This window comes from Glycine max, chromosome 7, assembly GCF_000004515.6.
Source record: "Glycine max cultivar Williams 82 chromosome 7, Glycine_max_v4.0, whole genome shotgun sequence".
NCBI lineage: Eukaryota > Viridiplantae > Streptophyta > Magnoliopsida > Fabales > Fabaceae > Glycine > Glycine max.
Window position 1 is genome coordinate 20,278,239 of NC_038243.2, and position 72,089 is coordinate 20,350,327.

Consider the following 72,089-nt stretch of genomic DNA (forward strand, 5'->3'; position numbering starts at 1 on the left):
GGGTTCACCACTTATAACTTTATTTTCCTCAATATCATCGCAATTAAACTCACCCATCGCAATTAAAATCAATTTTACTACAACGGAAAAGATGGAAATTCTAAGTTATGGGTTCACCTTTATTTTCCTCAATATCATCGCAATTAAACTCGCCCATCGCAATTAAAATCAATTTTACTATAACGGAAAAGATAAAAATTCTAAGTTATGGGTTTATTTTCCTCAATATCATCGCAATTAAACTCACCCATCCTGCTTTCGTCAGCTGTAACTTATTTTCATCTGTAGAATCAAACACGGCCTATGAGTAATCATATAGATTTAGCCAATACCAGAATTCTTAATAGTCCAACACATAATCCAGATTTGGTTTACTACGTAGTGGTGCAAGTAAGCATCATGAATGTTAAAATATAAAACTTTCAAAATGTGAGGGTTGTCGTATTCAATCCTAATGGTACTACACTACTACGTGCACATGCGCTACCCATACAACTCATTGTACTCTGTTTTTGGCTGTCATGTAAGTGGAACCATGTGATCAACAGAGGGAAAGAAAACGTATATATCTACCTTGTGAGGTTATTTTTTTTATCAGTCCTTGTCAGGTTATTTAATCACATATTGATAAATAATAATAATAATAATTTTAATCTTTGAAATTTGGAATAATTCTATTTTTGGTTTCCAAAATTATAAATAAAAAATTATTTTAGTCTCCTAAATTTTTAAAAAATATACATGTTTTTAGTCCTGGAGTCGAACAGTATTTGATGTGATGCTACCAACTTTTGACAGCGTCACCCAAACCATTTTCATTAATGCCGTTGAGCTCCGAAGACTAAAAACGTTTATTTTGAAATTTGAGGATTTAAAATGAATTATTTCAATTTGAAGAACAAAAACGGATTTATCTTAAATTTCAGAACTAATAATAATAAGTCTTAATGTAATTTTGCTCAGCGTATTTTGCTTAACCCATAATTTTGGTTTATTTACTTTAAAATAGAGATATTTCGTATCTTTATTTTAAAAAATCGATCAAATCCTCTCTCTTATTTTTTACTAAAGATATTTAGTCTTCACATTTTAAAAAATAATAATTTTGGTCCTAATTTTTAATTTTTTCTTTATTTTATTTTTTCTATTTTTGTTCAATTAAACTCTATACCTAACATATTCCTTTAAAATTCCATAATAAAATGATTTAATTAAATAAAACATAGAAAAAATGGTGGATAAGGCTAAAATTGTAGATCTTTTAAAATAGGGGATCAAAATTTTATATTTTGAAATAGAAAAATTAAAATTAAGAAATTTATAAAATAGGAAAACTAAATGTGTCTATTTCAAAATAAATAAATCAAAATTGCATATTAAATAAAATAGAGGGATAAAATTTATATTTAAACCTAATAATAATAAATATGTTTAAAAAATATTTGTTTCATGTAACAAAAATGAATTATTTCAATTTGTTTATAATAATAATAATTAATAATGACTTTAAAAATTATATTTAAAATAATTTCAACTTAACTGATGAGATAATTTTTTTTATTCTAATGGCATATTAAAATTAAACTTATAATTTTTAATTATATATTTAATATCATTTAGATTTATTTGACTTGGATAATTAAAAAGTCAAATACTCTTAATAACATCTTACATCACTGACACACAACTTACATGTGAGGTTGGTATGCAGAAAATCCTATCAGGAATGGGCCCTCTATAAATTGGCTGGACCAAATTGGGCCACAACTTAAATGGACCTCTCGAATTTGGTATCGCGTGGCATTGCAAATGTTTGGGGGTTGCTAGGTGCACCTAGCAGTATTGCTGGTGCACCCAGTAATTTCCCATTTTTCCAAAATGACCCTTCCAGAAAATTTTACAGAAAAAATTCTTCCATAAGAGTTTTTTTTACAAAAGAATCTCTTTCGTAAAATTTTGTAATAGTAAAAAAATTAATGATCCATCAATAATATTTTTAAAAATAAAAAATATTTTCTATTACAAAATTTAATATATATTAATTAAATATTTTTTTATTTTTTAAAAAAATATATGGATTAAATAATTTGTATGATTTATATTAAAATTAATTGTCACAAAATTTATTATTTAAATTTACATGCGCATTAAATATATATTAGAAATTTTAGTATTATGTATAACAACATTATTTATTTTATAATATAATTGACTCATTAGCTCAATTGGTTAAAGTATTATGCTAATCACCTGAAAGTCAATCTTACGGAATAACTTCTTCAGTAAAATTTTATGAAAGGGCAATTTTGGAAAAATGGGAAATTTCTGGGTTCACCAGCAATACTGCTGGGTGCACCTAGCAACACCCCAAATGTTTCACGTTTTCTAGCCAGATTTTGTCTTGGTTTTGGTTTTTTACTTTTAAAATGCAGAAAGACAAAAACTACATGAATCGCACACATATGGCCCATAGGTCATATTTAGAGTAAGTTGAATAAATTTATGGATGAATAAAACTAAAAGTTATTTTAAAATTATATTATGACTTAAAAAAATGTCTGACTTTTTGTAAAACTCATTATTAATGTATTTTAATCTTGATTATTTATCATAAATCTAATAGTTAATATTTATTTTTCTTATTTTTACGTTAAAAAAATTATCTCACTAGATACATATTTTTATATATGAGGAAGGATTACCTTTGGAGTAATTTTTTAAAAAAATTATTAATAATTTTTTATAAAATGCAAAATTTGGAAACTCAACTAAGAAATTATGTTTTAACATCTTGATGATCATGAATATAAAATTTTAGATAAATTGAATGTGCATATATATGTAATCTATATCCAACATTTATTTATATTTGGAGTATTTTTTTTTTATTTGGATTGGTAGAAATGAATTGGAAAGAATAAGAAAGAAAAAAATAAAATGAAAATAGAGAGTGATCTCTTTCTTTCTTTTTTTTGTCTAATTTTAAAATATATAATAACACTGATTTAAAAGTAATAAAAAATTAAATGTTAAGATAAAGTATCATATTTAAAAATTAATTTTTTATTATTATAGAATAATTTTATATAATTTATATTTTCTTTTTCACTCATCCAAACAAGCGGAAAGAAATTCCACTACATCCTTGTTCCTTCCTTTATCTATCCATCCAAACAACATATTTTTTTTCATTCTATTTCTTCTTTATTTTTGTCATTTCTACTTCTTTTCTTCCTATTCTTCCTTCTCTATATCACCTCTAATTCAAACAAAACATTAAAGTGTAAGTAATAGGAAGGGGGGGATTGTTTGGGTTATTTCCAAAAAAAAAATTAATGATATATTTTCCATAATATAAAAATATAAAAGAACCTAAAATATTTTTATTTAAAAAATACTATAGTAAAATAATATTTATTTTTATCAAATCAATTTTCTATTACTGGTATAAGTGCTTTATATAATCTATTTATTTTTTCATTAGTTTTCCATTAATCTAAACAAACCAAAAAATCGTCATTTCTTTCCCTATTCATCTTGATAACACATTTCATTTGGTTTTACTATATTCATCGCTCTATTATTTTTAACTCCTTTATTGCTTTCTTCGTCCCATTAAAGTCAAAGGTAACAAATAATCTACTATAGTTATTATATTTTGAATTTTTTTGACATATATTCAATTCGATATTCATCTGTTGTTAGAATGTTGGGCCGATATCAATAATTTTAATGTACTTACAAGACATCACATACTCATGTACAAAAAGGTTAGGCCACCTTGAGTAGTTTTGCTACTTGGATTCATACTTAGCTAGATGTCTGGAATCAAGCAAATTTATATATTTAGCTAATTTTTTCTTCTAACTTCTGAAATGATGTCATGAAAGAATGCACATGAGTCTGTAATGGCTTCCTCTAACATGTAAATATTTGAAATACTTGTGAGTCAAATAAAAATTTTGTAAATTATTACTTAAGCACATTGATATAAATTTATTGAAAATGAATTCGTTCTCTAAAGGTTGTTTTCCAAGACATTTACTCGCTTAGTGACTAAAGAAAGAAGCAAAGGACATGAGAAAGATATAAAGAATCGTGAAGTAGTGAATTAATTGGTCACAAGAAAAGGGATTAATAGTAACATTATGACTATTGACTCTTTTATGCACAAATAGCACCATGCTTTTGATACTTCTTCTCAAGCGTCTAGTTTAAATATAAGAAGTTTTTTTTATGAGAAAATTTGGACCATTTCTCAATTTGTGTATCATCCTTTCTTATATAAGAATTTTAAATATAAGCTACTAAAAAAGAGTGTTTTTACGACAGTTATTCTACAACGGTTCTTTTAGAATCGTCTTAGAAAATGAACCGGCGACATTTTTATAATTATTTACCGGAAAAAGCTTTGTACGACACACATTCTAAGACGGTTATTGAAAACCGTCTTAGAATATGTGCTGGTCATAAAGATTACGACGGGTGTTATTAAAACACTATCGTTATCTCACTGGTCTTATCCACATAAAGGTTGTGTCCCTTGACATTCAAGAGTGCCCAAAGAAAGAACCCTAACAACGCATTCTCTAACCCATCGTGCGAGGTCCTTCGACCTCTACACAACCCTAGCACCAAGGGGAAAATGTGGGACCTTGTTGCGCGTGATAGATGGGTCATCTTCGATGCATTCTCTGCTCTCATTGTTGCTACAGTGCGTTCCCTTTTCTTTCTTTTTTTTTTCGCCCATTTTGTGTTTCTCGAAGGTGGGGGTCAAAGTTGTGAGTTTTTGTTATGTGGGTTTCACTTTCAGGTTACGGAGATTTTGATACCGCATTTCTTGACAGCATCCATCTTCACAGCACAGAGTATGGACCTTGTTGTTTTTCACCGGAATATGCAGTTGTTGGTTCTGTTGTGCGTGGCTTCGGGAATATGAAGGTCAAAACCTTGTATGGTCTAATCTCCCTTCTACTTGTTGATACTAATGTTTTTTTTTCTTCTTTTGGTTCTTAATTGTTGTTGCTGAAAGAACCTTCTATGAAAAAACGTAATGGATTTGCTCGTTAATCCAAAAAGCATTATCTTACTATGTGTTTTGCTTTATAAGATTCTGAGGAGTAAGGACATCTGTTTATTGAGATTGATCGTAAAGCTAATGTTTGACTTCTTGTAACGTGTAAAATACACTTTAGTGTAATGGAATAAGAGCTATAGTTTATCAAATTAAGACTAAGTACTTGAGCAATAACCATTTTGCAGCCTCCCCATTCCTAATGCTTTGAGTTTGTGTTTTCTTCAACTCTTTGGTGTATATGAATTTTCAAACTTTGGAAATATGTGCAGGTTAAGAGAATGAGAGAAACACTATACTCTTCTCTTCTTCTGCAGGTTTGGTTGCACTTAATAACTGATCTCTCTTGCTGCATTCATTTATTTCCTTTGTTTGGTGTATGATTTAACTCATTTTGCAGTGCCCTTATTGTAGAATATATCATTTTTTGACAATGAAACAGTAGGTAATTTGACAAGTAGGCTTGGAGCGGATAGCCAACAAGTGTCAAGAGTTATTGGAAATGATCTTAATTTGATAATGCACAACGTTCTTTAGGTTGATTTAGTTATGATAGATGTAATTCTAGTAAAACTCATCTCACATGTTGGAGGCTTTAATTGGGTTTTCTCATGTTGTTAGGGGGCGGGGGGGTTCATTAATCTACTTGTGCATCAATGCATCAATGCCCATCATGTCAGCTTGTTCTTAATTAATTCAATTAGTTGACTCTAAATAATTGTCATTTCTATATAATGTGTCACTCCATAAAAGCTAAAGGAATCTCTGCCTTATCCTTACCAAGTGGGATAAGGCTTTGTAGTTGTTGTAAAAAAGAAATTTTGATGTTTGTGTTTCCTTTTAGGCTTCTACATCATCCCTTGTTTGTCTCCTTTATATCACTAGTATTGATTTGGTCATATATTTCTGCATAGGTACCAAAAAAGGCAGTAAGGTTGATCCAAGAAGTCATTGTTTTTGCAAATGATGTAGAATAAGATGCCTTATACTTTAACTCATTTTATATTTCCTAAATGCCATTGTGACGACAATTTTCTCATAGGTAGCCCAAGAGACATTCTCTCTTATTAGAACTATGTGAGTTTATGAAACAAAAGAAGAAGAACATGGAAGGTGTTGATGCTATTACAATTGTCATATTTATTATATTTTCATTCCTGTTATTTTGTTGTCTTCTCATTCTTGTCCATTTGTATCTACAGGTATGAGTGGTGGCTGGAGAAATTAGTTGACATAAGCTTGCAACAAAGTGCTGCATATGGAGTTTGGAATTTTAGCTTTAACATTCTTTATCATTCAACTCAGGTTAGCTAAGGGTTTCTTAAATCACGTATTTATCAGTTTTTATTACTTTATTTATTTCCATTTTTTTCTCCTTTAAGCCTATAATTTTACTCTTGGAAGAAAGTATGCTAGGATTTGTAATCGATAAATTTTTTGAAGTTTAATTAAACCTTTAATATTGACTTGTGTTTTTATTGAAACATTAAATCTCATAGGTTATCACTGTGCTGTTTGGAGGAATGTCTATTCTAGTAGGTCATATCACAGCTGAGAAACTTAGAAGGAGTTGGAGCAACAAAGCACCAAAATCTATAACTTTGTCATTCAATTGCCCATCATATAAAAAGTTAAGCATAACCTTGAAAGCTTCCAGTGGGACATCCCTTAAAGTAACTTCTGAGGACATGCTTTCTTTTGGGGTAATATTGCAATCCATAAGCTTTTTAAATATCCCTTTCTCGTCACTAAACAACTATTGGATCACTTATTTATGCATGGATCTTGTACACACTGCTAATTCCTATGTTCTCTTCATCTTAGCATAAGAAAACTTAAGTCCTCATGGTACAAGCATACCAGTTATATTTGAGTGAGTGCACAAGTTGTCTGACTTTGGCAAGGTATATATATATATATATATATATATATATATAATCTTTTACATATAGTTTAAATACTTATATACACAAGTATTAACATATATATTTGTATATCTTTAAAAACATATTAGAATTAATGTTCTATTATAGAATTAATATTAATAATGGTAATCTAAATGAAAAAATATAAATAAATTTAACACATGCATGTTTCTATAGCTTTCTATATTTGTTGGCGCGTGACATTGTTAAATATTAATGGACACGAAAAGATTATTTATATTATACTATAAATGCCCAGTATTCTTTTTGAAATTCACAGAGTCCATTTTTTTATAGTTAAGATTATTTATATTATTATACTATAAATTTATTATAGATTAATTTATATATAAATATTAAGATAATTTAAATATAAATATTAAAAAATATTAATTTTATCATTTGTAAAACATTTGAAAGATGTGGTTAATTCTAACTATGCTAGAAAAATGCTAGACTACTAGTTATACACATGTTCCTTTTATCCCTTTTTATAGTTGTGTATGAACATATTGTTCCTTTTTTAGCCTTCCCATGGTGAGACTTTGGTATTATAATTTATGACATTCTGAATTGCAGTTGGTTTTAATTTCGTATACAGCTGGCCTTGATGGTCTTTGAATTATGATTCATTGTTTTCACCTTATAAGATCCTTTTCACTCATTCTGTTCGAGATGTTGAACCTTACAGGGTATATATTCTTCTTTTTTAAGGTTCTATTTATGATTATGTTTCTATTATAAACATAAGCATTTCTTCACAAAAAATCTTGATAAAATACTAGGCCAATTGGAATTCAATGTAAATTATTCTATCTACAAGAATGATTTTGGTGTGTTGTGGATTATATATTGGTATTTACTTGTTTGTTTTGTTTAACGCACATGTCTTTTTTATTGTTGATTGTGACTATCATGAAATTTGAGTAATTTTTTTATCATGTTTGAGAATTTTATAAATGTTTGAAATCCTCTTTTGGATTCTGTTTGTGATTTAATTTTTTTAAAATAACATTATAAGACGATTCTCTTCATAGAACCATCTTAGAATGTCTATATTTTTTATATTCTAAGACGGTTTTTTGAAAGAAAAAAAACGTCTTAGAATTTAAAAAATACATTTTAAGATGGTTCTCTAAAAAACCGTCTTAAAATGTTATCATTCTAAGACGGTTATTTTTTTGAAAACCATTTTAAAATGTGTAGTTTTTCTAAGATGATTTTTTAAGAACCGTCATAAAAAATTTTGACTTTCTATGACGTTGGATACAAAGACGGTTTTTCAATCGTCTTTGAATGTGCTGTAGAACCGACATAAAAACATGCTTTTGTAGTAGTGAATGAGAATCTCCCTTTCTTATATTAGATAATAAAAAAGATGTTCTACTTATAATAGCCCTTGACTTGAGATACTTTCTAATTGTACTTCTAATCATAGGTCTTTAATACACTTTGATTTTAGAAAGCATAAACTATCTTTCATGCATATGGTCAATCTCTTTCTTGTAATTCCACTTTTAATTTAATGCGACATATCCTATGTTTGGAGGTATGACATAATTTAGACTGATGCTTCAAATCTTTCTTTCATGTTTCCTCATAAAGTCTGGTTTATTAATGATATACTCAAAACAAATCATTAGTATAGCTTAAGTCTAGAAGACTTAGAATTTACTAAAAGTTTGTTGTCATTAAAATTTTATTTGAAAAGGAGTCAAGCTTCAACAAATTGAACTATGGATACAAGTAAAGGTCTTAAACATCTTGTCCTTTTAAATGATAATTATCATACTCGAGATATTTGTGAATAATGTAGTTTGTATAGTTTTATGTAATGATGAATGCTATGAAATAATTTAAATTTCACTCACTATCAATATAAAGATTTTATGACATCAATTAATTAGAAATCATCTTACACTACGTCTATCAATAAATCAATTTAATTATAACTCATAAAATTAGTATAAAAATTAATAAAATTTCATATATAATAATTTATAATTAAATAATAGTATAAAATATTTATATTATCAATACATTTTAATTAAGTTTCGTAAGGAAAGTGAGGGAAAAACTATATTTTTGTAATTAAAGGAGGAAGGATATTTGTTTTGATTTTGAATAAAATATTGTTTTATTATTTAATATTTTTAATGTTTAATAATATTTTATATACTATAAAAATATAAAAATTTAAAATAATTGTTTATTTTAAAAATAAGGTTAAATATTTTGTGATCTTGAATTTTCTTTTAGTTTCACTTTTAGTTCTTAAACAAAGTATTGATCGATCTTTTGTGGTACCACAACTAAGCAACTACCTTAAGTGATAGTGACAACCATGAGTTGTCACATTATCAACTAGTCAAACATGTCAAACACATATTTTTTTGGACAATTCATATTTTTAGTCCCTAATCTTTTCATGAAATTCACTTTTAGTACCTTAACAATTCAACTAGTTTTGGTCCTCAACATTTTAGTCCCTTGTCTTTTTACAAATTTACTTTTAGTCTTTAACATTTTTTTACCTGTCTTAGTTCCTCAACTATTGCTCATCATCATATTTAGTCTCCAAAAACTATCACCATTAAGTGATGATGCGACAACCTCATTGATAACATGTGACTTTCATACAGACTATTAGTTTGATGTAGTAGTTACATGGTAAAATGTTGCTTGTTCGAGATGTTTTCTAGAAGTTCTAAAATGTTAAAGATTTTCTAGCAATGTAAAACTGCCAAAAAATTAGAAAATAATTTTCCCCCAATATGCAAAACAACAACTTTGTATACCCTGATCCAAAACACAACTCAATAACCCATGATAAGCAAAATCCACTCGAATAAGCAAAATCACAAACTAATAACCCATGACCCAAAACCTCAAGCACCTAAACTAGAGAACCCTTAATCTTTGAACCCTTCCAAACCCAAACAAATACTAACTCCTTTTTATTTTAATATTGCTATCATGAATCCTGTTACTCCATGGGTAACACTTTGCACAGAGAAAAAACACGAGACAACAAGAGAGTGATGCGATGATGCCAAACTCTGATGTCACGAGAATTCTAAAGGGGATTGTTGATTTATGTGTTGTTGGTTGTTAATTTTACTTATCAAACCTCCTATTATGTAAATGAAATTTGAAAAAAGTTTAAATTTTTTGTTAAATTAATTTACTATTATAATATTTTCTTATACAATTTTTTTTTCACTTTTTCCTATTTAAACTAATCCAAATAATACCTACTTTTATATATATATATATATATATATATATATATATATATATATATATATATATTTTGCATTTTATTTTATTTCTTGCCTTCTTTGTTCAACTAGAGTGAGATGATTCATTAAAAAAAGACTTAAATAAGTTTTTCATACCTAAAAAAGGTCATTTTTAGATTACTATCTAACATTCATTTTTTTCCAACCAGGTATCTAAAAAAATTTTATGTTTCAACTTATTAGGTGTCGTTAGTCTCGTTAAGTGATGACGTGGCAAACCGAGTATCACGTCATCATGCCTTATCACTAACACCTCATTGCCACATCATCACCTTCAATGATGTGGCAATGACTTGTCAATTATTAGGTGTGATCATGGTTGTCAAACTCTAGAGTCAACTTGTAAACTCTTACGAGTTTAAGAGTTTACTTGGTCCCTGCGAGTCAACTCGGAAGCAAACTCGTTTTTGTGCAGACTCAGAGCAGACTCGGTGGACTCGCGGTAGACTCGTGTAAACTCGCGAGTCTGGCCCGAGTCACACAAGTTCAGTTGGAATATTTTTTTTCTGCGATACAGTGTCGTTTTGTGCCCACTGCTCCACTCTGGTTTAGGGATTTTGCTTCTTTCATTTTGTGTTTGTCCCTATTCTTCATTCACGACGAGTTAGAGTTGTTCAGCAGCGGCGCGACGTGAGAGTGTGAGACCAGACGACATGCGACAAGCGACGTGGTGCGGTGGTTGCCTGATTCTGTTGGAAGCTGCGAGTCCCACCCACGAACACAACGAGCTCAAGAGAAGCTTGGTAGCTTGTGTCAATGACGAGCTCGAGAGAAGCTTAGAAGCCGCGAGTACCATGAGCCACGACCACGACCCACGAGGTGTTTGCTCCATCTGAAATATCTATTTCAGGATCATACCCAGAGGTTTATTCCCTACTGTGAAAAGTGTAGTGGCACAAGTTTATAAACTTCTTTCCGTAAATCTAAATTCCTAATGTCTATGATAATTGATAAATGATGTTAGATTGTTAGGTACAGGATGAACTAGGTGCTCTGTACGATAAATACAAAGTTGGATATGCTACAACTGATGCTATTATTTCAGTTCAAAGTACACAACGCTCCCTAGTTTTTTGTTTATAGTTTTTGTTAAGTAATGGGAGGTTGAGGTTGTTTAAAATGTTTGTCTCAAGTCCTAAAGGCTTCTTTCTTTTTGCAGAAGTAGTTTCTCGACTGGGTTGTGATAACTTAGATGAAATTACAAGAGACAACATGACTTATAATTTTTATGCAAGCAATTTGAAGCATGTCATGCTAACTGTTTCTTGTTAGGAAGTATTAGATGAGCTTAAATTTTGGTATAATGAGTAAAGCATTATTTTTTACTATGGATAGTTGATTGATTCCTAGTTCCTAACCATTTTGACTTATACAATTGTTCTTATTGAATCTTGACAAGTTTTTACTAAATTTTTTTCTGACTGTGTAGAGGCTAGTAGCCTTATTCTTATCAATTGTTATTCTTAACTAATTTCAAACTCTTAGGGAAATTGAGATGTTGACAAGAGTAAAGAATGTGGAAGCAATGTCTTCCAAGGTTATTTTGATGATGCCAAAGAACCAAGAGTTAAGCAAAGTTTCAAGCAAAGATTCAAGAATAATCAATATCAAGATTCAAGACTCAAGATTCAAGAATCAAGAAGAAGACTCAGTCAAGATAAGTATTAAAAAGATTTTCAAAATATTGAGTAGCACAAGAAGTTTTCACAAAATCTTTTACCAAAGAGTTTTACTCTCTGGTAATCGATTACCAAAAGGTAGTAATCGATTATCGATAACCAGCATTGTTTTTCAAACTGATTTACAAAGTTGTAATCGATTACCATAAACATGTAATCGATTACCAGTGTTTTAAAATGTTAAGATTTTCTAAATTCAAAATGAAGAGTCACATCTACTGATGTGTAATCGATTACACCTTAATGGTAATCGATTACCCGTGACTGTTTTCGAAAAATTCATTTCCAAAAGTCACAATTCTTCAAGTGACTTGTTTTTGAAGATTCTTTCAAAAGTCCTAACTTTTTAAGTAATTAGTTTTAAAGGAATTGCCAAGAGTTACAAGTTTTGACTTGAGTCATCAAGAAATTATAAATATGTGACCTTGGCATGAAACATTATTCATTGATCTTAATCATCTCTTTCAATCAATCTTTCAATAGTTTCTTTCATCTCTTTCAACAAATTGTTTCTGATTCATCTTCTCTTCATCTTTCTAAAAGTTTTTGTTCAAAATTTTCTCTTCCAAGAAAAGTTCTTTGTTCAAAAACTTGTGCTATTTATCTTTTTCATTCTATTCTCCCTTTGCCAAAAAGAATTCAACAAAGACGAATCGCCTGAATTCTTTTTGTATCTCTCTTCTCCCTTTTCCAAAAGAACAAATGACTAACCGCCTGAGAATTCTTTTGATTCTTCCCTTTCCCTTAAGCAAAAGATTTCAAAGGACTAACCGCCTGAGATATCTTTTGTTTCCCCTTTACAAAGTTTCAAAGGACTAACTGCCTGAGAACTTTGTCTTAATACATTGGAGGGTACATCCTTTGTGGTACAAGTAGAGGGTACATCTACTTGGGTTGTTGTAACTGAGAATAAGAGAGGGTACATCTCTTGTGGATCAGTTCAAGTGGAGGGTACATCCACTTGGTTGTTCAAAGAGAATAAGGGAGGGTACATCCCTTGTGGATCTTTGCTTGTAAAGGTTTTTACAAGGTTGAAATAAATTTCAAGGACCGCAGGTTGCTTGGGGACTAGATGTAGGCACAGGTTGTTACCGAACCAGTATAAAATTCTTGTGTTTGTCTTCTTCTTCCCTACACTTTTAATTTCCGCTGTGCACCTTAATTTTCGCTTTTACTTTTGGTTAAGTTTCTATTTATGTTCTTTACTTTCTTAACTTTGTAGTAAAAGCCTAATTGAATCTAGTAACATTAAGAAGGATAAGTTTTTTAATTAGTAAAGGTTCATTAATAATTAATTCAATTCCCCCCTTCTTAATTATTCCGAGGTCACTTGATCCAACAAAGAAGATGCTGGAAGAGGCTGCAAAACCATTTTAACCAACTTGGACATGCTCCCTTCCTTTACCCGTAATCAAATTGGACAATCTAATTTTGAGAACTTATGTTTTGTAATAGACTAATAATATGAACTATGAACTTATTGTCATTTGTTTGCAAAATGGTGCATTTTGAATATATTTACTTATTATTCATAGGTATTTTTTTTACGAAGTAAACTCTTACTAGCCGAGTTTACGGAGCTCTCACAAGTTTGAGTAGACTCTCAATTTTGATAACCTTGGGTGTAATGACATGACACTTCGCCTGTCATGTCATCACTTAAGGAAAAGAGACTAATGACATGTAGTAAATTGAAACATAAATTTTTTTTCAGGTACTTGGTTGAAAAAAAAATGAATGTTAGGTACTAATATGAAAATGAGCTATTTTCTAAGTATGAAAACTTATTTAAATCATATAAATTAATATTTTGTTGTCTATTATCAATGCACACATGCAACATATGCCTTCCCTCACATTTTCTTCACTATTCTCTGGACCCAAAATATATATCCTACCATTGGTTCTCTTCTAGCTTTGTCCAAAAATATTAAATGTATATATCTTAACTCTTTAATTTCACTTTTAATAATATCTTATTAATCTAACTCAGTTGGTTAGACATGATAAATTGATAGTGAGTTATTGTAAATTTCAAATAGTATTTTTTTTATTCATACCAATAAAAAATGTTTTATTAATTTAAAGTATTTCTTATTTTGAAGGAAGAATTATCTTAAAAAAATAAATAGGATAAAATTTCTTAAGTCTATATAAAAGTAAATTACATATATGTTCATCAAGTTATTTTAATTAATTTTTATTTTTTTGACAAGTTTACAAATTTATTTGATCAAATAAAAGTGTTTGAGAAACATTTTTTTCTTATTGACTTATAAAATTTGCTTTTAAACAAAACTTAAATTTACTATTATCATTTTTTATTTTTAATAAAATAATAAAAATATCATTTATCATGTTATCCAAAATTAAATTATTTATTTTGATAAAACTCCTCCTTATCATTTATTAACTAAAAAAATATTTTTCAGATTGAATTAAATATGCTTTTCATAATAAATTATTTTCATATTATTGTCTAAAAATTTAATTTTTATGTCAAATAATTATCTGAAAATTTTCTATGTTCCACCCTATTATGTGTTATCAATCTCCTTCCCAAACAAAGTGTTACATCATTCTAATTTATCAGGTCATCTTATTGCCACATACATCATTCCTCTCGGCTCTTTCTTGTCACTTAAGTCAACACAGATAAAATAATCTATTTTTTATGTATGAAAAATTGAATTAAAAAAATGAAATGAGATGTAACGGCTAGTTGGCTTACCCTACAAAATGAAATAAAATAACAATTAAATTTTGAAAATTTGAATCACAAAACCCGATACCGCTCCCACTTACCCTCAGATTCGTCCTTTCTTTTTCTCTTTCTTTCTTTCGTAGAACGGAGAGCACACTATTTTCACTGCAGCAGCAACAATGGCGGAGACCGAGATCGAGAAGATAACGACAATAGACCCAGAGACGGAGTTTCTGGCGTCGAAGATAAGGAACGGGAACGAGTGGGAGACCTTCAAGGAGAACGTGAGGCCGCTCAAGAGAGGCCGCAACGTCAACCTCTTGAACCACGCCCTCAACTCCCACACCGATAACGAACTCAAGAAATCCCTCATGGAACAACGAAGGTTCGTTTTTATTCCCACTCTTCATGGAGGGAGAGGCCGCGTGTTCGAATCTGTCTCACTCAGACAAAAACTAACAACTAATATTTATCGATAAAAAATAACTATTAATTAATTAATTAATCTCTTTTGTGATTTTGTCTCATTTCTGTGTTTCCCTGAAACAGGAAGCTGATTGAAGCCATCGAAGAATACCAAGGTGATGACCCTCTTCTTCCCTGGATACAGTGAGTATAAATATATCTCTTTCCATCCCCAATATTCACTTTTCTTTGGGTAGTTTGTATGCAATTTTAGGTTGAAATCTCATTTTCCCCATTATACACAAAATATTTAATCTTCCCACATGTCATAAATAAATTGCCCTAGGCAAACCCTAAAAATATGTGTTGAATAGGTCAAATCACTTAAATTTAACAAAAGTTGGCGTTTCGAACCTTGGACATAATTTTTACCATCCCGTAACTAATATGATCTACTGAGCAATTTTTGCATTAGTTTGAGAACAGTGACTAAAGAGATGAGAAAGATGTTTTTCTGAAGTTTTTTAATGTTCTAATAATAAGTATATACATCAACAATCTATTTGTTTGTATCGAGAGAAAATAAGAGGAGAAAATATTTGGAAATTTCAACCCAGGAGATTTTGAAATTTCGTTTTTTAAAGTTATTTTCCCCCATTTTCTCATAATCAAATGCAAACATAAAATAAAATAGTATTAAGAATGTTTCATTTGACGTGTTTTACATATGATATATTTTTTCGTATGATATGTGACATGTGCTCTGTTATTGTTTAGTCATTAAGCAACTAAGAGCTTACTGTTTTACTATTTATTTATCTAAATTAACTTTATTGATGTTGAAGGTGTATCAAGTGGGTTCAGGAGGCGTTTCCTCCTGGCGGAGACAGCTCGGGGCTGGTGGTGATTTATGAGCAGTGTGTGCGTGCCTTTTGGCACTCAGAGCTCTATAAGGATGATCTTCGCTACCTCAAAGTGTGGCTTGAATATGTCGGTATCCTTTATCACACTCTTGAATGCATTATAATGTGGTTACTTCAATTATTTGTGACAGTTTAAGCAATGTTGCAGGCAGATAATTGCTTTGATGCAGACGTCATCTATGCTTTTCTGGATGCAAATGGAATTGGAAAAACTCATTCCATTTTCTACATTTCATATGCTTTGCATTTGGAATCTAAGAACAAGTTTAAAGCTGCCAATCAGATGATGGAGCTTGGCATATCTAGGTAGTGACCCTAATCTCTCGGAGCCTGTGAGAAGGAAATCTTTTCTTGTGTGATTTATGTTAGTTCTTATATTATATATATATATATATATATATATATATATATAAAATATAATATAATATAAGAACAGTTGAATAACTCCATTTTCTCCGATTGGCTACTCCAAAGTGCTTTTCATGTAATTTCATTTCAAACAAATTTGGAAATGCTGCTACATTTCCCCTCCATTTTGTTACCTTGGCTTGGATTTGGTTTTGGAGTGTGGTTCAAAAGTGTTTGTGTGTGTGTTCATAATCATATTCTGGTGGTATGCTATCATGTACTACTTTGATGTTGTACTTTTCATTATGACCTTCATGTGTTGCAAACTTGCAAATGATATTCCTCATTTGATTGGTGCATTTTTGCAGGAATGCTCAACCGGTTGATAAATTGAAGGCTGCTTATAGACAATTTTTTGCACGCTCAATGGCAAGGCCTATAGCTATAGATGTATGTGGTGTTCCAATTGAGTACCTCTTTGAAACTGTTATAATTATAGTATGATCTATTGATCTATCTACTATTCTTCTGCTGTCTAGGATGCAGTAGAAAAACTGGCACCCACGCGTAGCTTTGGAACTGTTCTTGCCAAGGGAGAAAATCGTGAGTCCTTTATTTTGTGCAATATCTGTTGCCTCAAATTCCTGAATACGAATTCTGAACATCTTCCCTGTGGTTGCAGGTGCACCGCTGTCCATTTTGAACTCGAACCGTGATCCTTGTGCTAAGAATGATAGGTAATAGGGTTGTTTCTTTGGCTTTTTTAGTTGTTGGAGTTGGTTATCTGGTGGTTCTTCCTTTCATTTCCTTTTGTTCTTGTATTTTTGCATTGTAAAATACTTATTTTTCAAATTGCACCCTGTCCATCCATCTACTGAGAATGATAGGTAATAGGGTTGTTTATTGGCTTTATTAGTTGGAGTTGGCTATGTGGTGGTTCTTCCTTTCATTTCCTTTATTTAATATTTTTTTATTATCATAAAATGCTTATTTTTCAAATTGCACACTACACAGTATTGTATTGTAGAGAAGTATATGAATTGTTAACTCCAAACTCATGCAACTTTGCTCCTTAGTCATTTTGAATGTGAAGGGTTTCGCATCTCCTATGAAAATTTTTTATTCAGAATTCTTGATGAATGTCCATCATATTGTTCTCTCTTCATGTAGGACCCGAGCAGCTCCACTTTCCATTTATAAAGATTCAGCTGACACTGGTGATACTGATCCTCATAAGCCAGACCTGTCGCACTCTTGGCACACACTTGGAGCTCGAGCTGACAGAAATAAGGAAAACAATGCAATTCCTGGCAAGTGGAAGTCCTATAAGGTGCTAATTTTCACATCTTTTTTGCTTGCCTTTTCATGATTGTTCATAAATCATAATATAACATATTACCAAACTGTACTTTCTTTTGGTATGTGTGTTCTATATTCATTTAATGCCCAAGTTACGGAATGATTTCAGATTCCACAGCGACCTGGGACTAGAACTGGAGGGGCTACTGCAAGTGCCTTTATCCCAGTGTTTGTTGATGAAGAATGTCAAGAGTAAGTGGAATCACTTTCCCTTGTCAGTTTTTGGCTGTCAGGTTTACATAAAGATGTTTCCGAAATGGCAACCAACTCAATTTTGTTCTTTCAAACTTAGTTTTCCTTAAAAATGGGGTGAAAAATATATCATTCTTATAATTTTTCATATCTATGTAATCCTGAAATATTTTATTCCTATCAATATTTTAGAGTACACAACTTGTCCTTTTGAGTTATTACGGGAAATGAGATTCCATCAAGATTGGTTTTAGTAGTTTTAAAAAAGTGATTTTAAAATATAAGAACTAAAATCAATCCTGGATTTTTCATCGGTTGGGGGGAGAATCAATCCTGGAATTTTTATTCCTATCAATTTTTAGAGTGCACAACTTGTCCTTTGGAGCTACCATTGGAAACGAGATTTGATCAAAATTGGTTTTTAAGTCCTTACATTTTAAAAATGTATCATTTTAATCCTGAAATTTTATTCCTACGAATTTTTAGACTACACAGGTTGTCCCTTGAGTTATCATTTCAAAAATTACAAGGACATTATCTTTATAATGTAGGGACTAAAATCAATTTTGACTAAAACTTAAGGGACTTGAACACATTTTACCTTGCAAGAGAAAAGTTTAACCTTTTCTTGTTCGAAAAGAATAATGTTAAGAATGACTCGGTAGGATGCTATGGAATGAAGGTTTATGTGCTTCTGGTCTATGGTTGGATTTCTTTTGTAGATTATAGTCCTGAACTACTTACATGTTGTAACAGTTCACAGAGTAAGAAAGCAGAGGGTTGCAAGTCGTCAAATTTGAAGATTAGGCAAGAGGACGACAAGGAACTGAAAAGGTAATTAATTAATCTGATTCACGTGACAATTTCTGAAAAGGGGTCCTCATGAATTGACACCTATCTGTATAATTGTTCCTTTCAGGGAAACAGAGCTACTGAGGAAGAATCCATTACGCAACTTTCCTCAAAACAGCCTCCCTAGATAATTCATTGAACCTTTGATGGAAGCCATGGATTGCAGCAGTGTTGTGCCATAATTTCTTCAACAGTTTGCCGCTCAGCTTTCCCCTGGAAAGCTTGACCACATTTAACATGTGCTTTCTAGTTGGTACTGGAATTTCGGGTTTGTTTAATTGGTTGAAAACAATGTACGAGTAATATGGTTGAAAATAATGTACGAGTAATATTTGGACAGAGAATTTAAGAAATTTGTAATGTGAGGCTACATGTCATTACCTCAATTCAATTCGGGTTTGTTTAATTGGTTGAAAACAATGTACGAGTAATATGGTTGAAAACAATGTACGAGTAATATTTGGACAGAGAATTTAAGAAATTTGTAATGTGAGGCTACATGTCATTACCTCAATTCAATTCTGTTCATTTGCAAAACTAATATTGTAAAATTGGTAGTCTATTTTTTCCAAAATAAACTGGCGTGTTCGTATAAGGAAAATACTTTCATGTGAATCATGAATTCTGTAAATTATGAATGAATAAATTTGTTTGATTATAAATATTGTAGGAAACATTATTTTATGAGCATATTATTTTTTAGGTTAAATTATAATTTTAGTTCTATGATTTTGGTTCTCAATCTTGATAAGAGTGGAACTTATGATTTTATATTCAAAAATAAAATAATAAATTATTGAGATACTTGTTTTATTTTTTAATTAATTTTATAAATACTGTTTTGTACGAATCATTAATTAAGAATTATTAATTTTTTTGAATTAAATTTTTTATAAATTATAAAAGTATTTAATATAATATTTTTAATTTTATTTTATATCATTTTATAATTAATTTTCATAAATTAATATATAAATTATTTACATAAATTATTTTGTAAATTAATTTTAATAAACAAATTATTTTACTCAAATTACATAAATCAATATAATTACTTCAATCAATACGTAAATTCCAAAACTAAATAAATTTATTTTAATATGCAAATTATTTTTATTCTAATTATATAAATCAATAAAAATTTAATATTTATTTTTTTAGAAAACTTAGTGTTAATATTTTTGTTTTAACTATAAAAAATTATTTAGTAAATAAGTTTTTTAATATCAATTATATAAATAAAGAAAATTACATAAATTAATATGTAAATCATTTTATGTAATTTATAAAATTTATTTTTATATATAAATAATACAAATTTTTATTTTAATTATAATACGTAATAAATATTTCATTTTTTTAGATTATTTAAATATTCTTTTAAATTTACATAATATGTATAAATTACATAAAATCATTTTTCTGATATAATCAATATATTATAATAAAATAAGAACAAACTTTTATATAGAATAATTTACTAATTTATATTAAAATAAAATTTTATAATAAAAATAAATACATCTAAAATTAAATATGAAATATTTTTTAATTTATAAATTTTGATAATTCAAAAATAATGAATAACTCTTGACTAATGATTCATAAAAAATAGTGTTTATAAAATTAACTAATGAAAACAAGTGTTTTGATGTTTTATTCTTATTTTTAAATAAATAATCATGAGTTCAACTATTATCAAGATCTTTTTTATTTTTTACTTTATTTAACTCCTTGTCATATAAGTTCCATGTCAGTGAAGAAACAAAAATCATAAATTAAAAATTATATGAAGATCAAAATTACAATTTAGTATATTTTTTAAACAATCAAACTAAACATGGGAACTAATGGGGTTAGGTCTACAGGAAGAAGAGGCTAGTTTCATACAACTAAAAGTTTCAAGGAAACTAAAAATTTTCTCCTATACCAAGGCCCCTTGAAGTTTATTGCAATGATTTGGCAAATTGCCCTAAATGGGGTCTTTTTAGAAACTATTTCTCAGAATGGGGTTGTCTCTAAAGATTTTTCATCATGGGTCTGTTTTGCATGTGAAACCAGCCATCCATGCATGCATATCGCCAGCATGCATGGCGAGACAAGCCTGCACGGGATCCGCCAGGGGGGCTGGCGATTTGGCACCCCTTTGTCGCCACTATGCCTGACGATTTGTCTTTGGCGTGTAGATGACACATGCTTTGTGCAGAGGGTGCAGGCTAGGGGGTCACAGGCTATGCTGGTGTCGCAACCAGGGATGGCGATTTGTGTGGAGCCTAAATCGCCACTTGTATTGGCGATATGTGGCTGTTGTGCTTTTAAATAGAAAATCTATGGAATGCTTTGTGCCTTATAAAAACGGCTGAACCTGTGTGAATGCTCTTGGTGTCTGTAAAGAATTTCTCAGTCTTCTAAGTGTTTTTAAATTTCTCTCCAGTAATTTCTCTTTTATGTTGTATTAATTTATTTATTAATTTATGTAGTATCGTTTTTATTTATTTGAAGTATGTTTGCTGTGCCTTTAAATTGAAAATTCATGTGATGCTTTATCCTCCATGGTTTGTGCCTCTAAAGAAAATTGTTGAGCCTGTGAATGCTTTGTGTTCGTGGGTCTAAAAAATTCCGAGTCTGTGAATGGTTTTGTGTTGGTGCCTCTAAAATTTTTTTAGTGTTGTAAGTGTTTTTAAATTTCTGTTAATCATTAATTTCTCTATCATTTTTATTTATTAATATATGTGGGATTGTTTTTATTTATTTGTGTCATACCCTAATTTCGTTCGGGGATTATTATTTGATGATATACAACGTTTGATTGGCCGTTTCGAGATACTTGGCACCCTTTGTTGCACAATATGTGAAGTCCCGAGACGTGCCGAAAATCAAAAGGAAGCAGGCTTACGCGATCCGTGAAAATTCCGTAATGTGACGGAAATTGAAAGGAGGTGTTTTTCGCAATCCGTGAGTTTTCGTAACTTCTTCGAAAGCTAAAAAAGAGTAAATACATAATCCGTAAGGATTCGTAACCTTGCGGAAGGAAAATAAGTATCGTTACGAAATTCGTAAAGTTTCGTAACGTTACAGAAAAAGAATTACCAAAAAAGGTAAAGGGGTGCATTTAGTAAAAAAGGGGGTACAAATAGCAATCAGGCCCACTTGGGCCTTCTAGATTCTTCCTCCAGAAGGCTGTTGCTTCTGGAGAAAGCAACCTTGCTCTCCTGGGCGAGCTGGGTGGCAAGCTCCTCCCCTATTTTGCTATAAATAGGGGGAGGAGTGAAGAGAGAAGGGGTTCAACCTTCTTGGCACTTCTTATTCTCTCGAAATTGCTGAGGAAAATTGTTTCCGTGAAGAAAATCCAAGCCGAGGCGCTTTCGTAACGTTTCCGTGAGTAATTACGCGAAGATTCTCGACCGTTCTTCAACATTCATCGTTCGTTCTTCGTTTTCTTCAGTCTTCAACTGGTAAGTACCCCAAACCGAGCTTTTCAATTCATTCTATGTACCCGTGGTGGTCCACATTTTGTTTCATGTATTTTTATTCTCGTTTTCATTCGCTTTCTATACCCCCTTTTGACGTGCTTCAGTCATTTATTTAAGTCATTTCTCGTCTAATCTAAAAATAAAATAAATTTCCACCGATCATTTGAATTGTATCATCCGTTAATTTCGGTTAAAATGAATTCCGACCATTCGGTCGTGTCGTAACCACGTTGGAAATAAAAAAAGAGGTAAAATAATAATATAATAATAAAAAATATCTTTTAGTCAAATGAAGCGAAAAAATCAATCGGACGTTTTCTCTTTGGGATTTCTCATTCTTAATTGGATTGACTAATAACTAAAGTGAAACTAAGGCTAAAATCAACTCGCCTAGTCAAGCTCGTCCACAAAAAATAGGGTTTGAAAGTTTATCATTTCAATTTCTTACCAAGTAAAAAGGATCATTTTTAAGGTCCAACGCCTTAAAAATGATCACAAATTCAAGTAAAAAGAATCGCTTGATTCACTCTTAAGAAAGAACTACGTAGGTCTGATTTCCTCTCCAAAGGAGGGTACGTAGGAGCAAAAGCCCCGCTTTTGTCGACCTCAAAAAATAAAAAGAAATAAAAGTTAAGGTAATACAATTTCTACAATTCTAAAAAATAGGCTGTTGTCCTTTGAGACAAACGTGAGAGGTGCTAATACCTTCCTCAAACGTAAATACAACTCCCGAACTTAGAATTTTTATTTTGACCAGTTTCCTTCGATTTTCCCGACGTTTTCCACAAATAAACGTTGGTGGCGACTCCACGCATCTTTTCCTCCTTTGGAAAGTGCACCCGTGAGCCTCGCCTCGCTCGCCCGCAAAAGGGCATGTTGCGACAATTTGAAATAATTATTTTGAGTATAGAATATGCTTTCCTGTATGCTTCATGGTTTGTGCCTCTAAAAAAAAATTGTTGAGTCTGTGAATGCTTTTATGTTGGTACCTCTATAAATATTTGTAAGTCTTCTAAATGTTTTTAAAGTTTGTCTTAATGAGTAATTTCTGTTTTGTTGCATCATTTTTATTTATTAATTTATGAGGGATCGTTTTTATTTAGTTGAAATAATTATTTTGAGTTCGGAATAAATTTGAAGTTTCGACAGACATCATTTTTATTTATTAATTTCTATGACATTGTTTTAATTTATTTTAAGTAATTATTTTTAGTCTGAAATAAAATTTGAGTTTCGAGTATTTTTTGTAATTAAATATTTTTTTTTGGAGTTATTAATGTTAGCATTAATTATTTATAATAGGAAGTTAGTAATGAATTGTTTTGCCTTTAAAATGTATACTTTGGAAGGTTTCGTTCGGCCTTTAAATTTTTTACTTTGAAAGCGTTAAAGTTTTTTAAGTTTGTACATCATATGATTAATTTTTTGTTAGAATAAATTTTTAATATGAAGTGTGGTATTTTTAATGTTTAATTTTTCCGTTTGAGTGTAGTATTTTTTGAATTAGAATTATTTATTTTGAAGTTATTATTTTTAAGATTAATTATCTATAATAGCAACTTCGTTAATGGTTTGACGTGCCTTTAAAATTTTTACTTTGTGAGCGTACAAGTTTTTTAAGTTTGTGGCATGATATTTATTTGAAGTAATTAATTTTTTGTTACAATGTTGTTTTTTATTTGAAGTTTAAGTAAAGAGGTTTTTTGTGATTATATTTTTTATTTTGAATTTATTATTATTATGAATAATTATTTAAAATATTATTTTTGTAGGTATATCATGAATTCGGTTATAACAGTGTTGTATTTCAATGGAAGGGTATATGAAGAGAATGATGGTGTAATATTTGAAGGCAGTAAAAAAGCGATTCAGATTAAACGTGAAATTAGTTTCAATGCTTTGAAAAAAAATTGGAGATAAGGTAAAGTTAGAAACTAATAAAATTATTTCTGCTATTAGTTGTAGATTTTTAGTTTCTGGAAAATATGTTGCTTTGCAAATTTGTGATGACAAAGATGTTGAAACCATGCTCGAAAGTTTTCAACAACAAGATCAAATGTCAGTTCTAGAATTGTACATAGAAAAAGATGTGGTTGATGGTTCTATGTTTCATTCTGCAAATTCTCTTACATCATGTGGAAATAATTTATCTAATAATAAGGCGCAACCGCCAAGAAATGTGAGCAATTTACATGGTGATGAAGATGATGATTATCTTGTGTCTAACTCATACGTTGAAGAGTCTTTAGACAAAGATGATAGTGTTTACGGTATATCTGATACAGACGATGAAGTCACCGACATGATTCAACCAGTAAGAATTGTTCACCCAGCAGAAGGTATAATTTATTAAATAAAAAAATAACTGAATACATTTATCATTTTATGACAATTATATTTAATGGTAAATAAGTATGATTGTGAGATTGACCTGAATTTTTTTTAACTATTAGGTGTAGAAGGAATTCAAAATCCATTTTGGAATGATGTTTTGCGTTATAACAATATCAACTGGAGTCATCCTGATGAGGAGGACATTTGCGGTTTGGAGATACCATCGAGTTTTAATGTTGGGCATGGATTTTGATAGTAAAGATGTGGTAAAAAATGCAGTCAAACAATATGTTATGAAGGTGCATCAAAGTTTCAAAGTTGTTGAAAGTAAATCGAACACGTATGTCGTTTGTTGCTTGAATAAAAGCACAGAGTATCCTTGCCCTTTCTATATGAGGGCAATTTTATCTAAAAAAATTGATTCATAGAAAGTCACACAATGGGGTGGACCACACACATGTCTCAATATGACCATGACACAAGATCACGAGAAGCTTGATTCAGATTTAATTGCCACGTGTGTAGTAGGTATGTATTTTATGTTCATATTATGCTACTTTTGCGTTAATTGTCATTTAAATTTTGTTATTTTATTGACATGTATGATTAGAGAAGATCCATCAATAAAAGTTTCTTTGATTCAAGAGAGGATTAACAGTGAATTTGCCTACAAGGTGTCGTACAAAAAAGCTTGGTTGGCGAAACAAAAAGCCATTGCTATTGAATATGGCGATTGAGAAGAGTCATATGCGAAACTTTCGTCTTGGCTAGCACACATGCAAAATCATTCTCCTGAATTATATTTTCAAATACTACATGACGATTTTATCGTTGGGAATACGGTTAGTCGCGAACACCGTTAGTTTCATAGAGTGTTTTGGACTTTTGGTCAATGTAAAGAGGCTTTCAAGTATTGTAAGCCAATCATACAAGTTGACGACACACATTTGTACGGCAAATACCATGGGATCCTCTTAATGGCCACATCACAAGATGGAAATGGTGGTGTCCTTCCTCTAGCATTCGTCGTGGTCGAAGGTGAGACATTAATAGTGTGGTCATGGTTTTTGGCACACTTGCGTGAACACGTCACAGATAAAAATGGTATTTGTCTCATATCTGATCGTCACACGAGTTTAAAGTCTGTTATGGCTAACGAAGCACTTGGTTGGCAACCTCCCCACGGTTATCATGTTTACTGCGTCCGACACATAACAAACAATTTCAATCGCAAATTCAATAATGCCAAACAAAAAGAAATGTTGAAGAAATTGGGTAAGATTTCATTTATCATGGTCATGTTAATTTAAGTCTCATATATACTTAAAATTGTTGTTGCTAACTAATTTCATGTAGGCTACACTCCTTGCAAGCATATTTTTGATCAAAATTTAGAAAAATTCTGTCAACGGAGTCCAGTCATAGCAACATGGATTGATCGCATTTCAAAGGAAAAATGGACCATGGCTTATGATAGAGAAGGACGTCGATATGGCCACATGACAACCAACCTCTCAGAATGTATAAATAAGGTTTTGAAGGATTGTCGCAACATACCGATAACATCGTTGGTCAAATCAACATATAGTAGGTGTCAAAAGTACTTTGTTGATCATGGCTGCCAAGCCCAAAGACAGTTAAATAAAGGACAAGTATATTGTTCTAAGCTTGTTAAAGAACTTAGAAAAAATCAAGAACAAGCTTGTTCACACATCGTTCGCGTGTATGATATCCACTCGACAAGGTTTAAAGTAGAGGAGACCTTCAATCCTATAACGCAACGTGGCGAACAAAAGTGGGCAGTTAACTTGAATGACCATTATTGTCAATGCGGAAAGTATTCTGCGCTTCACTATCCATGTTCACACATTATTGCAGCTTATGGTTACGTGAGCATGAACTACTACCATTATATAGATGTTATTCACACAAATGAACACATCTTAAAAGCTTACTCCGCACAATGGTGGCCTCTTGGGAATGAAGCGACAATTCCTTCTTCTGATGACGCATGGACACTTATCCATGACCCAACTACAATTCGTGCGAAAGGTCGACCAAAATCAACAAGGATAAGGAATGAGATGGATTGGCTCGAACCATCTGAGCACCGACAAAAATGTAATAGATGTGGAACAGAAACGCACAACGGGCGTCGATGTCCAATGCAATCCGACTGTGGGAATTGTTCATTTAATTGATTTATGTATGTCAGACGAGTGACATGTGTTGATTTAACTTCTCTTGAATGTATTTAGTTTGTGGTCTTAAATGAAATCGTTAGTTAGTAAAATTGCTTATTTTGGTTTGTGTAGTTTAGCTTTTTTTTAACATTAATTCTTTTGGAATGTAGCAATCCCTTAATGGCTTGCGACATATAGGGATGAGATACCAATTAGCTGTTCTCTATAAACTCTAAACACTAAATCCTGAGGCCTACACCCTAACCCCTAAGCCCTAATCCCTAAGCCCTTCACCCTAACCCCTAAGCCCTAAGCCCAGCCCTAAACCCTAGACCATAAACCCTAAACCCTAAAGCCCCAACCCTAAATCATAAATCATAAAGTCCTAACCCTAACCAATAAACCATAAACCCTAACCACTACACCCTAAACCTTAAACCCTAAACCCCCTAAACCCTAAGCACTAGACCCACCACTAAACCCTAATTTCTAAACCTAAACACTAAACCCACAACCCTAAACACTAAACCCTAACCCCTAACAACTAAACCCTAACCACTAAACCCTAATCATAAATCGTAAACCCTAAACCTTAATCCATAACCATAAGCACCAAACCCTAAGCCCCAAACCCTTAGCCCTAAACCTTAAACCCTAATCCCTAACCCTTGAAGTCAAGCAGGCAGCTGTGGAGATAGAGTGACATAGGTATCATGTTTTGTTTGATTTTTTACGTCTGCATAAGATGGACCTTAAAATAAGCTTCTGATGAAGAACCTTATAATTTGAGAAAACAAAACCTTATAATTTGAGAAAACAGGAAGGTGGAAAAAGTCCAGACTCATATGCATCTAATGAAATAAAATTACATAGATTAAGTATCAAATTCAAATGAGAAACATACAACAACAAATTTTCACAGAGACATGAAAATTATTCATTATGATGTCCGTGATGACGTGAGGATGTGCCACATGGTCGATCCCATCTTCGCGCTTGACGATTTGGATTTCTTCTGCCCCGATGTCTCCCCGCTTCTACTTGGTCAGCCTCAGTAGAAAATTGGTGACGCAAATCAACACCTAATAAGTCACCCATATCAGGTATTGCTCCGGGTACATTCCACTGCGTGCCTAATGGGGCGTTAGGTGTTGCAATTGGGGCATCGTGTTGTTGTGAAGGGGTCATAGTCGGCTATGAAAAATGAGGATGTGTTTCCACAACACCACCAAACGAATGTTCGCTTGCAGAAGTATCAGTGTGATGACCTTCGAAAGGATACTGAGAAAATGTTGGTGGCATGTAATACATTCCATGGCCACGGTCCACCATTTGTTGGGAATATTCTTCCGCTTCAACAACCTCCCTTCGTCTGCCTATGCCTTGAGTTTCAACACTTGACTGAAGAATGTGAAACTCTTGTGCTGGAAATTGACGCTCTGATGCTGGACCATGTGACACAGGCTCAGTAACTCTCTCTTGCTCTTCGGATAAAATCGTTATCTTCTCCACATAAGGCACGAGATCATCAACTGTCCATGTGTTCCTCCGTTGTGGTGACACCATATACTGTAATGTCTCCGCAACTTCAGCCTACAATTATTAGGGTGAGTAAATTAATGTTGATGCTTTAAAAAATAATTTGAAATTAAATATTCAAAAACAAATAAATACCAATGTAGCTATGTTTGCATTGTTCGAGTCAACAAACATTTTCATTTTTCGCCTATACCAGACCATGTAGTTGGAGTTAAAACTCAATAGACCGACCCTAAACTCAACTTGATTGTTCCATTGACTGATCATTGGGGCGAACAGTTGTCTCCAATTTTCATCTTGTTTGCCTTTCAACGTTATGCCATGGATATTCTGGGGTTGCGAAGGACACCCAAAAATAGGTTGTTGCATTCCAAATTATCCTAAAACTCTATCGGGTTGGTGTCACTCAACAACTTGAAAACAAATGAGTGGCACCGCTGCGCCCCACGCTACACTTCCAACCAAACAAATTGGAGGCACTACTGACATAACAGTTGCTGTGTAAGGCTCCCACAGAAACTGCACAAAAAAACACAGTTGTTAATTTTCACTGAAACATGACATATTATTTATTATTTAATCAATATATTACCATCTTTTTACCTCATGTCGTTTCATGATATCCAATTTGCGACGAAAAACTATCAGATCATCATTTCCAATATGCTGATTTCCACGTCGCAAACACCTACAAAAAATTATGAAATTATCATTGTCGATACGTTACATTATTAATTATTTTTAAATGAAATCTAATTATTTAAACGACTAACCTGTGTCCAAGTGGTTTATTTTCTATTACGGGATGAGTCCTCCTCTTCGGAGCCAAAGTTTTGCATCGTTTCCATGCCCATATTTGGATTAAGATGCACATACCTTTGATTGATTTAACTTTGTAATCGGTGGCGCTGCACATCTCTCTATATAAATAAGCAAGCATGACAGGTCCCCATGCATACGTGCTGCAGATCCGAAAGTCACGTAAAAATTGTAGGTACCTGAGGGAAACTTTGCTACTGCCTTTGTCAACAAATAGGACACCTCCTATGAATCTAAGGATCCATGCATGGGTAAACCTTTCTAGTTGTTGTGCGCTACCGTCATGGTTATTTAATTGTGGAAAATGGTGAGCCAACCAACTTAATTTAACCACACTACCTTGAAGTTCACCTTCTTGTGGTTTGACTCCTAATAATTCTTCACATAAATCAGTCCAATCAAGATTTGTTGGACCAATTAATGGACCTAATAAGACATCTTGAAGAGTAATAGTACACTCTTCGCATCTCATGTGAAACGTATGTGTTTCGGACCTCCATCTTTCAATTAGGGCACTAATTAATACCACATTTATTTTTAGGTATCCCATCTTCATTATCCAATAAAAATCGGATTGTCGAAGTAAAGGAATAATTTCTTCTGATATTTCTTCTTGACCTTGATACGTGGAGACAGCTCGTCTGATGTATAATTCTGTCTTCTTCCCCATTCCAAATATGTTCTAAAACATATTTTGCTTGCATCCATTAAATGTCACCATCAATTGGACCAGACTTAATTTGTATATTTGGTGAACATGACGACGAAGACGCCATTGATACTGCAAAATAAAATATAATACATTAAATTGACAAAAAAAAATTATACATTATTATTTGTACATTAAAACAATTAAGTACACTTACAAAAAATTCATTAGATATATATATCAAATAATAAAAATTTGAATAACTAACTTAATATATATATTTGAATTTTTATATTTGAATAACAAAATATATTCTAAAAATACTAAAATTTAAATATACACTCCAAATAAATTAAAATATATGCAAACACAATTTCAAATATATAACAAAATATATATATTTGAATAACAAAATATTTTATATAAATACTAAAATTTAGATATACACTCCAAATAAATTAAAATATATGCAAACACAATTTCAAATAAAAAACAAAAAATATATATTTGAATAACAAAATATTTTATATAAATACTAAAATTTAAATATACACTCCAAATAAATTAAAATATATACAAACACAAATTCAAATAAATAAAAAAATATATATTTGAATAACAAAATATTTTATATAAATACTAAAATTTAAATATACACTCCAAATAAATTAAAATATATGGAAACAAAAATTAAAATAAATAAATAAAAATATATATTTGAATAAAAAAATATATTATACAAATAACAACATTTAAATATTTTTTTCCAAATAATTTAAAATACATACATAAATTTAAATTAATAACAGAAAATATTTTTCAATTAACAATAATTAAATTAATAAAAATATATTCTACAAAAAAATTTAAATACAAAAAAAAAATTATTTGCAAACAAAATAATAACTAACGTATCATATATTTAAATAATAACTTAAAATAACTAAACCAAGTAATATAAAATACCAACTAAAACTATAACATAATATATGTATAACACAAATAACCGCTAAAAACCTAAATCAAATACTAATAATATACCAACTAAAACTAACGTAGTATATATATAACACAAATATTAACATATAAATCTAAAAAACCTAAACAAGATAATATTAACAATTCAACTTAAACTAAGTAGCATATATACTTAAAAAACATAATCTAAATAATCCTAACATACTAATTATAAGGTAACATATATATAATCCAAATAATATTAATATTTGAAGTATGAAAGTTAAAAAATAAATTACTAGGAAAGGAGTAAAGCAAGAAGAAAGAAGTTAAAAAACCACCAAAAGGGAAGGACTAAGCAAGGAAGGCGACAGACGAAGCAAGGAAGGCAGAAGGGGAGCAAAGGTTTCCTCTGATCATGCATGTCCAAGGTTCTTTATATAGTTGCAAACCAACTCCAAACCAACTCGCTAGGAGGAGTGGTGATATGCCCTTTGAAAAGCAAATCACCAGCATGACTGGCGACACCATTAGCTGCCCCTGCTCCTTTGCAAGCCTTCTTGCTGCTGCTACAGGCCTAGGGTGACGCTGTATGGGACTCGCCAGTTTGACTGGCTAAACCACCTTCAAATCGCTAGTGGTATTGGCGATAACCACTGGCTAAGTCGCCAGTGGCAGTGGCGACATGCCACGTGCCCGTCCCACCTTTAACTCGCCAACCGCATGGCGAGTTTACTTGCATGCAACGTACCCTACGTGCAAAAACAAACCCATGGTGGAAAATCTTTAAAAACAGCCCCATTGTGCAAAAAAAGTTTGTAAAAAGACCCCAATTAGGACAATTTGCCCAATGATTTCATGGTCTACTTGTGCTATTGAGTGTCGCTACTCACTATACTGCATAATGAAATACCAATAAAAAAAATGACTTTTGTTAAATACTTCATGGTGGACTACATTTTTAATGTAATTTTTATATTTCTCATTTTACGCACGAATAAAAATAACAACCAATTAAAAGATGTAACTCTTCACAACTAAAAATATATAGTTGTATAATAATGAGAGAAAATATGTTTTTATATTTTAGAATATATATATATATATATATGAGCCTTATTTTGTTCTTTCGCGCGCAAGACCCATAAAATACCAGAACCAGCCCTCATTACAAATACATATTTATAGGACTTCACTTTACAAAATGATAACACCTATAACAAGTTGTATTGTACACTCTTAGCTATGCCAATCAACTGAACTGATGTTAGCTTGATAGAATTCTCTCCCTGACTCTCCTTTGTGCTTCAGTGGAGGAAAAAACAATAGATAGTTATATACATAAATATGCGTATATAAACAACATAACGAAACAGCCAAACAAGTAGGCAAGCCAAGTTAACCAGCCATAAATTATATCTTGAAGCAGCCTGTAGTGAGTAGTAACGGCAAATTAAAAAAGATTTCAAAGTTGGTTTAAATTTGGAACTGTATATATATCTACACATAATGAGAGAACCCTAGCTAGCTTTATACTACAATGTATCATTGGATGCACATATTACTGACTTTTCTTCTTAATTGAATCCATCATTCAGCAATGTCATTATTTCATTATGAATAACAATAATTTCGAGTCAAAATTCAGCTTATGGAACTATGCAGCGGGTTATCATTTGTATATGGAAGCATCTTGATGCACCGATCGCGTGTCTATCCTGCAACTGTTAGATATTAATTAGAAAAATAATAATAACAAGTTTTATGAGCCTTAAATTGTGGAAGATGAAAGTTATAAGGTTGTGAGTTACAAAGTCTTGAATAAGCAATTATGTGAGCATTTAGTATTATTGAATAAGTAAATTATGTGAGTGGTCACTCTATTTTAGTATAAATAGGGGATCATACTCTTGTATTTGGTGTGGCAAATGAAATAAAATCTTCTTCTTCTTCCAACAAAGTGGCATCAGAGCTTGAGTTCTAGAGTGTTGAGAGAGAAACACTTTGTGAGTTGAGAGAGAAATACTTTGTGAGTTGAGAGATGGCAAGCAATGGCTTGAGTATGTTTCAATTCCCTCGTCTTACCAAAGAGAATTATGATAATTGGTGTCGTCGCATGAAAGCCTTGTTAGGTTCTCAAGATGCATGGGAGATTGTAGAGAAAGGTTATGCCCAACCTCAAAATGAGGCTATTTTGTCACCAAATGAGAAGGAGACTTTGTTGAAGTCGAAGAAGAAGGATCAACAAGCACTTACTTTCATCCATCAAGGTTTGGATGAAGCTATGTTCGAGTTGGTGTCAAATGCAACCACATCCAAAGAAGCATGGGAGATTTTGAAAACCTCCCTTGAAGGTGTTGATAAGGTAAAAAAGGTGCGCCTACAAACTCTACGTAGAGAGTTTGAATCATTTCATATGAAGGAATCTGAATCTATCTCAGATTTTGGCAACAAGGTGTTGGCTATTGTGAACCAAATGAAGCGTTATGGAGAAAATATGGAAGATGTTCGTGTGGTGGAAAAGATCCTTCGCTCCTTAATCGCTAAATTTGATTATGTGGTTTGTGCTATTGAAGAGTCTAAGGATTTAGACTCAATGACCGTAGACCAATTGATGGGTTCTCTTCAAGCCTATGAAGAAAGGTTCAATAGAAGACATGATGAGCCATTGGAGCAAGTCCTCAAAGCCAAAGCTTCTTTGAAAGAAAATGGAGGAGAAAGTAGTCAAAAAGCACGTGGACGTGGAAGAGGACGTGGTCGTGGACGTGGTCATGGCCAAGGAAGAGGAGGAAGAGGAGATCGTGATAATTTTGACAATAATGAATGGAGGAGCCATCAATCCACTAGAAGTCATGGAAGAGGAAGAGGAAGAGGTAGAAACAATTATGAAAAAGCATATGAAAGGAGGTATGATAAATCTAATGTTGAATGTTTTAATTGTCATAAATATGGCCATTACTCTTGGGAGTGTAGAAAAAATGTTGAAGAGAAGGTCAATCTTGTTGATGATAAAGAAGAAGTTGAAGAGTCAACACTACTACTATCACTTAATAATGGTGAGAAGGAAGACAAATGCTTATGGTATCTTGACAATGGAGCAAGCAATCACATGTGTGGATGCAAAGAGAAATTTGTGGAACTTGATGAGAAGGTGAAAGGAAATGTTTCTTTTGGAGATTCTTCCAAGGTGCAAATCCAAGGAAAAGGTACCATTTTAATTTCTTTAAAAGATGGTGCTCACAAATTAATCACGGATGTTTACTATGTTCCTAAACTAAAAAGCAATATTTTGAGTTTGGGACAACTTGTTGAAAAGGGGTATGAAATTCATATGAAAGATTGTTGTTTATGGCTTCGAGATAAAAATTCTAATTTGATTGCCAAGGTGTTTATGTCAAGAAATAGAATGTTCACTTTGAACATTAAAACCAATGAAGCAAAATGTTTGAAGGCTAGCATAAAAGATGAATCATGGTGTTGGCATATGAGATTTGGGCACTTGAATTTTGGAGCACTAAAATCCTTAGGAGAGGAGAAGATGGTGAAAGGGATGCCTCAAATCAACCATCCTAATCAATTGTGTGAAGCATGTCTCCTTGGAAAGCATGCAAGAAGGAGTTTTCCAAAAGAAGCTAATTCAAGAGCAAAGGAGCCTCTCCAACTTGTTTACACCGATGTGTGTGGCCCAATCAATCCTCCTTCATGTGGTAACAATAAATATTTCTTGCTTTTTATTGATGATTATAGTAGAAAAACTTGGGTTTATTTTCTAAAGCAAAAATCTGAGGCATTTGTAGCTTTTAAAAATTTTAAAGCTCTTGTGGAAAAGGAGAGTGGTTATGTAATCAAAGCTCTAAGATCCGATAGAGGTGGCGAATTCACATCAAAAGAATTTAATGAATTTTGTGAAAAATATGGGATTCGTCGCCCTCTAACGGTTCCTAGATCTCCACAACAAAATGGGGTAGCGGAGAGAAAAAATAGAACTATTCTTAATATGACTAGATGTATGTTGAAGGCTAAAAATATGCCAAAAGAATTTTGGGCCGAAGCTGTTGCATGTGCCGTTTATTTGTTCAATCGCTCCCCAACAAAGAATGTCAAAGATCAAACACCACAAGAAGCATGGAGTGGAGTGAAGCCAAGAGTTGATCACTTGAGAGTATTTGGGAGCATTGCATATGCTCATGTACCCGACCAAGGAAGATTCAAGCTTGATGATCGGAGTGAGAAACATGTGTTCATTGGCTATGATGCAAGCTCAAAAGGCTACAAATTGTACAATCCAAACAATGGAAAGACAATTGTGAGCCGAGATGTCGAGTTCTATGAAGAAGGCACATGGAATTGGGAGGAGAAAGAAGACACTTATGATTTTTTCCCGTACTTTGAAGAAATAGATGAAGAAGCCTTGACTCCAAATGATTCAACTCCAGCACTTTCACCAACTCCTTCAACCAATGAAGCCTCATCATCTTCCGAAGGGAGTTCAAGTGAAAGGCCAAGAAGAATGAGAAATATTCAAGAATTATATGATGAAACTGAAGTTATAAATGATTTGTTTTGTCTTTTTGTTGACAGTGAACCCTTAAACTTTGATGAAGCAATGAAAGACAAAAGGTGGAGACAAGCCATGGAAGAAGAAATCAAAGCCATTGAGAAGAACAACACTTGGGAGTTATCAAGCCTTCCCAAAGGTCATGAAGCAATTGGAGTCAAATGGGTGTTCAAAATCAAGAAGAATGCAAAAGGAGAGGTTGAGAGACACAAAGCAAGACTTGTAGCTAAAGGTTATAAGCAACAATATGGAGTTGATTATGATGAAGTGTTTGCATCGGTTGCCCGCATGGAAACCATTCGTCTTCTTATTTCCTTGGCAGCTCAAATGAAGTGGAGAATTTTTCAGCTTGATGTAAAATCGACATTTCTAAATGGCTATCTTGAAGAAAATGTCTATGTTGAACAACCAATGGGTTTTGTCATCGAAGGTCAAGAAGGAAAAGTCTTGAAATTGAACAAGGCGTTGTATGGTCTAAAGCAAGCACCGAGGGCATGGAATACTCGCATTGACAAGTACTTCCAAGACAATGGGTTTGTTCGTTGTCAAAATGAGTATGCTCTTTATGTTAAAACTTTTAATAATGGTGATGTCTTATTTATTTGTCTTTATGTGGATGACCTTATCTTTACCGGCAATAACCCAAATTTGTTTGAAGACTTCAAGGAGTCCATGTCTCGTGAATTTGATATGACAGATATGGGACTCATGTCATATTACTTGGGAATGGAAGTGAAGCAAACGGAGAATGGTATCTTTGTCTCACAAGAAAGGTACACAAAAGAAGTGTTGAAGAAATTTAATATGCTTGATTGCAATCCCGTGAACACACCTATGGAAGGTGGCTTGAAGTTATCAAAGTTTGATGAAGGAGAGAAGGTAGACTCCACGATCTTCAAGAGTCTTGTGGGGAGTTTAAGGTATCTAACCAATACAAGGCCCGATATTCTATATGCGGTGGGAGTTGTGTGTCGCTTTATGGAGGCTCCTACCTCTCCTCATCTAAAAGCCGCAAAAAGAATTCTTCGTTACTTGAAAGGTACAATTGATTTTGGATTGTTTTATTCTCCCTCCAATAACTATAAGCTTGTGGGATTTTGTGATAGTGATTTTGCCGGAGATGTTGATGATAGAAAAAGTACTACCGGATTTGTATTTTTTATGGGTGATTGTGTTTTTACATGGAGTTCTAAGAAGCAAGGCATTGTGACACTTTCTACTTGTGAAGCCGAGTATGTAGCTGCAACTTCTTGCACATGTCATGCCATTTGGCTAAGAAGATTGTTGGAGGAACTTCAGTTGTTGCAAAAGGAAAGCACAAAGATCTATGTTGATAATAGATCTGCACAAGAGCTTGCCAAGAATCCGGTGTTCCATGAACGAAGTAAGCATATAGATACAAGGTATCATTTCATTAGAGAGTGCATTGCCAAGAAAGAAGTAGAATTGACTCATGTGAAAACTCAAGATCAAGTTGCGGATATTTTCACCAAGCCTCTCAAATTTGAAGATTTTCGAAGATTGCGAGCAAGACTTGGTGTGCAAAAGAATTTTCCAATTAAGGGAGGATGTTAGATATTAATTAGAAAAATAATAATAACAAGTTTTATGAGCCTTAAATTGTGGAAGATGAAAGTTATAAGGTTGTGAGTTACAAAGTCTTGAATAAGCAATTATGTGAGCATTTAGTATTATTGAATAAGTAAATTATGTGAGTGGTCACTCTATTTTAGTATAAATAGGGGATCATACTCTTGTATTTGGTGTGGCAAATGAAATAAAATCTTCTTCTTCTTCCAACAGCAACATCCTCTGTCTGGAAGAGATCCTTGTTAATGTCTTCCAAACATTTGGAGGTAAGACATATGCTGATAAAGACAAATTTTAAAAAAATTTCCTTGTTTACGTATGTTTTGTGTTACAATTGGATGATCATCCACTTCCCCTTGAATTTGAAAGCAGTACAATGTTAAACAATTATGATGTGCAAGATTGTGAATGATCACAGAGACAATTAAGACAAATATGGTGACAATGATGAAAACTTTACTGGGGATGATAATTCTTCAAACATGAATTCGGTGAACAGGCTAGATAATTGGCCTCTGCCAATGATTGCAGATTTGCAGGTGAATCAGATGATGGATGGGATTGGGTTGACATTTCAAACAGAAGAACTTTGAAGGATAAAGTTGAAGTTAAGCACACAAAAAATAATTTGAATATTTCAAACAAGGGACTAATTCTCAAATTTTTCCACTATCATTTTGTAATGGCAACAATTCAAGGGGAATTAGAGAAACAGAAGTAGCAACGCACGGAACGGTGCAGTTTTTCTTTTTTTAATATGAATATTATGAACCAGAACCCGTAAACTAGCTGCGAAGACTAATATAATAAGAGACTAATGAGATATGAAGAGGATACACCAGAGAAGAGAGGAGAAAAGAATACTCAGGAATAAGAAGAGTCATTCACAGACACCAACACAACCTTCTCTCAACCCTCACAAAAATATTATTTTTCCTTTGGCAGGGCACATTACTTTACAGTTGGTTCCTCATTTAAGCACACAATGCGCCATGGCAATTTGTTGCAACTAAATTTCCCTTGTTACCATGGAGGTTCTTAACATAATTTACACTGATGACTATGGATGTGTCATAAAATCTTCAGTTGAAAATCAAGAAAGATGAACCAAGCATTATTTTAGTTGTAAATGGATAGTAACAAATTCAAAGGATATTATAGTCTTTGCTTTTAAGGTAGTTTTCTTACCAGGATAGGACGGGAAGTAATAGGTATCAAGAATAGGTCAGCTTTTCTTCTAACAGTCACTCCAAATTGCTGGGTCATGTCCAGGTCCTCATTTTTCATTCCATTTGGAAGCTTCCAATCAAAGTGAAACAACAAAAATGCAAGAGCCAGCTCAACATTTTTCAAACCAAATGTAATGCCCGGGCATAGTCTTCTTCCAGCACCAAATGGAATATACTCAAAATTAGTCCCTTTGTACTCAATAGAGCTATCAATGAATCTCTCTGGATAAAATCTCTCTGGTTGGGTCCAATAGTTTGGATCTCTTCCAATTGCCCAAGCATTCACTATGACCATACTTTTGACTGGTATATGATACCCACCAATCCCACATGATTCTCCACATACTCTTGGAACTAGAAGAGGAACAGGAGGGTGTAGCCTTAGGGTTTCTTTGACAACTAATTTCAAATACTGGAGTTCATCAATGAAAATTTCATCAACCATTCCTTTCATATTGTATACTGCTCTCACTTCAGCTTGTGCTTTCTTCAATACTCTCGGATCCCTAATCATCTCTGCCATTGCCCAATTTATGGCAGTTGCTGCTGTCTCACCTCCAGCACCAAATATGTCCTGAATAGTAATTATTGACAAGGTTAAGCTAATGCAAAGATATCCAAAGAAATAGTTAAGGATCTTCTGACCCTTTCAAAGTGAGGGTTCACTTTTGAGGATCTTCTGACTCTTGGCTGAAAAATCAAAATTTGAGATTACAAGCACATGTATAACTAACTATTAAGTTGTTAAAATCTCAACCATTGATTTTTCAATAAATGATTACAATTTTACACTTTATCCTCTAAATTTTATCTCTCACGAGCAAATCCAAAAGTGATTAGCAGATGATGTCCAAATAATACATGTCAAATACTGTAAAACTTCAAAGAGCACATATTATGTGAGATATTCTAGGGTAAGTATTAAGAATCTAAGACCTTTTACCCTTACCAAGATGATAGCCTTGATATTGTTAATAGTTAAGCAAATATCCTGCTTGCTATCATGACCATCCGGGAATTTTAGAAGAACATCCACCAAATCTTCCTCTGCTTCACCTTGGTCCTCTTTGGCTTTTGCCTTTGCGTCTTTATGTTCATTGATGATGTCTAATAGTATCCGATCAATTTGTCGATGCAGCCTCTCGATCTTAGGCCTCAAACCAGTAACAGGTTGAAGCCATTTAGCAGAAGGAAACAGATCTGCTACGTTAAAACCTCCTGCAACTGTTACTCCTTCTTTCACCGCTGATATGAATTCTTCTTGGTCTTTGCATTTCATGCCAAACGCAGCTCTTGAAATGATATTATAAATTGATACAAGTACTTCCTCAGTGAGGTTGATTGGAGACCCTTTATGAGAATCAATCATTTTGATCAGATTGGTGAGCTCTTCTTCTCTTATTGGCTTGAATGAATTGACACGTTTTTGGGTGAGAAGCTCCACTGTGCATATTTTTCGCAGCTGTCTCCAATAATTTCCATAGGGTGCTCCAATAGTGTTTGTGGAGCCGTAGGAGAATATATCTGCAGCTAGAATGTGAGGCCTTGTTGCAAAGATGACATCATGGGTTTTCATTATCTCCTTAGCATACTCTGCTGAGGAAACAATGACTGTGAAGACCTCTCCAAGTTGAAGATGCATCAAGGGTCCATAGACTTGGCCAAGTCTTTTAGTTTTCGGTGTGGTGCAGATGTAACAAGATGGGGTACATTTCCTATAATGGGTAGCTTCCATGGTCCTGGAGGTATGTTTGGAGTTGACTCGGTTTTCTTGAGATTCCTCCCTATTTTCAGTGCCAAAATCATGAAGAGGAGAAATGGTAAGATAAGGGCTAATGAGTTAAGTATTTGAGAATCCATGGTGAAATATGATGTGAATACTGCTAGTAAGGTTGGTTCCAGAAGCAGATGAAGATGGTTGATGCTGAACAAGTAGAATTGGGATTTTGGTTGCTGTTTGTTGCTTGTTCTTTCTACATTCGGGATAAGATAACTTTTTTTAATTAAAGTAGAAAGAGTGCCCGTGGTGCACTGGACATCCTGAAAATTATTTGAGAAATCTTTTGTGAGAAAATAAGGTATGGAGTCTCAGTGCAAAATCTTTTACCTTATCTTTCAATTATATAATAAATTTATTAATTTTTATAATAATTATTTTAAAAATTATATTAATAATATAATAATATATGATTGATTATAATATAAAATAGTTTTATATTATTATTACTTAAAACAATATATCCCCGAAATTTTTTTCTCCCAAAAATGTTTGTCTAATGTTTTTTTAATCAAATGTTTAAAGATCACACTTTTGTATTTCAAATCCATTAAACAATTACGATTTCCAATTTATTTAAAAGAAATAATAAATATATTTTAATTATTATTTATGTACAATTAATAAATATAAAATAATAAATAATTGATTTCAATCAATGAATAATTATGTTCATAAATATTACGCTACATTTTTTTAAATATTATGGGATGTTTTGAATACATATTTTATCGAAATTGAAAGTTTATAATTAAGAGAAAAGGAAATTGTATTTCCATCATTAGCTTTCTATCAACAATCAATTTGAAAGATCCTGTAAAGTAATGCACATGGAAAAATTATTTTCCCTCAAAATTATTCGCCCAAATTTTAAATATTCTGCTCATTTTTATTTTAAGAATCATGATTTGTAATTAAATATCACCATCAGACATAAACTCTTTATAACTACTACAATAATATATGATCAAATCCAACTCAAGTATTTTATGTTAAGATAATAAATAAATCTACTACTTCTATGAATTTAATAAGGACAAATTAATTAATTGGGCAGGCGAAGAGAGAGATGAGAACGTAACGACGGTAGCGTAGTGCAAAGCAAAATGACATGTTCAAGACATAAATTTAAGGCTAAATTATGTCATTCCTTCTGGCACAATTAGAAATTTTGCTGGATCTCCTAAAATTGTAATATATTTTTTATGTTCCTAAAATAAAATATCTAATTTTTAGTTAATAATATAAAGTTTGAATATCTCAATTTATGTGTATAATTTTTTATATATTACATTTATGTGACATAGAAGATATTATATTTATCTTGATTATGCATAATAGTAGCTTTCAAATTCAAATTTAGTTTTAAACGTCACATTTTAATTTTAGAATAAAAAATATACTAAAATATTTTGCAGAAAGAAATTCAAACATTGCCGATCTTTGATCCTGATCTTCAGACGAAGAAAAACATATTTTAATCTAAATTAAATTTGAAAAATCAAAGTAGTTAGTAGCTAGCAACCTACAGATCGAACTCGAGGACCATCACCGATCCGTTAATTGTTCCCCACCCCGCTTACAATTAGGGTTTCCAAAACCCTACACTACACATTGAGCAAACGCAGATTCAAATCAATTAATCACTCACTGACTCACCAAATTCATCAAATCAACACTCCGATTCAGCTCTCAGCAGCACCACCACGTCATGGCGGAGCACCTTGCATCGATCTTCGGCACGGAGAAGGACCGCGTGAACTGCCCGTTCTACTTCAAGATCGGCGCGTGCCGCCACGGCGACCGCTGCTCGCGCCTCCACAACCGTCCCAGCATCTCCCCGACCCTCCTCCTCTCCAACATGTACCAGCGCCCCGACATGATCACTCCCGGCGTCGACCCGCAGGGCCAGCCCCTCGACCCCCGCAAGATCCAGCAGCACTTCGAGGACTTCTACGAGGACATCTTCACCGAACTCGCCAAATTCGGCGACATCGAGAGCCTCAACGTCTGCGACAACCTCGCCGACCACATGATCGGCAACGTCTATGTTCAGTTCCGCGAGGAGGACCAGGCTGCAAAAGCCCTCCACGCACTCCATGGGAGATTCTACAACGCGCGTCCCATTATTGCCGATTTCTCCCCCGTCACCGACTTCCGTGAGGCCACGTGTCGGCAGTTCGAGGAGAATAGTTGCAACCGCGGCGGGTATTGTAACTTCATGCATGTGAAGCTCATCGGGAGGGATCTACGGAGGCGCCTATTCGGCCGCCACCACCGCGGAGGCAGTGGGACGTATCACCGCGTGAGCCGGAGCCGGAGCAGGAGCCGGAGCAGGAGTGGCAGCCCGAGGCACCGCCGGGAGAGACACGAGAGGGATTCTCGTGGGAGGAGGAGCAGGGAGAGGGAGTATAGAGAGAGGGACGGTGGCGGACGGAGGAGGCATGGGAGTCCGGCCAGGGAAGGGAGCGAGGAGCGCCGTGCGAGGATCGAGCAGTGGAATCGGGAGAGGGAAGAGAAACAATGATTTCGCAATGATTCTGTGTTCATTTGCTTGCGAAGAATGAATAAACCATCAATTAAGTCCTCAAACTATTATTACCCTGTGTCTCTCCTTAGTAGTCCTTAAAGTAATGAATGAAATTAGTGTTTAAGGAATGTATGGAGGGCTGAATGTCCGTCACTGTACTCTAATTTAGAAGGTTATGTTAATATTTGGAAGATTACTTGGCATGCTTTATTGGACTTTTAGGACTACTTAAATAGTTTAGTTTTTTTTTATTAGTTTAGGGAAGAGGGTGTAATAGTGTAAGGATGGAATTGGTGGTTTACTTTGCATGGTGAATGGTGGCAGCGCTAATAATGAAACCCTCTCACTGCTGTGTTGTACTTACGGTAATCGATTTCTCTTTCTCTTGTGGTGTTTTGGTCGACAAAAAATGGAATGGAACTTTGTAGGAGCTTTTGTTATTGTGTTTTGTTTCCTGAGATTGCAGAATAATTTAGTTTGGGGCTGTTCTGTACTGTATTTTATTGTGCTGGTTCAGCTTTTGGATATGTGATGAATTGGGCTTTAACTATATTGAATATGCTAGCTTGTGCGTGTTTCTGCTGAATGGTATGGGCTTGTTTTAACTTCAACGATTGCTCCTTTGATGTTGGGGGGAGGGAGTGGAGTTAATACTAAGTATGGAGAGAGAGGTGGAGTAGGAGCCTTAAAGTTGAAATTCGTATTTATTGTGCCACAAATTTTCATTTTCAGTCACTTGTGAGCTAGTTAGTTCTTTTCTTCTGTGGCAATTTCATACTTGATATTGCAATCGGCATTTTTTTTTCTAGCTCATTAAAAAGGTTTTGGGTGTTTCTTTGCTAATTGAAGGTGTGCTTGTAAAGTCAACTCTTTGATTGGGTAATTAATTTTGATAAACTCGAACTGAATCAGAGCTTTTGTTAAAGGCTTCTATGGATTAATTTTTACTTGTCTGGTCTATTTCTGTTGAGTTATGGATCAAAGGGTTTCGGCCCTGATTTATAAATTTTGAGTGTTGAGTTGCTGCTGTACCTACATTGTCTTTTTTATGTTGTTCATTTCTTGTTGTCCTTGTCCATGCTCTCTTCTTCCTTTGTCTCTACCTTCCTCCTCCTCAGTTCTCCAGTTTATTCTTTCCTGTATCTGTAACAATACTTTTGATTTTCTGGTGTTTTTTTCCCCATTCTTTAATATGAGTACTGTTTTAATTTTGAATAGTATTTCAATAATCATATTTATTTAAATAATATATACTATATGTTTAAAATAGCTGCACATGGCTATAGCCCTGCAAGCCAGCAATGAATTGCTACTAAGTGTGCTTGTGGTATAGCTGTATGTTATATATTGTGTTAACAAATGCTCTAAGGATAGTTGTTAAGACATCAACATTTAAAAACATCAAATATGTAATATATTTGGAAATTATAAATGACTGGTGTTGATTTAATTTTTAAATTTTTTATTCTTTAAAAAGTGCCTTTGGTGCTTTTAGCCAAACCTATCTTTAATAGTTATTGTCTTGCATGTTCTTTTTCTGTTGTCTGTATTTTATTTCTTTCTTTTCAGCTGAAAATGATATCAAGATGTTTACATGCATGTTTTTCACCTGTAGGCTAGGTGCTATAGGGGGATTGGTAGTGCAGCTGATATTCTTGGAATGTAGGAATTGCAATTCAAAGATTAACGAAGTTGGGGTTTGAATTGCCTCTAGTAAGACTGCACGTTTATATTATTAGTTATTATCTTTATTTAAACGTTTGCATGTGAGATTGGAATCCTTTTTCTTCAGATGCCATTTTGGCTGGTCCACCTGTGAATTTTATAACGTGCTTTCTTTCTTGTCTTTACAGCACTATAGGTATATAAAAGCATGTTTCGGAGAAATGTTTTTGATGAATCCAAGTGCTTAATTCTGAACAAATATGAGACAACTAAGATGGGCAACTTCTGGTTTGTTATCGTGGGATTTTTCCCTCTTGGGCAATGGTGGTATTTGAGATCGCTAAACATAGGTTGATATCATTGCTTAGTCGGTGTTTGGTTTTATTTATTTAGGAGAAATGATCGCTAATGTCTTTTGGCTTCTTGGGAGGCTATTATTTCTCTAAATTTAAGTTTGAACCAAGCCATCAATTTATGCTTAATCCAATTGCTTTAGCCTTTGGGGTATGTTTAGGAGTTTGGATTTGGAAGGGAAGGGAAGGGAAGGGAGGGCAAAATTTTTATTTGTAATTTGATAATTTTTTTATAAATAAAATAAAATGATAGATTAGTATAAACTTAACCTAATAATCTTTTATATAAATTATATATAAAGTTATAAACTTAACCTATATATATATATGCCCTCTCCACTTTTCTCATTCAAAACTCTCAACTCCGAGAGGACTTTTTAGCTAGGCACCACTTGGCAGCGTGACTCACAGGTTTTTTATGGGATTGTCCAATAAAAGTTCCCATTTTAAGAAAAAGCAGTTCTTCACGTACTATCAGTTAGGAAGGAACAAGGATTATCATCATCTGATATAATATACAGTGCAGCAGTTTAGATTCCTGAAACCCAAGATAATACTGGTAAGATGTCCAGAACAGTATGTTCCCATTTTTGGTTGAGTTGAAAGGACATTGACTGAACTTTTAAGGAGGAGGGTCCATTGACTGAGCTTTTATTGTATGTTTGGTTGAGTGGAAAGGACATAGAGAAAAAGGAAAATATAGATAATGATATTTTTTTCTTTTCTGTTTGGTTACAACAAAAGTGGAAGGAAAAGGCAGAATCAAGTTGACTTCAGAAAACAAAAATTTCAAAATTTTTCTTTCTTTCACTTTTCCTTCTATTTTCACACTTTTCTCTCACTATTTTTTCTTCTTATAGTCTGTTTGACATAAAGTTTGAATTGAAGAGTGAATTTTTTTTCCCTCTCTTTCTGAATTGTCTTTAGAAACAGTATTTTTTTTTCTTGATTTTCTCTCAAAATAAATTGTCATTTATGTTTTCTTTTCTTTCTATTTGTTTTTCTTCCTTCCAAATATACCATTAGTATCAAATCTGTATAATATGATTATCATCCAACAAAATCCACTGCAGTTGATTGAGTTCTAGGCATATTGATCAGTAGAATTTAAGGTCTTACTGCAGTGGTTTTGTGAAGTTGCAAGAGGGGAAACTGAACTATTATGTTTCTAAGACAGTTTGAAGGAGAGCTATGGGAATAAACCAACAAAACAACTGGTTTTCTGGCCCTTTACTTCAGATTTTTCCAAAGGGTGCATTCAGAAGAAAAGGAATAATCTATAATTCAGAGAAAAACAACTGGTCTTGTTCCTATTTAAGCGTCTTATTTCATCCTTTTTGGTAGTGTGTTGTCTGTTGGTATAAATGTAAATTTTATAAGCATTCATGGATGTGGATGAAATTTAAAATCAAATTTGTGAACAATGAAATTATCGAGGAATATGATTAATAATTTGTTCTTAATGTCAGTGCAGTATATTTTCAATGAAATCAAACCTGACTGTTTATGTGTTAAATTAGCTGTCTGTGCTCTTATTTTTCTATATTTTCGAAGATGGGACTTTGTTGGGAGGAAAAAAGAAACAGCACACAGTATATTTGTATATGGGGCTAGGGGCTAGGGCCTAGGGAAATATTATTGCACAAATTCTAAGCTGCTTTGAAAAGACTAAAGTAGGGCATAATAATAGACTATAAGATGGATAGTGGTTGGAAGTTCAGAAAAGTCATTTATGTGTTTATATGAATGATGATTTACCTTGCATGTAATGTTCTTTCGAATCAAGAACTTGGCTCGGTTTAACTCATTTAAACCCCTAGTTGCTACCATGCATAGTCACTTGTTCGTATTTATTAGGGATGTTCACGAGTATGGGTTATTTGTGAATTTGAATTGATCTAAATTGATTTGAATAGTTTGGGTTGAATCATTTATTTACTTGGGTCAAAATTGAATCATACAGATCAAACTATTCATGCATGTGTTGGGTCATAGGTTTAGACTTATAGATTCAATCAAAATCAAATCGAATTGATTAAAATTGATCAAAATTTATAGAGTTGTTTAGTTTGACTTTAAATATGGTTAATATTGAGATTCCAAGTGTTGGAATTGTAAGTGTTGAGACTACTATTGTTGGAACTTCTTAAGGTGGTATTGTATATTGTTATTTGTTTTACCTTTTTTCTTACTTATTTTTTTTGTCATGGTTATAATATTAATAGGTCATATTTGGTTGCTGCAAAGCTTATTGCAAGAAATTAATTTGTAAAAAATAGTTGTGATTTAGACTATTATAGTAAATCTTGTGGAATAATATTTTTGTTTTAATTTGTATTGGTCTATTTTAGAGTATTATGTTGATGGTATTTAATGAATCAATTTTACTACTTTATAATATTGTGTTAATTGTATTGAATGAATTATGATATAAAATAGTAATTCTAAGAAGAAAAAAAAATCAAATTTGAATGGGTAATCCGTTGGTTCGAACTGAATCAAATCGTTTATCAATAGGTTGAGTTGGGTTTCAAAAAAAATTTATGAAAATTGAATCGAATCAAACCGATTAAATTTGATTGGGTTGAGTTCTAAATTTGACCAAAATCGACCCAAATCAACCCGTGAACACCCCTAGTATTTATATATTGATAAAATTTGAAATTATCATGTCATTTAATTTACATGCACATCTTCGTGACACTTACATGTTTGTCTTATTGTCATTTATCTTATACTTCATGTCTCATATGTTTTATCTTAGGGGGAGTTGCGTTAAAAAGCAATATAATAAGATAGGAGTGAGTAGGCATTTTGGTCCTTGTCTTTATACCCATTTTGTAAATTAGTCACTATCTTTTTGAAATGTAAAAAATAGTTCCTATCTTTACATCCGTTATGTAAATAAGTTCCTACTGTTAAAATTGAATTTCCATTGTTAGTCATATGTTTATGTGGCAAGTTTTTGTCCATGTAAGCAAACCCATGTGGCAAGTCTTTGGACTGAATTGAAAATTATGATAAGTTAAAATAAAAATGAAACTTCATACCATTATGCAGATAAGCCACACCTTCTGCAATCCCAATTGCAACTTTATACCTCACAGACCATGGAAGTGGTGAACTACCCTTCACACCCTTCTTCCTCCCTATAAAAAAAGCCAAACTATAATCAGTGAAAATCACTAAACTCAATTCTAATCACTACCCAGCTGGTAGGAATCAAGAAAAATAAAAAAAGAGAAAATGAGTACCATGTAAGTGATGCTCTAAGCTTCCTCCTGACACATACTTGTACACCAAAACAAACCCTCCTTCGAGTCAATACAAAACCCCACAAGAGGAACAACATTTGTGTCATTCAGAGAACTAGCAATCATCAATTCTCTACAAAACGCCTTGGCACACTCCTTGTCTTCCTTATCCAACCTTTTAATAGCAACAACAGTCCTCCAAATCCCAACTCTTCCTCTAAATACATAGCTCAAGGCACTTCTCCCCAACACTCTCTCTGTCCATAGCAAAACAAAGAATCACAATCTTATATAAAGGAATCAAATTCAATTCCATCAACAGAATATCCACAGGCACGCACACACGAAAAGTTGCCTTTGGAGAAATTGCGAGTAGTAGATAGAATTTCATCATAGCTGAACCTGATCAAAGTGTTGGCCACCGGAGATAGTCTCGCCAGGCTGTTCAGTACCACCATGGCCTTCTCCGCCGTATCGTTCCCTTGTTCCGCCACGAGCTCCACCAGTGGCTTCACCGCGTCGGCACTCACCGCTCTCTCCTTGTTCTTCCTAACAGAACACAACTTATAAAGCGTCATCAGCGCGTCCTTCTTCCCTTTTCTCGAACCATTCAGAAGCATAGAAACCAGTGACAGTATCACACCGAAAGCCCCGATCGAGCCCTTGTTCTCTTCCACAAATGCAAGGCTTAAGAGCGCACACGCCACGTTCTGCTTCGAAGTTTTAGTTCCGGTTTTTAGAACATAAATTAGAGACTTAATTGCTCCGACATTGGTTATTAGCATTTTGTTGTCCTCGTGGAGAGAGAGGCTTAACAGTGCAGTGACAACATGTTCCTACGTCCACGGGCGTTACTTTTGTTGCCAACAATGCACCTTACTAACGACGTTACTTTAAAATTTAATGGCAATGACTATTTTGCAAAACTTATGCAAAGATAGAGACTATTTTTTACATTTAAAAAAGATAGGGACTAATTTGTAAAATGAGTACAAAGACAGAGACCAAAATGCCTATTCACTCAATAAGATAGTTTCTCTTTCATTTCTCTCGTCCCTCTCACCACCTTTGACCTCCATAATTATCCCTACCATTGCGTTGTGTCCATGTGCACAACTACTGTGAAATGCCTATGGGTGTGTCCTTGTTATTGTAACCAATGACTTCATAAACCTTGTGTACAATTGTCGTCATGTCATTCTTCCTGCACAATCCTCCACCTTATAGAAGATTCACAAGAAATAGAATTGACATGTCCTCTCAATCGTCACCTTAGTTTCCTCTTTATACAAGAAACAAAGCAACACACGTGTGGCATCCTCCTTCCTTGTCGTTGTCTTACCCCAACGCTCCAACTAGAGGCTTCACTATTGCGAAGGAAGCGATAAGGGTTTCATCACCGTTAAAAAATTAATTTTTTTATTTATTTTTAATTAATTTAAATACATTTCAATTTTTAAGAAAAGTCATAGAAGTTAGCGTTAATTATTGGATGGTCAATTCCTTGATTTGTACCGTTGAACCAAAATCACTAATTTTATAAATTAGAGGGACTAAAAGTCTCAATTTTAAAATATAAAGACTAAAATTTTGGATGGACTTAAACAAAGAGAATGGAATAATGGAATTATATTTTAGCTTTGAATTAGTTGAATCAAACATAACCTAACTCTTTACAAATAATGTTGCATATGAAAATACTAGCATCATAAACCTAAACATTGACCCATTTGTTTTGGTAATGAGTCTCTTTATTTTTAAAGTGTTTTTTTAATTGAGGATTTGTTTGAAAAGTTTTGTAATAATTATGTAAACATTTTCAAAATAAAACAAAAATCTAATGATCCACCACTATAAAATCCATAACTAGATAGAAAACAAGGCAAAGACCGCGGTGGACCACTTAAGAAGTGGTTTATTATGAACCATTTTTTTTATTAATGGTAGGATTTATTCGGTCCACACATTTATACCATACATCTTATACATTAGATTATTTTTCCTCCTTCTAATCTTGTTCTTCTTATCCTCCTCCACCATTGGATCCACATGCTCGTATGAAACTCATCATTCTACTTGTTGATTGTTGATACCGCTTTCTGCAATTCACAAGAGACACAAGCACATTCAAAACAAGATTGTCAGTGTGGTACGGGACCTTCCCGTCTTGGATTGAACCATAAATTCTTCAATAATAGAATTAAAAACCAAAATAATATTTGTGCCAAACTATGCATCCTGAATTACTTACCCATTTGCAATCAAACCTAAACACTTTCTGGAGTAATAACCTTAAGTAATTTGAAAAATCTTCCTCTCTAAATGTGCTATTTGATAGATAAGTCAAGTAGAACTGAGTGGAAGCTAGGTTTACCATTTAGGACTGTTCGAAGAATTATCATTTCTTTCAAGCTTGGATCGTCCAAATCTGCCAGGATGACAAAAACGATGAAAATGTCATTGAGGTTTCCAATGAAAACAAGATTGTGTACCTAATCTACCTCCACAACGATGCCTATGGAAACCTCGTCACTCATGCACTCCACACCCTTAGTCTTTGTTTCAGATCTAGCATCCGTTGTTTAGATCTGGAAATAGAATCACCAGTATCTGAGGACCAAATTCTATTGTCAGTGTGGTCATGGGTGAGATCCTGAAACACTTCCTTTGTGTAGGTGATATGCGCGGTGCTTCCAGTGAGAGCCTTAAGCCTTTCGTGCTGTGTTGCTTCATGGTGATGATTCTTCACACACTTTTCAGATTGTAGCCATTGATGAAAGGTCTGGTCGTCGTTGGATCATAGGTAGTGGAGAGTGAGAAAGAAAATTAAAAATGAAACTCCGCCATCGAAAATCATCTCTAATAGTGGAGAACAGTGATCGAAATATAAAGGGTTAATGATCTAGTGTGAAAAAACCTATAATAATAAACTCATCCAATAATTAAAAATTATGGAACATAATAGATAATCTATTAAGTGATCCCCTATAGCCTTAACCTGACTTTCATACGTTCCAAACCCAAAAGTTAAATACAACTTTACCATCGGTTTATAACGTATGAAAGTCAAGAGGTGAAAGTGGAAATGCATTGAAAAGAGATGAAAGTGGTGTGGTCAGCTTGTTTGGAACATATGAAATTGTGCTTAGAGTGGGTGATTTGTTGTGAGTCCCACTTAATATACTTTCACCTTAAAAATGAGATAAAAGAAGAATATAATAAGAGTAAATAGTCATTTTTGTCTCTGAATGTGTAGACCGCTGGCAAATTCATCCCTAAAAGATAAAAATTCAAAGTTTAGTCCACAAAAGTGAAAAAAGTGCGACAAATCCATCCATCTGTTAACTTTCGTCCGTTACTGTTAATGAAAGAGCCTACGTGGCATAGATGAACGAAAATTTCACAAAAATGATTGACAACATGACTGTTGAATAAATTGGACCAAAATGTCAGTAAGTTTCCATTAGACCAAAATATGAGTAAGTTTCCATTGGACTAATTTGTCAAACCTCAAATTTTGTTTCATTTAAGGGTAAAATATAATTTAACCTTCATCTTTCCTCCTTTTTTTTTATTGTTGCAAACATAACATTACAATAAACACTTAAAAAATATGAAAGTAAACATAAGTTAAAACAAACATAATAATAAACATAATATTGATTAATAAATATAATGTTAGGTTTCATTTTTTGTAAGGATTAACTTAATTTCTCATTTTTTTATAAGTTAGACCAAAATTGTAAGTGCTTATTAATCAATATTATGTTTGTTATTATATTTGTTCTAACTTATGCTTGTTTTTCTATTTTTTTAAGTGTTTATTGTAATGTTATTCCTACAGCGATAAAAAATGAGGAAGATGAAAATTAAATTATATTTTATCATTAAATGAAACGAAATTTGGGGTTTGACAAATTAATCCAATAGAAACTTATTGACAAATTAGTTCAATGAAAACTTACTGACGTTTTGGTCTAATAGAAACTTACTGATATTTTGGTCTAATCTATTCGACAACCATATTGACAATCATTTTTGTGACATTTTCGTCTCCAATGAAAACTTACTGACGTTTTGGTATAATAGAATAGAAACTTACTTACATTTTGATCTAATCTATTCAACAACCATATTGATAATCATTTTTGTGACATTTTCGTCTCTCCGTGTCACTAGGCTCTTTTAACGGTAACGGAGAAAAGTTATCAAATGGATGAATTTACCGTATTTTTTTCACTTTAGAAACTGAAATTTAAATTTTTATCTTTCGAGGACATTTATGAATGAAAATGGTTATTTACCAATATAATAAACACTAAAAAGTGAGGCAACAAGTATTTGACCGTTCTGCCATTCGTAAGACTACTTCGTGAGTCTCGTGTAACAACTAGACTCATGAGCCAAGTTTTTTGGTTATTTCAAACCGTGTGCCTTCTACCTGCTTAATGTAATTAATGGATACTTCTATTTAATTTTATCATTGCATCATTTTGAAATTTCCATTGTTTTGTATATAGCTCTTCGACCAGGAAGTAATTAATGGATACTTCCATTTCATTTTCCAATTGCATTAGAGAATTGAGCGTCCAATTATAATGCAAACAAAACAAGAATTTATCTTTTTTAAGAAAACTTTTTGACAACTATTTTATTTTCCAGGGTTGGGGTAAAATTGGGATTTCATAAATTTTTAATTTTAGTTTTTTTTTCTTTTATCACCCATCTAACCACTTTAATTTAAATATTTTATCTTTTTTAATTGTCTTTCATAAATATGAGTGTTCATAATATATAGAGGAATAAAAAATGATCTATTATGTATATAAATTATATTAAAACAAATAAGACAAGTAGATGCGTATCTGTTGATCAACCGTTGAAGCATAAAAATTTCTTTTAATAGTGTGAAAATTTCACGTGTGTCTATGCTAATACTAACCTTTGTTTTCAACTTTTTGATAAGCGGAACAAAGATTAAGAAAACTTAAAATATTTTGGTGCATCTATTATGAGAGAATAACAAGAGGTAAATGTGTATTGTAATGTGCAGTCTAAGACCTTTTATATAGCATATACATAGGAAACCTCTTTTCCTAACTCATGGTGCATCCTCTCTCTTGTTTCTATCTAATAGCTATTTAAAATTTTAAACCAATATGTCTTTTCACTACTATAAAATGTAGATTTAACATCGCCACCTTTACATCAGTTTTTGACAAAACCGATGTTAACAAAAACCGGTGGCATAATGGTAAATAATTAGACTTTGTTAACATCAGTTTTAAAAAAACCAATGTTAACGTCGTAGGTTAATATCAATTATCTATAATTTGATGTTAACATAACTTCATTAACATCGATTTTTTCAAAAAACCGATGTTGGTAAATTAGAAGTTAACATCGGTTTTTTTTTTTTTAAAAATTGATGTTAACGTATTAACATCAGTTTTTAAAAATATTATTGGCTCCACGCCCTAATTCACTAACGTCTCTGCCGCAACTCCGTGTTAATACCAGTCTTCATCGCAACTCCGCCCCTCCGTGTACGTCTTCCTTTCACGATTGCCAGTCTCACTGTTCTCACTGCCAGTCTCGCTACCATTATCGCTATTGGGTTCGAGGTAAGCTTCATGTCTTCATGGTTCCTCTTTGTGCTCACTTCTCTCTGAAGCATGTTTCTGATCCCATTGTGATTTCTTCTTATGAAAACTAGTTTCTATAGTGTATTTTTTCACGAATTTGATATTTTTTAATTAAGAGACAAACAAAAATAAACGTATGGCTTGATTCAGCAATCTATAAATGAGCATTGTTATTTGATTATCATTCAACAACGTAATGTTCTTTACTCAAATACATGTATTACAGAGCATTTTCACAAAAATTAAAATGCCAACTAGAGTAATTCAATACATGTATTTTTTGGTTGTTACAGTGTTTTTGTCCTACACCCATGTGGCTATCCTTGCCTCTATCGTCCTCTCTTGTCTTCCAGGATTAATTGAGCTAAGTGAGGCTCGCTATATTTGGAAGGTTGACAAATTGGGCTTTGTTGCTTGTATTGGTGGTTTTCTTGGGTTATTGTTTGCAACAGTACGTAGAGATTGGCCTTCTTGTTCCAGTAAGTCATTGACCACTTAAATTTTTTCCTCCATTGCACCAATTGAAAAATAACATATTTTATCTCTTGATTGTTAGTTTTTATTTCCTTTTAAGCTGTGATGTTATTATTTAATTAGAGACATAACTAGATGAAAATGGGGCAAATGGTTTGTGTGGTAGCTGCACACTAACTAGTATCTTGTCAGCTACAAGCAACAAAAAATTGATTAAGAACTGTTAGTCATCTTTTACAACTAACTTTTGTATAGAAAAGTTTTCCAAAATGTATATAAATCTCCCAATTTATGGTTATTTTTGGTAGAATTGTAAATATTTCAAGTTTAGTTTTCATTTGTGCTCAGTAGAAGCCTTCCTTATGAATTTAATGTAAATTTCACCTCAATTTCAGGTAAAAAGGAGAAAATTATGAAGGTGCAAAAGTTGCTTTCTCGCTAAGCCTGAACCATGTGCTTAGCGAGACCAAACCGCTAAGCGAGACAACAGTGGCTTAGCAACTGAGGATAAGCATGAAGAGAGTTCTTCCACGCCAGCATACGCCTAGCGCGTATGCAGTTCGCTAAGCGAGACAGTTGTCTCTTCTGTGCTAAGCGCGAGATTGGCGCTAAGCCAAATCTCACTTACTCACGCTTAGCGCGCCTTCACGGACATAAAGCCCTTTTTTAAGCCTAACTTGCAGAGAATGTGAAGAGGTTTGAATAGACTGTGAATTGTGTGCAGAGAATAGAGGAAAAGATGAGCAAGGAAGAAAAGGCCCTAACTTTTAGGTAGATTCTAGGTTAAAGAGTAAGTCTTAGGTTTTTAGAGGTGGAGGAGGAATCTCCATTGCTTTGTAATCTGGTATTTTCTCTAAAACCCTTCTCCTATTTTTGAAAGCTGCTCCCTTGTAATGGAGGGCTAAAATCCTTTGTTGGGAATCTCTGCTGAATACTTGATGTAAATATTATTATTATCTATTTGAAGTTATTTTCATGTGTTCAATGTTTCTATCTACACTTATTGTATGCATGCTTGTTGATGGAAGCTTGCTTGTGGGGCTTCTACGGAGGCTGGATCTTTGAGCTTCAATGAGGTCCTTTAATGGTGATTTTCCACCATGGAGATGCAGCGAAAGACAAAGGAGAAGAGGTGAGAGGAGACGCCATCCACTAGGGAATAAGCCATGGAAGAAGGAGCTTCACCACCAAGATGAGCCTTGGATAAGAAGCTTGGAAGGATGCTTTAATGGAGGAAAAGAAAGAGGGAGAGAAAGAGAGAGGGGGGAGCACGAAATTGAAGGAATAAAAGAGGGAGAGAAGTGGAACTTTGAAGTATGTCTCACAAGACTCTCATTCATCAAAGTTACAACAAGTGTTACACATGCTTCTATTTATAGACTAGGTAGCTTCCTTGAGAAGCTTTCTTGGGAAAACTTCCTTGAGAAGCTTCTTTGAGAAAACTTCCTTGAGAAGTTAGAGCTTAGCTACACACACCCCTCTAATAACTAAGCTCACCTCCTTGAGAAGCTTTCTTGAGAAGATTCCTAAAGAAGCTAGAGCTTAGCTACACACCCCCTATAATAGCTAAGCTCACCCCCATTGCAAAAAATACATGAAAATACAAAAAAAGTCCCTACTACAAAGACTACTCAAAATGCCCTGAAATGCAAGGCTAAAACCCTATACTACTAGAATGGCCAAAATATAAGGCCCAAAAGAAGGAAAAAACCTATTCTAATATTTACAAAGAAGAGTGGATCCAACCTTGACCCATGGGCTCAAAAATCTACCCTAAGGTTCATGAGAACCCTAGGGCCTTCTTTAGTAGCTTTAGCCCAAACCTCTTGGAGTCTTCTATCCAATACCCTTGGGGGGTAGGATTGCATCACTTGTGGTTTGATCACCCATTGGTGTGTGCTGTTAGGAACTTTAGCATTGGAAAATGTATTGTTTCCTTACAACTTGATAGAGCAGGGCTAGATAACTACATTGCTAGGAATAGAGTGCAGGGTTTTGGTTTTTATTATGCTGTGATTATAATGTTGTTTAAATTAAACTAAAGTTCAACAAGAGACATCTGCGAACGAAGTTTAGTTTAAATTAGTCCAAACTCACGAGACATCGGTGTTTCGTATCTTTGTCCTCAGTATAGAACACAAAAATAATTGTAAATAGAGAAAAGCTCTAATTGCATCAAGTATCTCGGTAGAAGGATCCAACCATTTTACTTATTTGTTTTCACACTCAATTGCTTATGTTTACTGTTTCTTTGATTAGAATAGGAAATACCTTTGTTTTCAATTCATGACACTTAATTCTTTTTACAACCACTTGCATTTTGAATGACACTTTTCCAAGTAAAACAAGTTCCCTAAGTTCGATACTCGGTTCATTCTGTTTTAATTATTTACTTGACGACCCGGTGCACTTGCCGGTTAGATTTCACATCCACAAAAATAAGTATTACCAGGATGTGAAACAAGTATTTTGGCACCGTTACCCAAAAAAATTTTATAATTTTAAAAAATTCTTTTTATTTAGAAAAGTTTAGTTTAAATTGTAGGCGTTTATTTTTCTATTCTTTGATTCATTGTTTATTTTGTGAACATTTAGTTACAGCATAATTCATTGTTTATTGGAAGTGGTTAACTATTGTTTTGCTTGTTTTGCATGCAAAGAAGGTCTTCTGTAGGTGTTTTGATTCCCATAGATTTGGAAATTAACGCAAATTGCAGGAAAAGGAACGCAAAGAGGAATAGAAATTTTTTGCAGGACATTGAGGCAGTAGCAATTCAGGAAGAACCTCTATCTTCTGAAGCATCTTCTAGTTTTCCAAAACAAGGGGAATCTCACACAGTATTATTTGAAGCCAATATCATGGTTGATGAGCCAAGAATAGTTACCCTTGAAGATTACTCTAGCTCAAGTATGCAACAGTTCTTTACTAGCATTGGGCGGCCGGAGGTTCAAGCACAAAATATAACCTATCCACATTTATTAATTCAGTTGATTCAGAACAATTTGTTTCATGGTCTGCCCAATGAAGTCCCGTATGCACATCTAGCCACTTATATTGAGATTTGCAACACTGTCAGATTGGCTGGTGTGCCTGAGGATGTTGTGAGATTGAGCTTGTTTTCATTTTCCTTGTTTGGAGAGGCGAAAAGATGGCAACTCCATTCATTTAAAGGTAACAGTCTTAAGACTTGGGATGAAGTGGTTGAAAAATTCTTGAAGAAGTACTTCCCAGAGTCCAAGACTGCTGAAGGAAAAGCTGCCATCTCATCCTTTCATCAATTTCCAGACGAGTCCTTGAGTGAGGCTCTGGAAAGATTTCGTGGGTTACTAAGAAAGATGCCTACTCATGGATTTTTAGAACCAATCTAGCTCAATATTTTCATTGACGGGTTAAGGCCATAATCCAAGCAACTTTTAGATGCTTCTGCAGGGGGAAAAATAAAATTGAAAACCCCTGAAGAAGCCATGGAATTAATTGAGAATATGACTGCTAGTGACCATGCAATCTTGTGTGATAGAGCACGCATCCCAACCAAAAGAAGCTTACTGGAGCTCACATCATAGGATGCATTGTTGGCACAGAACAAGTTGCTATCCAAGCAACTTGAAGCATTAACAGAAACATTGAGTAAGTTGCCAACCCAATTACATTCTGGACAAGCTTCACCCTCTTCTGCTTTGCAGGTTGCAGGTTGTGTTATATGTGGTGGAGGACATGATTCTGGTTGTTGCATTCCCACAGAAGATACAACACATGAAGTGAACTACATGGGGAACCAGCCAAGACCAAACTTTAATGCAGGTGGGTATTCTAGATTTCAACATGGCCAACAATATAATCAGCAATAGGGACAGTGGAGAACTCACACTAGTAATAAGTTCAATAAAGACCAAGGTGGGTCATCTAACAGGCCACCACAACAAGGGCCTAGTCTCTATGACAGAACGACGAAACTGGAAGAGACTCTTGCTCAGTTCATGCAAGTATCCATGTCCAATCAAAAGAGCACAAAGTTAGCCATCAAGAATCTAGAAGTCCAAGTGGGACAATTGGCAAAGCAACTGGCAGACCGACCGTCAAGCAGCTTTGGAGCCAACACAGAGAAGAATCTGAAGGAGGAATGCAAGGTTGTTATAACTAGAAGCAAAATGGTGAGCATGAATGAAGGTGAGAAGAGGATAGGTGAAAAAAAAAAACAACTGCTGGTGACTAAACCAGAAATTGACCCAATGGTAGAACCTTTGAGTGAGACTGAGGAAGAAGTGGAAGTAGAAGATGATCAACAGAAGGAGATACCAATAATAGTGAGTGAAAAAGAAATAAGTGAGAAGGAAAAGAAAGAAAAAGAAAAAGAGAGAAAGAAAAAGAAAATGATAAAAATGAAAAAGAAAAAGAAAAAGGAAAAGAAAAAGAGAAGGAAAAAGAAAATGAAAAAAATGATAAAAATGAAAAAGAAAAAGAAAAAGAAAGAGAGAGAGAAAAAGAAAATGAAAAAAATGAGAAAAAAGAAAAATAAAAAGAAAGAAAAGAAGAGAAGAAAAAGAGCAAGAGTGAGTGTGCTAGAGAGAAAGAAGGGAGAAAAGTACCATATCCCTTGGTACCTTCTAGGAAGGACAAAGAAAGACATCTAGCTAGATTTCTGGATATTTTCAAGAAGCTAGAAATTACCATGCCCTTTGGAGAAGCTCTACAGCAGATGCCACTCTATGCTAAATTTCTGAAAGATATGCTAACTCGGAAGAACAAGTACATCCATAGTGATGCCATAGTTGTGGAAGGGAATTGTAGTGCCGTAATTCAACTCATCCTTCCACCAAAACATAAGGATCCAGGCAGCGTCGCTATACCTTGTTCTATAGGTGAAGTTTCTGTTGCCAAAGCTCTTATTGATTTGGGAGCCAGTATTAATTTGATGTCACTTTCCATGTGCCGGAGTCTTGGAGAGTTGGAGATAATGCCGACTAGGATGACTTTACAGTTGGTAGATCTCTCCATCACCAGACCCTATGGAGTAATAGAGGATGTTTTGGTTTGGGTCAAACACTTTATCTTTCCTGCTGACTTTGAGGTAATGGACATAGAGGAAGATACAAATATTCCCTTAATTTTGGGATGTCCATTTATGGCTATTGCAAGTTGTGTAGTAGACATGGGAAAGAAGAAGCTAGAAATGGGTATTGAAGACCAAAAGATTAGCTTTGAGCTATTTGATGAAGAAAGGACATTGCTGGACCAGAATGTTTGTCTAGAGGTGAAGGAGAGCGAAAAGAAGGTTTTGAAGGAGAGAACCAAGATTGATCCGGGCTGACAAAGACTTTTGCGTCAAGCTAGTGACATTAAAAGAGCGCTTCCTGGGAGGCAACCCAGCTTATTTTATTCTTTTCTTGTTTTCATTTGCATTAGTTGAACATTTAACTTTGATTGTGGGAATATATTTCAGCATGCATTGCATTGAAAAAAGGGGTTTCAAAAGCTTTCTTGAGCTATGTACTGAAAATTTAACTTAGCAAATTTTCAGAAGTCCATTCGCTAAGAGCAGCCCTTGTGCTAAGCGAAATTCTCTACAGGCGCTAAGCGAGCTGTGCTTGCGCTAAGCACCTTAACCCCTGATCATTGGTGCTAGTCATCTCGCTAAGTGCGTGCTCCGTGCTAAGCCTAAAAACTTCTCTGGATTTCAATTCTTTCGAATTGGGCTAAGCGCAGCTGCACGCTAAGCGCGCAAACCTTTATGGAATTGCATTTATGAGAATTGCACTAAGCGAGACACCTCGCTTAGCGAGACCCACTCTCTGCATTTAAGAAGCAATTTATTCACTAAGCGCGAGTTATTGGCCAATCAGATCTGCAGAACCCACTAAGCGCGTATCTTCGCGTTAAGCCCAAAAACTTCTCCGGAATTTCAATTTTTGAATTGGGCTTAGCGAGCAGATTCGCTAAGCGCGCATGTTTAAAAACTCAAACGTCACTTTGGGCTCGCTTAACGAGTCTACACGATAAGCGAGAGGATCGAAATTTGCAGAATGTAAAGAGGTGTAACTGCCTTTGGCAGTTACCACCCCACTCTCTTCAGCATCTCCTCTTTCCCTACATTTTTCTGCACCTTGTAGAAGCAAAGCTTCATGATGAATCAAGATTGATTCAAAGATGTTTTGATGATAACAAAGATGATAACAAAGATGATGACAAAGGTGATGACAAAAAGCTCAAAGGTCAATCAAAGAATAAGTTCAAGATGTTTAAGATAGAATCAAGAACAATACTTCAAGATTCAAGAGGAAAGGTGAAGAACACTTCAAGATTCAAGAGGAAAGTTGATTTCAAGAATCAAGAATCAAGATTCAAGGTTCAAGCTTCCAAGAATCAAGATCAAGATTCAAGACTCAAGATTCAAGAATCAAGAGAAGACTTAATCAAGATAAGTATGAAAAGGATTTTTCATAAATTGAGTAGCACATGGATTTTTCACAAAACATGTTTACCAAAGAGTTTTTACTCTCTGGTAATCGATTACCAGATTGTTGTAATCGATTACCAGTAGCAAAATGTTTTTGAAAAAGTTTTCAAATGAATTTACAACGCTCCAATTGATTTCAAAAAGTTGTAATCGATTATAATGTTTTGGTAATCGATTACCAGTGCCTTTGAACGTTGAAATTCAAATTTAAATGTGAAGAGTCACATCCTTTCACATAAAAGCTTTGTGTAATCAATTACACTGATTTGGTAATCGATTACCAGTGATTGTTTCTGAATAAATCAAAAGATGTAACTCTTCAAATGGTTTTTGACTTTTTCAAATTGGTTTTAAGTTTTTCTAAAAGTCATAACTCTTCTAAATGGTTCTCTTGACCAGACATGAAGAGTCTATAAAAGCAAGGCTTTGTTTTGCATTTTCAATCAATCTTTCTAACAATCCAATCAATCTATTACAATCCTTTACAAGCCTTGAATCTCTTTGAACTTCTTCTTCTTCTTTGTGCCAAAAGCTTTCCAAAGTTTTCTGGTTTTCTAAACCTTGAAAACTTGTGCTATTCATTCTTTTCATCTCTTCTCCCTTTGCCAAAAAGAATTTGCCAAGGTCTAACCGCCTGAATTCTTTTTGTGTCTCCCTTCTTCCTTGTCAAAGAATTCAAAACGACACAGTCTGAGAATTCTTTTGATTCTTCCCTTTCCCTTATACAAAAGTGTTCAAAGGACTAACCACCTGAGAATTCTTTTGTATCCCCATTCACAAAGTATCAAAGGTTTAACCGCCTGAGATCTTTGTCTTAACACATTGGAGGGTACATCCTTTGTGGTACAAGTATAGGGTACATCTACTTGGTTTTGACTGAGAACAAGAGAGGGTACATCTCTAGTGGATCAGTTCTAGTGGAGGGTACATCCACTAGGTTCAAAGAGAACAAGGGAGGGTACATCCCTTGTGGATCTTTGCTTGTAAAAGGATTTTTACAAGGTTGAAAGAAATCTCAAGGACCGCAGGTCGCTTGGGGACTGGATGTAGGCACAGGTTGTTGTCGAACCAGTATAAAAACTCTTGTGTGTTTGTCTCCTTCTTCCCTACTCTTTTACTTTCTGCTGTGCATTTTAATTTCCGCTTTTACTTTTGGTTAAGTTTCTCTTCTACTCCTTATTCTCTTAACAAAATAAGTAAAAGCCTTAGAAGAGTAAATTTTTAATTAGTAAAGGTTTAGGAATAATTAATTCAACCCCCCTTCTTAATTATTCTGAGGCCACTTGATCCAACACACCTTGCTTTCATTTCCAAATTGCCTGCAGTTTTTGCTTCCTTTGCACACTCAATCTCAGCAATTCAAGTAAGTGTTTCAACCTTGTCTTTATTTTCTTAAAAGTTTTAAATTTTAGGTTAGTTGACTTAGTTACTGTTTAGGTTTAGATTGTTGTGTTGATTAATGCTTTTAGCTTAGTTGTTAGTTAGAGTAGAGTTAGGGTTTTCTTGTGGATACAATGTGCTTGTTTTGATTAGGGTTAGATGGCCTAATAAGGGCCTAATTAAGGAGTTAAGAAAACCCCTGTTTTTCTGGAAATCGCGATGAGCGCGCTAAGCGCACTGCTGCGCTAAGCGAGTTCATCGTTTTTGTTGAACATTTGGATTTCCAGATGAACTAGCTAAGCAAGGCTCTATCCCGCTAAGCACATTCATCTTCTTTGGTTGAAAGTTCAATTGCTTATGAACTCGCTAAGCGCGTCTATGTGCTAAGCGAGTAATGTGTTCTTAGACACTTAGAAATTTTTGTGTTTTGTTGTGCATTAAGCATGCCCTGTCACACTAAGCGGAATTATCTCACTGTTTTTTCTATTTGTTGGAATTGGAGTGTTGTTCAGTAGAGTAGTCACGCCTTGCCGTGCTAAGCGCGTGGCTATTGTGCTTAGCGCATTAGTAGTTTTTCCTAAGGGGTGCTAAGAGAGTCTCTTGCGCTAAGCGCCCAGACTAATTTTTAGTTTTATTTTCTGCTTTTCACATTGAATAATTTCCTGTCTAATCTTGTGTTTTGATTCTTTTGTGTTGCAGATGGATCCCCGTAAGACAAAAGCCACAACTTCATTGTCCCAGGCCAGTTATGACTCATCTAGATTTGTATCAAGGGATGCTTGGTGATGCAATCCTACCCCGCAAGGGCATTGGATAGAAAACTCCAAGTAGATTGGACCAGAGATGCAAGTGAAGGCCCTAGGGTTCTCATGAGCCTTAGGGTAGATTTCAGACCCATGGGCTAAGTATGAGCCCACTTATCTTTGTACATATTAGATTAAGGTTTCATTATTTTTGGGCCTTGTATTTAGGGCTCCATAATGTAGGTAGGGTACCCTAGAAATGTAGGATTTTTCAGCCCTTGTATTTTAGGGCACCTAGACTAGTTTTTTGTATTAGGGGTAGTTTTGTAATTTCACATGAATTAAGTGAATATTTGATGTGTGTTGGAAAATAAATTTAATTGAATTGGAAGAAGCCCAATCCAATTAAATTTTAGAGGGGGAGGTGAGCATTTGCTTGCTACACCCCATTGTCACATCATATAGTCACACTTTGTACATGTCCTTCATGCTTTACATGCCTCATGACACCTAAGCACACTTAGTGGAGAATCTTGGACTTGGTCTTGGATTAGTGGGCTAAACCATAACCAAAATTCACTAATCATAATTAGTGAAATTTTGGCTCCACAAATTCAATTTCAAATTCAAGTGAAATTTGAATAGAAATTCAAATTTCCCTCCAATTTTGTGTGACACTTAGGCTATAAATAGAGGTCATGTGTGTGCATTTTTTTCAACTTTTATCATTTGAGAATTAAACTTCAAGGTTCAGACCTCTTTGAAGGCAGAAATTTCGTGCTCCCTCTCTCCTTCTCCCTCCATTCTTCTTCTCCTACCTCCAAGCTCTTATCCATGGCTTCCTATGGTGGTGAGCTTCTTCTTGACTCATCTTCTCCTTGAAGTTGCATCTCCTCTCAACTCTTCTTCTTCTCCATTCCACTGCCATTAAAATTTATGAAGCAAAGGACTCCACTGATGAAGAATATCCAAGGCCTACAAGCTCCAATTGAGCTACATCATGTGGTATCAGAGCATCTTCATCTAGGTGATGTTCTTTTGCTTCCTCTATCTTTTTGGTCAATTCACTTTAATTCCTTGTTCTTCATCTTATTCTCCATGTATATCCTCCATTGTCTTGTTGTTTGGTGCTGTTTAGAGTAGATTAAAAAAAATAAACAAATTAAATCTTAGATCTACACTTGTTCTTGCATTTCTATGGTTCAAATTTTATAGATCTACTCTTGAATCATGTTTTTGTGTTGATTTTAGATTCTATCATTTTTCAGTCATAATCTTCTTGTGCTGAGCCTTTAGATCTAAAATTTCTTCCAAAATATTGATTAGAAAAAAAAACACAAAAATCTAAGTGTAAATCACTTAATCCATGTTGTCTTAGAGTTATGTTTAGTCATAATAATTGTCACATTATGTTATAAGTTTGTGGTGAATTTTTATTTTATTGATTGAATTCTGGATACATTTGTTCATGTATTCTTGTAATTCTTAGCCTATCTTTTGAATTTTGAGTCTAATTCATGCATGCTATTTAGTTCATAACATGTTCTAAATCAATTCCTAGAAGTAGTTTTGTTGTTGAACTTTTATTTTGTGTTCTAAGTTTCCTACATGATACCTATGATGAAGTTGAGTTGTGGTGCTGAGTTTTGGCTGGATTTGTGAATTAAATAAGTCTTAAGCTCTCTTGAATTGTGTTATTCAAGACATTTGAGCATAAGCAAACACAAATTGTAATTATCCAAGCCTTAAGCAACATAAACACTACTCTTAATTTCTAGGTTGAAATTGCTCGTGCTGGCAGCTTGAACATACGAACTTGTAAAAATTACTGAGAATTGGTTGCTAAGAATTTTGAGCTGAAATGTTTACTAAATTTTCTAGACATCTGGACCAAAATTATAAAAAAATAACCAAGTTATTTGGATAAATGGAAAAAATAATAAAAATCTCACAAGTTGGAAGAAAAATCAGTGTCCATGAAAAAAAAAGTGAAAGGAGAGTGTGTTTGTTGTTTTGGCTTGAAATATGTTCTATAATTGGTGCCTATTTTATACCAATCTTGGTTCTGAAATTTCAATTGAAAATTATTGTGAAAACAAGTGCCAAAACTAGAGGTTTCTTGAGTCTTTTTTTAGTTTTTTTAAATCTACTTTAGAGCCATTCTAAGTTTGTCTTTGAGTCCTAGCTTGCTTTTATGTGCTTTTCATTTCTTTAATTGTTGAATAATCCTTGAAAATTTGTCTTGTTAAAACCCTATTGGTTTAGATTTCATTTTATTTTTTGGTCTTTGGTTATTGCTTGTCTCCTTGTTTCCTTATTTGTGAGTTGCCATATAGGGAATTGGAAAGGAGGATTGGTGTCATCCCTTGAAGAATTTGAGTCAAGAAGCAAGGGGCCAACCACCTTAAGAGCTATTGGACTAAGAAGCACTCCAAATTGAGTGAAACACCAAAGAGAGAATAGCCACCACAATTGAGGACTTTCTTTTTCATAATTTTGTAATTGGCAATTTGCTTTGCTTTCAAATTTTGTAACAAAAAGACCTTTCATTGGAAGTAAGTTGGGAGCCTCCAATAGGTCACCCTACTTTCATTTGTGTGTAATAATTTTAGGCAATTTTCCCTTAGGATAGTGAGTGTTTTGTTGGGAACCTTAAATGAGATCATCCAAACACTCTTAGGATCCGTCTACTTTGCATTTCTTGCACTTTAATTTCTTGCTTACTTTCATAGCTTTTTTCCTTTACCATCCATTGTCAAACCGCCTAGATAGCTTGCCTTTTACCAATTAGTTTATACCTTATCTTTCACACCTTTTTTAGTGTTAATTTTGGCTAGTTTCAACCATAGTTTCTCTTACCTTTTGTTTTCAAACCCATAACAAGAAAGAACCACAACTTAGGAACCAACATGAGTCTTCATTCTTCATTTAGTGTTAATGGTGAGGGTTCTATTCCTAAGGATCCCTTGTATAAGATATTAGATGAGTTGAGATCCCTTAAGTTGTGGAAAGAAAAACAAGAGAGAAAAGAAAAAGGAAAAAAAAGAGTGGAAGAAATAAGTCAAGATGAAAGAGAGAAAATAAGAGAGGAAGAAAGAAGAAATATAATGAAAGAAATGAAAAGAGAAAAACATGCCTCCTATAGTAGTCATAACTCTTGAAAGAGCCTAAGTGAAGAACTTCATGACTATTATGAAGGAAGGCATAGGTCACATCTTAGACTTCACTCCCATAGGAGAGAAAATGAAAGAAAGACTCAAGAGGATAACATTAACCTCCCATACTTCCATGGGAAGGACAATGTAAAGGCTTACTTAGATTGGAAAATAAGGGTAGAGCAAAAACTTAAAAGAAAGTCTACTTTAAAATCTTATGGCTCTCATTCTTATCCAAAGAAAGACCAAGGTCTAGGCATCTTACGGGCAGCACCTTCTAAGCCCAAAGATGATAAGGGGAAGACAATAGAAAAGCAACCCCCTAAGGCTAGTATGCAAGAAAAGACTAGCTCTATAAAGTGCTTTAAATGTCTTGAAGGGGACACATTACTTCTCAATGCCCCACCAAGAAAACCATGATAATGAGGAGCCGAGACATTTATAGTAGCCAAGATAAGGCTACTACTTCACCTTCCTCTAGTGAAAGTGAAGAAGCAAAAGGGGAAGAATCTAGTGAAGAAATCTACCCCCAAGAAGAAGGATAACATTTAATGGTTAAGGAGGAATGTAAGGAGGTAAGTGTCTCCTCCAAGAGGTTAGCTTAGAAGGAAAGACATTTTGAAATAAAGACAAATATTAAAGAAATTTCCCCTCTTAGACAACCTCCATATTTTCTCCTTTGTAAAAAGACACTTGTTAGCATTGCCACACCTCTTGGGCTTGAGTTTATTCCTTAAGTAAAGGAGTTGTTGGATCAGGGTTTGGTTCGCAAGAGCTTAAATCCTTGTGCTTTGTTGGTGCCAAAAAATAGGTATTATTAGGCACCAAATCCCTAAAATAGGTGGCATGATGAATGTTTTGAGTGGTACAACCCTCTTTTGTAAAATCACTCGTGCACTCAACATCTTCATGATTTGTGTACATAGGGACTCATTAGGTAGGATTGTTCTTATTTTTAGTTTCAATACAAACTTAGGTACTCATATGGGACACCTTAGGTTTGTTATACTTTTTGGTAGGAATAATCAACATGAAAATACAGAAAATGTATGTTTTATTGCACTACTTTTCTTAATTTTTTAAACAGTGATCAAGGGGTTCCCATGAACCCTAAGAGAATAAAGGTCATTCCTGAGTGGCCCACTCCACCAAGTATAAGGAAAATTAGGGGCTTCCATGACTTAACAAACTTTTACAAAAGGTTAGTCCCATATTTTTCTATACTTGTAGCACCACTCATTGAGTTGGTGAGGAACCATGTTCCTTCATGGGAAGATGCCCAGGAAATGGATTTTCAGACCTTACCTTACTTCAACATACCAAACACCACTAATATATATGTTTTTGTTCTTTTACTGGTGTTGAGGAAAAAAGCCCAGAGTTTCAAGAATAATGGGATTTGAGGTCAAATCCTTTTCAAGGGGGAGGGAATGATGCAATCCTACCCCGCAAGGACATTGGATAGAAGATTCCAAATAGATTGGGCCAGAGATGCAAGAGAAAGCCTTAAGGTTCTCATGAGCCTTAGGGTAGATTTCGAACCCATGGGCTAAGTATGAGCCCACTTATCTTTGTACATATTAGATTAAGGTTTCATTATTTTTGGGCCTTGTATTTAGGGCTCCATAATGTAGGTAGGGTACCCTAGAAATGTAGGATTTTTCAACCCTTGTATTTTAGGGCACCTAGACTAGTTTTTTTGTATTAGGGATAGTTTTGTAATTTCACATGCATTAAGTGAATATTTGATGTGTGTTGGAAAATAAATTTAATTGAATTGGGAGAAGCCCAATCCAATTAAATTTTAGAGGTGGAGGTGAGCATTTGCTTGCTACACCCCATTGTCACATCATATAGTCACACTTTGTACATGTCCTTCATGCTTTACATGCCTCATGACACCTAAGCACACTTAGTGGAGAATCTTGGACTTGGTCTTGGATTAGTGGGCTGAACCATAACTAAAATTCACTAATCATAATTAGTGAAATTTTGGCTCCACAAATTCAATTTCAAATCCAAGTGAAATTTGAATAGAAATTCAAATTTCCCTCCAATTTTGTGTGACACTTAGGCTATAAATAGAGGTCATGTGTGTGCATTTTTTTCAACTTTGATCATTTGAGAATTACACTTCAAAGTTTAGACCTCTTTGGAGGCACAAAATTCGTGCTCCCTCTCTCCTTCTCCCTCCATTGTTCTTCTCCTACCTCCAAGATCTTATCCATGGCTTCCTATGGTGGTGAGCTTCTTCTTGAGGAAGGATCTTACAACTCTGGCACAGACCTAGAGTGTTTTATCTTATTCTAACCTAGCCCCGACTTCACATACCTCTGATCTTAATCTTGACAGGGCTAGGTTAGTTTATGGGCTAGTAATGAAGATGGACATGAACATAGAAGCACTTATATATAAACAGATCTCACTCATTGCTCAGTCCAACTCCTTGAGGCTTGGATTCCCAGCCCTCATCACTGCCTTGTGCAAGGCCCAAGGAGTCACCTCAGATTCTCTCACTTATGAGTCACTCAGCCGGTCACTCAGCTCAGCCATTAATTTGGCTTATATTAAGAAGAATTGCTGGAACCTGGATGACACTTCGGTCACTTTTCCAAGGACCCAAAAATACAGGGCTAGAAGATCTGAGGCCCTATCTCCTTCAGCTGCCCCTGCTTCCCCTACTTCTATTCTCCCTTAAGCTCTAGTAGCCCCAGTTCTTCCAGGTCTCTCCGCTCAGAGCTCAGAGCCTTTCATGTCTATGTTGTAGAGTCTGCACCAAGGCCAACTCCGGATTATGCAGAGCTTGCAGGATGTGGTCCAGCAGTGACCAGTTATGAGCGTGGAGGAGTTTCTGCAGAAGGTTGCCTAGCTAGGAGCCCAACCTTCTCCTTTGGGAGGGGGTGAGGCCTCCACAGCCCAGGAACCTCAACCAGACCAGGAGGATGACTCTTCTGAAGCCACTCCCATTCCACCTGAGCCATTTATTTTTGAGGATGATCCAGTGACCACAGAGGGTACTCAACAAGAATCTCCAGTTGGCACTCCTGCACTGGACTTGAACGAGGAGGCCATGGATCAGGACCCACCACTACCACAGGACCAGGATCACTGATAGGATTTTTATTTCCCTGCTTTTTGAACAATTTTAATATTATCTCGTGTTTAGTACATTTTATAATTTAGATTTATGTTTATGTTTCAGTCTTTAAATTTCACTTTATAGTTTTTATTTTGGTTGATAGCTTGTATAGAGCTTGATTGAACAATGCACTTATATTATCCAGTGGTTTGATGCTTGGTTTTGAAATTCAGTGTTTGCTGATTGGTTTGAAGTGATCAATTGCGTGATTTGAGTGAATTGGAATGCGTAAATCATATGTTTTGAATGAGTGTGCAGTGATTAGAAGAGAAAGAATATGGATTAGGATCATGACTAAAAATGTTAGTCAGTTTGACAGTTTGATTGTGAATGTACTCATTAGCCATAACCTGGTGAGAGTGTGATCTTTAATTGTGGGAGAACGACTAGCATTAAGTAATGGTTTTTGCATGAATCTCTAAATATGGAATGAATGCATGAGTTTGAAGAGGATGAAGGGCATGTTTTGATTGAATGAGCCACTTATCTAAAAAGCTTACCTTGTGAATGAATGACATATCCTTTGCTCCCATTTTGAACTGGAAGTATGATCGTTTGATTGAACCTTGAGCTTGTACAATTTATCTCCTTCTGCCTTGTCTTAGGTTGTAGGAGAGCATCATTAATAAAAGGATATTATGGTTCAAAGCAAATTTGCCCCAAATTTGGGGGAGTTCACAGGGTGAAAGCTTCCAATGGTAAGGAAATAATAGCACACACAGTAAGTAATAAGTAGATCATATATATATATATATATATATATATATATATATATATTTGTCTATAAGTATCTTAAATAAAATGTGTGTGCTGTTAAATGAGAAAAAGAAAAGCTAATTACTTAAAGGAATGTAATGGAAGTTGGGAATAATTATAGAAAGGGTTAATCTAAGGATGAATGCTATCCTAGAACCTAAGCTTTTGCATCCTAGAAAAATCATGATTTGTTGCAGCCCATCCTCATTACAAGCCTAGTAAAGTCCTTCGGATTTAGTTTGTGTGTTCTTGACTGTATGATATGAGATGAAGTGCAAAGATTAAGACTTATGTTGGTTGTTGATTGATGGATAACCTAAACACTTGTGCTTGAGTGAAACAATGACCGTGAGGCTTTGGGTGATGATCCTTCCTTGATATTTGTCATTCTTACTAGCTTATTTTAGCTGTGTTTCTTAATAATCATGTTCATATCTTTTAAAGGCTCCATGTCTTGTGAGAAGCTGTTGATTGAAGCATTGTATGTCATTCATGTCATGTGATTGAATTATTTGGAATAAAAACCTTGTGAATAACCACTGTGATTTTGTCACTTAAGGACAAGTGAACTGTTCTTTCTTTGCTTGAGGGCAAGAAAAACTATAAATTTGGGGGGGGGGGGGGTTGTTAGTTGTCTTTTACGACTAACTTTTGTATAGAAAAGTTTTCCAAAATGTATATAAATCTCCCAATTTATGGTTTTTTTTGGTAGAATTGTAAATATTTCTAGTTTAGTTTTCATATGCGCTCAGTAGAAGCCTTCCTTATGAATTTAATGTAAATTTCACCTCAATTTCAGGCAAAAAGGAGAAAATTATGAAGGTGCAAAAGTTGGTGTCTCGCTAAGCCTGAACCATGCGCTTAGCGAGACCAAACCGCTAAGCGAGACAGCAGTGGCTTAGCGACTGAGGATAAGCCTGAAGAGAGTTCTTCCAGCTCGCTAAGCGAGACGATTGTCTCTTCTGTGCTAAGCGCGAGATTGGCGCTAAGCCAAATCTCACTTACTCGCGCTTAGCGCGAGAATGGCGCTAAGCATGCCTTCACAAATAGAAAGCCCTTTTTTAAGCCTGACTTGTGGAGAATGTGAAGAGGTTTGAATAGACTACAAATTGTGTGTAGAGAACAGAGGAAAAGATGAGCAAGGAAGCAAAGGCCCTAACTTTTAGGTAGATTCTAGGTTAAAGAGTAAGTCCTAGGTTTTTAGAGGTGGAGGAGGAATCCCATTGCTTTGTAATCTGGTATTTTCTCTGAAACCCTTATCTTATTTGTGAAAGCTGCTCCCTTGTAATGGAGGGCTAAAATCCTTTGTTGGGAATCTCTGCTGAATACTTGATGTAAATATTATTATTATCTATTTGAAGTTATTTTCATGTGTTCAATGTTTCTATCTATGCTTATTTATGCATGCTTATGGTTTGATCACCCATTGGTGTATGCTGTTAGGAACTTTAGCATTGGAAAATATACTGTTTCCTTAGAACTTGATAGAGCAAGACTAGATAGCTACATTGTTAGGAATAGAGTGCAGGGTTTTGATTTTTATTATGCTGTGATTATAATGCTGTTTAAATTAAGCTAAGTTCAACAAGAGACTTCTGCGAACGAAGTTTAGTTTAAATTAGGCCAAACTCACAAGACATCGGTGTTTGGTATTTTTGTTCTCAGTATAGAACACATAAATAATTTTAAATAGAGAAAAACTCTAATTGCATCAAGTATCTCGGTAGAAGGACCCAACGATTTTACTTATTTTTTTCACACTCAATTGCTTATGTTTATTGTTTCTTTGATTAGAATAGAAAATACCTTTGTTTTCAATTCGTGACACTCTTTTTACAAACACTTGCATTTTGAATGACACTTTTCCAAGTAAAACAAGTTCCCTGAGTTTGATACTCGATTCATTCTATTTTAATTATTTACTTGACGACCCGATGCACTTACCGGTTAAATTTCACATCCACAAAAACAAGTAGTGCCGGGATGTGAAACAAGAACTTACACTTGAGATGTTACTTTTTAAATAAATTTTAGGTGAAATACTTAAGGTTCTTTTTAGTATTGTTCACTGTTCAAAATTTAAGTTTTTTCTATCTTCATAACCTAAATGCCTAGCTCTATTGCTCTTTAATATGTAGGTTGGTTTTGCATTGCTGGTTAAATTTGTGCAGAATTGCATTCCCAATGATCTATTGTAGTTATAAGCTGGTATATAATATTAATATTGCTATATAGTTTAAACTACAATATTGGGGGATATACAGTGCTATGCTCTTAAAATATAGTATTTGGGGGGGGGGGGTATACACAAGTATCTTTCTATTTCCTTAAAATAGTAACAAATACTATGTACAACAACAACAATGGTTGTTTTGGAGGGCCACAACCAATATTTGTTGCCAATATCAACAGTAAAGACTGAAGTCCAAAGTGAGTAAGGAAAAGAATTGCCAAATTATATCATTGGGAAGACTGTTAATCCTATAAACTTGTTTTAGCTTATTTTTATTGAAGCCAACTTTCGGCCCTTGCCTCTACATCCTTAGGCTATTTGAGATCTAGGGAGAATTAAGATAAGGAACATGGAGTAGAACTTTTATTTGGCGGCGATAATATTCACTAGTATTTGTGAAGATATTTAGTGCCACTTTGGTGGTGTGCATGATAGG

At 33.9% G+C, this 72,089-nt stretch overlaps 3 protein-coding genes and 2 pseudogenes across 4 annotated transcripts; 2 read left to right on the forward strand and 3 right to left on the reverse strand.

Moving 5' to 3' along the window:
* Positions 1-14,803: 14,803 nt before the first annotated feature.
* Positions 14,804-19,285, forward strand: LOC100799090 (mitotic checkpoint serine/threonine-protein kinase BUB1 beta-like). Its single transcript, NM_001253311.1, is given in 11 exon segments — positions 14,804-15,069; positions 15,234-15,293; positions 15,935-16,079; positions 16,161-16,318; positions 16,729-16,810; positions 16,900-16,963; positions 17,043-17,097; positions 17,531-17,690; positions 17,829-17,911; positions 18,668-18,745; positions 18,831-19,285. Coding segments are annotated over 11 exon segments (1,155 nt in total). The 5' UTR covers positions 14,804-14,863; the 3' UTR covers positions 18,895-19,285.
* An 8,327-nt stretch (positions 19,286-27,612) lies between these two features.
* On the reverse strand, positions 27,613-29,784 carry LOC102659357 (uncharacterized). Its single transcript, XM_026129284.2, has 4 exons — positions 29,066-29,784; positions 28,896-28,980; positions 28,428-28,811; positions 27,613-28,346 (listed from the first exon to the last, which is right to left on the reverse strand). Exons 3-4 carry the CDS (start codon positions 28,659-28,661, stop codon positions 27,948-27,950), a joined length of 633 nt encoding a protein of 210 aa, XP_025985069.1. The 5' UTR covers positions 28,662-28,811; positions 28,896-28,980; positions 29,066-29,784; the 3' UTR covers positions 27,613-27,947.
* A 2,250-nt stretch (positions 29,785-32,034) lies between these two features.
* Positions 32,035-40,168, reverse strand: LOC100778921 (cytochrome P450 71D11-like; annotated as a pseudogene).
* A 1,116-nt stretch (positions 40,169-41,284) lies between these two features.
* Positions 41,285-45,882, forward strand: LOC100799606 (splicing factor U2af small subunit B). Of its 2 annotated transcripts, XM_003529142.5 has the most exons (3): positions 41,285-42,766; positions 44,017-44,114; positions 44,255-45,882. In XM_003529142.5, exon 1 carries the CDS (start codon positions 41,583-41,585, stop codon positions 42,396-42,398), a length of 816 nt encoding a protein of 271 aa, XP_003529190.1. In that variant the 5' UTR covers positions 41,285-41,582; the 3' UTR covers positions 42,399-42,766; positions 44,017-44,114; positions 44,255-45,882. The 2 variants fall into 2 exon arrangements, with proteins under 2 accessions (XP_003529190.1, XP_040873055.1); XM_041017121.1 differs by lacking the exon at positions 44,017-44,114.
* A 757-nt stretch (positions 45,883-46,639) lies between these two features.
* LOC113002152 (serine/threonine-protein kinase PBL27-like) lies at positions 46,640-48,458 on the reverse strand (annotated as a pseudogene).
* Positions 48,459-72,089: the final 23,631 nt, after the last annotated feature.

Excerpts from the sequence above, each read along its gene's own strand:
- LOC102659357 (XM_026129284.2), bottom strand. The coding sequence starts at position 28,661 with ATGCAACAACCTATTTTTGGGTGTCCTTCGCAACCCCAGAATATCCAT. Across the intron at positions 28,347-28,427 it reads ATGCAAACATAGCTACATTG|GCTGAAGTTGCGGAGACATT; the intron begins GTATTTATTTGT and ends TAATAATTGTAG.
- LOC100799606 (XM_003529142.5), top strand. The coding sequence starts at position 41,583 with ATGGCGGAGCACCTTGCATCGATCTTCGGCACGGAGAAGGACCGCGTG.